The 72,089-nt window shown below is 36.8% G+C and overlaps 2 protein-coding genes across 8 annotated transcripts; one reads left to right on the top strand and one right to left on the bottom strand.

Annotated features, from left to right (window-relative positions):
* The first annotated feature begins 21,167 nt into the window (after nucleotides 1-21,167).
* Nucleotides 21,168-22,463, top strand: LOC118682873 (uncharacterized). The gene has a single exon (XM_036372796.2). The coding sequence runs from the start codon at nucleotides 21,204-21,206 to the stop codon at nucleotides 22,314-22,316; it is 1,113 nt and encodes a 370-aa protein (XP_036228689.2). The 5' UTR covers nucleotides 21,168-21,203; the 3' UTR covers nucleotides 22,317-22,463.
* Nucleotides 22,464-28,196: 5,733 nt separating this feature from the next.
* Nucleotides 28,197-59,305, bottom strand: Arf6 (ADP-ribosylation factor 6). Of its 7 annotated transcripts, none has more exons than XM_014241079.3 (5): nucleotides 59,225-59,305; nucleotides 45,996-46,107; nucleotides 44,725-44,880; nucleotides 44,516-44,662; nucleotides 28,197-28,567 (listed from the first exon to the last, which is right to left on the bottom strand). In XM_014241079.3, the coding sequence occupies exons 2-5, from the start codon at nucleotides 46,075-46,077 to the stop codon at nucleotides 28,425-28,427; spliced, it is 528 nt and encodes a 175-aa protein (XP_014096554.1). In that variant the 5' UTR covers nucleotides 46,078-46,107; nucleotides 59,225-59,305; the 3' UTR covers nucleotides 28,197-28,424. The 7 variants fall into 7 exon arrangements, with proteins under 7 accessions (XP_014096554.1, XP_036228694.1, XP_014096550.1 ...); XM_036372801.2 differs by having other exon boundaries at nucleotides 59,181-59,295; XM_014241075.3 differs by having other exon boundaries at nucleotides 59,014-59,270.
* Between the last annotated feature and the right edge of the window lie 12,784 nt (nucleotides 59,306-72,089).

Here is a 72,089-nt window from a genome sequence, read left to right as displayed (position 1 = left end):
ATGAGATCTTTCTGTTCATTCCGCCAAGGATAGTAAAGCATTAACATTTCGCGGAAGTACTCAACTCTGGCCAAATCTGGTACGTTTGGTACGTTTTTTGACTCAAAACTGCTACCGTTTTCAGAGGCATGACAACCCCGCTTTCTGGTAAATTATCGTCTTCCCTCTCTTCTTCTTCATGACCACTATCTTGTGCTTTCCTACTAGATTTAAAATATTTATACCTAGATGCAAAATCAGCTAAACAAAGAGTTTCTAACTGATCGGATCTTTGAACATAACGGGCTAAAATACCGGCTACGAATATTTCAGTCGAACCTGCAGGAAGGTTCTGAAGTTCCGCTCTAGGTTTTACCATTCGAACACGTTCCTCAGGTCGAGAGGTATTTATAAATATTTCTGCATTACTTGCTTTCGAAAGATGGAGCCCAATGCAGCAATATACTGCTTCTTGTGCAGATATTTCTGTGCCTGATATAAATTTGTGACCTATATGTTTAAGTTTTTGCTTAATAGTATAATTTCCAGCATTTACCTCTGATATGGCTTCATTTAAGAGCCTAGAAATTCCCCTGTTAGACTTTTTAATATAATTAATTATATATGAACAGCAAACATATGCATCCAGTATATATTGGATATCAATATTTGCTCTATGGAGTTCCAAAATCAGAGGATTATAAGCGTTTATAAAACGATCCTGTAATTTTCTTTTTAGAAACATTTTGGGTTTTGTTAAACTTGACCTAAGGGCTAACAAATAGTCATCAAAAGACAAATTTATTCTACTATCAGACTGTGTGTTCAAAATCGTTTAAATTAGAAATGTCTTCTGTAGTCATATTTGAATTTAAAACGTTTTGAATTTCGAAAAAGTTTTCCTTGCGTCTTTCTGAATTTTGACTTGTTTCTGTAAGAGGTAACAGTATTTGCGTTGAAGGCATTGGTGGATATTGTATACCAAAACGACAAAACTGTTGTCCTCTTATTTCCCTAGTACAAGACCGACTGTGGTTATGCTTTTGATAACCCAAATAATTTTCTAAGTGGCTGATCGAACCACCGGTAGAAATATAATTGTCAATAAAATTAATGACATCAGGGAATGTCTGAGGATCTTGAAGGTTGATCCTGGGAGCATTATTAAGCCAATACATGCGGGGAACCCCTCTGTTGAAACTCCAGTCTCCAGTAGAAATTTGTAACAAAATGCTCTCCAAAAATGCCGGCGTTATCTTTAAAAAGCTTAAGAATTTGTCGATAGCGGTAGTCAAAATATCTAACACAAGTAACCGCGTCTGACCGAATTAGGCGATATCTATCTTGGGTTGTTAAACTGTTGGCTTCCTCTTCCGAAATATCTTCAGAATCAACAGTTTTAGAGAGGATGACCAAAAGATCAACCCACTAAGATTCTGCAGCCGATAAAGTGATAAAGAAGGTTGGAAGCGATCATCGTGTTGAATCAAGTTTTGAACAAAGTTTTTGTTTAATAGATTTTGTTCCGTAACTCGGTTGAGACCTGAAAACTTTCTAAGGCAAATGGATGTACTATTCTTACTTTGTATCAGTTCTAATTTTTTCTAATCATAGAATAACTTTGGAATGGTCTTCTCTTCTGTCAAAACGGCGAATTTCAGAACGTATTATCTTGCTATACGTTTTACGCTTCTGCCCAACGTATATTGTTCCAAATGACAACTCTTCTGAATTATTATCTTGAATTATGTCAATTGGTCTTTGTCCTTCACCTGGCGCTATAACTAAACGGTTATAGTCTAAGTTTTCTACAGGAATATTGTCCAAAAGAGTTTCTTGACCGCCTGGATTTAGCTCTGAACGTAAAGGACCTGTGGGAGTTTTAATAGCTGAGGGATTATCATGAGAAGTTTATGCCGCATGAAAAGATTGAACCAATCGGGAATCCTCTGCAGATGCAACAAACGGAACTTCTTCTTGGTTATTAAATTCTGAAATCCAGTTTTCATTAATATGTATATTGTGCCCCCGATACAGAGGGGTATCACTAAGAACTGCAAAACTTTCATAATTGCGGCGCGTATGGTATCGATCATGTAACCATGATTGTATTCCAAACGCCTTCTTAAGTGAATTTGTATAACATGAGACTCATCAAAAAACATTGGTAGAGATGTCACAATATTGTTAACAGAAATTGGTATATTAACAACAGCACCTTTGAGCAACTCAAGTCATAAAAGGCAATCTAGTCATTATGAGACGTTCTTCAACTGGGGTTAAACATTTCAAACAATCCGGTATTTCAGGAAAGTCTATTTTTTGAACGTTCTTTCTAACAAACGCATTTTTGCAGTAGCACAAAAATTGTAATTTCTATCTTCTGAAAGAAATTTTTGCATTAAAAAGAAGGCGGATGCAACATTCGGGTGACCTTGCCCGAAATTAACTTGCGAACTTGGTGTGAAAGCCATAATCCGCCGCAGCAAATACATATTTCAGTAGGGTCCTTATTTATATTTTGAAAATAAATGGTTTTGAAATCTGTTTGCCTATTGGCCGGGTTATCTCTACGAAGGTAAACTTCTGATTCAAAATTTCTTCCCTCATACCCCTCCTACTAAGCTGTCGACGTTGTGTTTCTCTATCACGCTCCTCTCTTCTTATTTCTTCTTGCATGTTCTTTTTGCATTTCATCACGAATGCGCTCTAAATTCCTGTACTCAGGATTTCTTGCGCGAAGTTCTCTATGATCCCTAGTGTTCCTAATTTGCTCATCATAACGTACCTCGGGATTTTCTCGACGAGATCTATGATCTCGAGTTTTTCTTATTTTCTCTTCAGAGTGAATTTGGGGATCTTGCCGCCTTGTTCTATGTTGAACAGTATTTAAAACTTGCTCAACATATCGTACCTGGAGACTTTCTCGACGATATCTATGACCTCGAGTATTTCTTATTTGCTCTTCAGAGCGAATTTGTGGATCTTGCCGCCTTGTTCTATGTTGAACAGTATTTAAAACTTGCTCACCATATCGTACCTCGGGGTCTTCGCGCCGAAATCTATGTCCCCGAGTATTTCTGCTTTGCTCTTTAGAGCGGATTTACAGATTTAGACGTCTTGCCATATGTTGAACAGTATTTAAATTTTGTTCAAAAGACCGTACCTCGAAATTTTCCTGGTTCTATGTTGATTTGTATTGATAATTTGTTCGGACAGACGTACATCAGAATCTAACCTACGATTAGCGTGACTTACAGTATTTTGTGACTGCTCACTATCTCTATATAAAGAGTTTGCACGAAGAACTCTAATACGTCTTCTATTCTGAAGTCGACTTAGTAATACAGATTTTCTACTTAATCTAGGCATAACTAATTAACAATAAATTAAATAATGTATAAAATACTTATAGATAATGCCTATATAATTCAGTCCGTCCGGGTGTAAAAAGTTGGACCCTAGGTGCTGCTCTCTTTGACTGTAATTCCTTGTAAGTCCTTGCTATGACTCCTTTCCTGTTCGGTGTATAGGTACTATGGTATACTGGTGCACATATGTATATGTGTTTGCTCGCCACTGTATATAATAATACTTTAAACACTCAAATTAGTTTGAATAATGCACTTTGCTGGTAAAGAAATCTAGTGTAACTGAAACTACAAACACAGTGTACTGATATTTATTATATTCTTGCAACATATTGCTACAGAGTATAATAGTTTTGTGATGGTATATTTTTGTACTCACAGCTTACGTACTTTTGTATACCTATATATTACTTAGATATTCAGTAACATAAAATACATAATATTTAGTTATATTTATATTTTAGAAATTAGTAGTTAATTTCATTGTATTGAAATTAAGTACTCGGAAAACCCCTCCGTAAATTGCTTTTGTCTAACAGTTTTAAAACAGTACCTATTTTGAAGGATCTGCCCATGAAGGCTAAATTAACATTAACAATAACTTACATATAATTAAGTATGGTATACACATATGTAGAGTAGGTATGTAGATTTTCTTCTTTCTGTCTAATATCTAAGCCTTTCATAAGCTGCCAACGGCGCTGGGTAAAAATGTAATTTTCTTGAGTTTACAGTTCACCTCATGACCTTCATATTAAAATGTGACGTAAAACTGAAATAATAGACAGTAGCATTTAAACCGATGGGGTCGCAGTTTATCTATAACCACATAAAAAGGGTCTTTAGCCCTTTTGATACTACACTACTAACATTTATTTCATGCGATTTTTCCTAGAAAGATATTTTTGCTCAATACAAAGGCCAGCACTCTAAGAAACTTTTTTACATTGTTGTCTGGTATATTTTGTAATAAGTTTAAAATGATGGCTGAGAAAATATACCTATCCACTGATTATCACCAAATATTAGAAGAAATATATGTATATAGAAATCTATATCTATCTCGATTAGATTTAGGTGATGCAAACAACCGTTTGGTGAACAAAACTATACTCTGTTGCAACATGTTGCGAAAGTATAAAAATGTTGCGAAAGAATTCAACATTCATTATTCGATTATTATTTGGTATCTTATTAACTTATGTTATTGATCATAGATTTATTTAGTGTCAGTATTATTTTTTTCTCCGAAATGTTAACTTTAATAAAAATAAGCTATTTAACTCAAACATAATATATGTGATATAAACTGAACCAAAGGGGTTAGATTAAATTGTGGGGTATATGAGGTTCCTGTTGTACCAAAGGAGCGGAAATCACTATATTAGGGTTATAAGGTTTAAACAAAGGTCTAGACCAATTTCATTCATATGCAGCGATATACCACGTTATTTTTAAGTAAAAATTCTGTCCATTTAAATTCATTAAATTATCAAATTGTCGAAAAAAATTATACCATAAGTAGTATATGTGAGCTGGAAAATTCGTGGACTGATTTCGCCAAACGGAAGTTTTAATTTTTTACTTAAAATATGTTGGAGATAGATTCAAAGGCCCGGAAATTCCTTCAAATCTTATATTAAAAAAATGTTGAAAAATGAAATAGTGATTTAATTACATTCAAATTTGGTATCTTCTTGACTTATATAAAAGGCCATAAACTTAGTCTCAGTTTTATTGCTTGAAGTGAGATATACATAAGTATGAATATGATATTAACTCTACCAAAGTGGCTAAAAATTATATTATAAGCTTATGTGGCAAACGTCTAACAGAGAATCGGAATTCATTATATGAAGGTGTGAGGTTTAGACCAAGGTACTTGTAAATACTAAATTCATTATAATTCAGCGTCAAACCACATAATTTTTACGAAATCTTGTCCACTTAATTTCGTTAAAATATTACATTTTGATCAACTGGAACGGTTTAAAGTCAGGTGGAAAGGCGGAAATCATATATTATATATATTGGGTATAGAGAAAGATATTAATTTTGACGTTGCTCAGCTGTACTCGAGAACATATTTTGAAGCAATTTTATATATAAAAAAAAATATTCATATATTTTTAACTGGTTAGAATAACGATAAGCATTATAAGTAGTATATGAGTAAAAACACGTCAAGTGGACCCCCCATTTTCCACTTGATCATCGAATTTGAATTTTCATAAAGTAGTCATCATGAGCAAGTAATCCCCCGCTCAGTTTTTTAAAATTTTTATTTTAAATATTTTTTTTTTAATTGAATGTTTTTACTACTTTTAGTTAAAAAATTAATAACTAGAAAACTATTGGTGATTTTTTAATGAAATTTTCAGGAGTTATAGTTCAAAACTTTTACTTTGAAAAAATATGTATGAATTTAAATAATTTTTTTTTTTTCAAATTGTTAATTAACTTTTAAGTTAAGAAATGAAAATTTTAATGACTTCTCCCTCAAAAAATTAAAATTTTTTTTTTAGTATTTTGCAATAAACATTAAAATAACGAAATCCGCAAAAAAATTTGACTGATCGCGATTAGATTAAGAAAAAAAAATTTTTATGACGGGCGGTCAGCGCTGTCGGTATAGCGGTTCAGCAACGCAACACTTAGAGTGTGTTGCATATTTCATTTGTATGTTGGGATGATAGTCTCACATTTTGCTTGCAGTGAATTAGCATGAATGTGGTAGAACAATATGCATAATACCTACCCGCTTAATAGTTTCAAAGAAATACTTAAGACGGGAATTCCCTAATCCACCAGAATGTATTGAATACCCGCTATTAATATTTCAAGGCCAAATTTTTAACTGGAATGTCCTATTCTTTAAGTATTAAAAATTCATAATTTCTTTAAATTGAATATTTTTGAGTATCTTAGTCATTGACTTATCTTTAGAGTTACTTAGTAATTATAAATAAGGAATAATACTTCATTTTTTAATTAAAAATATCGTTATTTTATGATTAATTTTATTTCAACAAATGAAAGATAATAAATTAAATAGTTTTTTATAAATAAAAAAAAAGAAGTTAAATAATTCTTAAATTAATTCTTATAACTTATACGTATTGCTTTATTTCTTTTTTTTAACTTTATTGGTAACGATTTTAATGTCTTTGGCGAAAACTTTGCACTCGAGTGATGTATTACTAAGAGCTCTGTAATGATGATATTGGCGGGTATTTTTTATGGTTACACATCGGTCATAACGTAATTTAAACATCTTCTCATGGGAGTCATGATCTTCTTGAGAGCAAAAACCAAAGTTAATTTGTTTATAATACTATCACTTCCTGGACACTTAGTACACTTTAAAGTAACACAATGATGCAGACTCTTGGCAAACAGAGCTTTTAATTAACTCATTTGAGCTTTCTGAAATAATTGTCCCCTCTTTTTATACTCTCGCAACCTGTTGCTACAGAGTATAATAGTTTTGTTCACCTAACGGTTGTTTGTATCACCTAAAACTAATCGAGTTAGATATAGGGTTATATATATATAAATGATCAGGATGAAGAGACGAGTTGAAATCCGGGAGACTGTCTGTCCGTCCGTCCGTCCGTGCAAGCTCTAACTTGAGTAAAAATTGAGATATCTTTATGAAACTTGGTAGACATGTTTCTTGGTACCATGAGACGGTTGGTATTGCAGATGGGCGTAATCGGACCACTGCCACGCCCACAAAACGCCATTAATCAAAAACAAATAACTTGCCATAACTAAGCTCCGCAATAAGATGCAAGACTGTTATTTGGTACACAGGATCACATTAGGGAGGGGCATCTGCAGTTAAAACTTTTTTTTTAAAGTGGGCGTGGTCCCGCCTCTAATAGGTTTAATGTGCATATCTCCTAAACCGCTAATGTTATAATAACAAAATTCACTAGAAGCAAATGTTTTTAGAACTTCTATTGACGGTGTGAAAATAGTTGAAATCGGGTGGCAACTCCGCCCACTCCCCATATAAGGGTACTGTTAAAAACTACTAAAAGCGCGATAAATCAAGCACTAAACACGCCAGAGACATTAAATTTTATCTCTGAGATGGTATAAATTGGCTTTATAGGAACCGCGTTCAAAATTAGTCAGTGGGTGTGGCACAGCCCACTTTTAGGTGAAAACCCATATCTTGAGATCTGCTCAACCGATTTCAACCAAATTCGGTGCATAACGTTCTTTTCATGTTTCTATGTGCGAAAATGGGCAAAATCGGACTACAACCACGCTTACTTCCCATGTAACACCATTTTCAATTCCATCTGATTCTTTCACTTTCCACTATGCAAATCAGGTAACAATGATTATATCGGGGTAAAACTTTGCGTGAATAATGCAATTAAAGTATGCCACCTTGCGGCCAAAAATTGTCTAAATCGAACCAAAACTGTTCAAACCCCTAAGTACTAAATATGTGGACCCCAGTGCCTATAGTTGACCTTCTACCGAAAATATCAGTCAATCCACAAAGAAATCTCAAACGAGTATACGATTTGACTTTGCGAGAGTATAAAATGTTCGGTTACATCCGAACTTAGCGCTTCCTTACTTGTTATAATTCATTTTTAAATCCAGCTAATTGCAATTTGAAATTTTGATGGATTTTACACACACACACATTATGAGTTCCACTTTTGCCAGCAGATATACATTCCCGAGGTCTTTTGGATCAATTTCACTATTTACATTGTTAATATTATCCGTAAATTTACTCACAACATTTGTTAAAATGTTTTGACATTCTTTATTACTTGAGACTCTCTTGATTTTGATTGAAGGTTCACCAATTTCCGTTAAAAATTTATTAACCTTATCAACTTTTAATTTGTTATCTACCGGTTTGCAATGAAAAGTAGGATCTTTTTCTTCGTCATCTTCGATAACATCATTTGACTTCTCAGGCTTGTTGACTTCAGGACATTTATTCACCGATAATTCACCAAGAATTTCAGGTTTTCGGCCTGAATAAATAGTCCGTTCACATGAATTGCACATATAATTCCCAATAAAATCTTCAAAATCATGAGCGCGGTTTTTTGTTATTAAAACTAAGTTTTTAATGACTTTTTTATGATTTTTTTTTTTGTTAAATGGATTGCAGCATTTCTTAACGAGGCTCATGATTAATTATCAACGAAATTACGAATGGCTCGGGATATTCCTTTAATGTTCGCATACTTGTAGATACTGGGACATAAAATATTAAGATGCTTTCATATTTATTTCTTTTAGCCGCAAAGGATTTAGTTCGAATATCATTTTATTTAAAACAAGTATTGTAATGTTAATTGGATGTTTTAAAATGAATAGAAAAAAATATGGGGTAAACAAATTATGGATTTTTAATACTTAAAGAATAGGACATTCCAGTTAAAAATTTGGCCTTGAAATATTAATAGCGGGTATTCAATACTTTCTGGTGGATTAGGGAATTCCCGTCTTAAGTATTTCTTTGAAACTATTAAGTGGGTAGGTATTATGCATATTGTTCTACCACATTCATGTTAATTCACTGCAAGCAAAATGTGAGACCATCATCCCAACATACAAATGAAATATGCAACACAGTCTAAGTGTTGCGTTGCCGAACCGCTATACCGGCTATACCGGCTAATCTAATCGCGATCAGTCAAATTTTTTTGCGGATTTCGTTACTTCAATGTTTATTGCAAAATACTAAAAAAAAATTTTTAATTTTTTGAGGGAGAAGTCATTAAAATTTTCATTTCTTAACTTAAAAGTTAATTAACAATTTGAAAAAAAAATAATTATTTAAATTCATACATATTTTTTCAAAGTAAAAGTTTTGAACTATAACTCCTGAAAATTTCATTAAAAAATCACCAATAGTTTTCTAGTTAATATTTTTTAACTAAAAGTAGTAAAAATTTTCAATTAAAAAAAAATTGTTGTTAAAATTAAAATTTCAAAAAACTGAGCGGGGGATTACTTGCTCATGATGACTACTTTATGAAAAAATACTCACATTCAAATTCGATGATCAAGTGGAAAATGGGGGGTCCACTTGACGTGTTTTTACTCATATGGAAATTGAAAGTAGTATTAACCCGATTTTTTTAATTTTTTCCAATACCACATACTACTAACATACCACAGACTAATAAAATGCTCCCACTGTTTCATTAAGGCACCTCACATACCATCACTAATCATATGGAGTAAAGTCAGACGAAGTTTCGAAAATCCTGATATTAGTTACATGGGGGCTAGGTAAAATTTTCACTTTAGACACAAAGATACCTTGCTATGAGCAAAACACGCTCTCTCATTTTCATTGAGATAACTCACATACTGCCCGATATACGGGGTATAAAGTCACCCGGAACTTCAAAACTCTTTATATTAGGTATATGAGGGCTATAGGAAGTATCGATCCGATTCAACCCATTTTTGACACAAAAACATAACATTATCGAGAATTTTATTATATGAATTTCAATTATATATCTTATACATTGACCGATATTTTCGGTCAAAAGTCAACTATAGACACTGGGGTCCACATATTCAGTACCAAGGGGCTTGAACAGTTTAGAGAATTTTTGGTCACAAGGTGGCATACTTTAAACGCATTAGTTTCATAAAGATATCTCAATTTTTACTCAAGTTACAGCTTGCACGGACAGACCGACGGACAGACAGTCACCCGGATTTCAACTCGTCTCTTCATCCTGATCATTTATATATATATAACTCTATATCTAACTCGAAAGAAAGAGAAACAAAATAAATACAAACGACATATTTATATATTTTCAAAAACCAAGTACATATTTACATCCATATATGTGCATGCGGAGAATACCTGCACATTATCAATTCCTTTTTCGCGCTCTCTTTCTATTGTAATATTAATTTATTAAAATTTTAAACATTCACTAAAAAGTGATTTTCAAATTGCGAATGAATAAACAAAGTGAAATAAAATTTCCTTAATTTTATTTTTTATTAAAACGCAAACAAAAAAAAACAAACAAACTCCTAAAAAAAAAAAAATATATATATACATATATATATATAAATACATAAAATATTAACAAGAACTAAAGTACATACGCATACTATTCAAGCAAAACCTCTTGTTCTTGTTAAAACACAAGCAAGCAGGATTGCGAACCACACAAAAACGCATTGATCTCTCTAACGAGCTCTCAATTGCACACAAACAAAAATAATATTTAAATCTACACATATTAAAACATATACAATTATAGTTGTACATATTTTCAAAGTCCACATTGGCATACACCCCGCAATACCCCTTGTAACAAACAAGCAGGATTGCGTACGTAAAAAACTAAAAGCACATTGATCTCTTCAACGAGCTCTCAATTGCATTAGAAAGTATACATACATACGCACAACCAATTGATCTCTTCAACGAGCTCTCAATTTTACGAGCACATAAATATATACTAACAAGTCCGTTTATTAGGGTGTACCTAAATACATCAATATAAGGACATAAAAAGTATTATTGAATTAAAATTACGATTTTTAATAATTAAATAAATTAAAGCAATACATTCAAAATAAAACCACAACAAAATCATATTGCTAGCAAATACAGTTTACACTGAGAAAATTTTAATAAATTTTGACAAATATTTTAACATACAAAAAAAAAATGATGAATGTGGATAAAATTCAAATTACACCTGCAGAAGCTACACGCGCAAGACAAGTTACCACAAAGCAAACAAAAGGCAAAAATATTTGTGCCACCAAATTCATTTCTGAGAGTGACAGATTAACACGATACTGCACTCGATTTTCATCTTCACTGATTCAAGACATCTCTGAATCGTTATTGGAAATAAAAAAACAAAATATTGACAATTTTTGGACTCGTCTCCAAACGGCTCATGACGCCATTGTAGATTATGATAATTCAGATCTACCACACGATTTTAAATCATCGGCTTACGCACTATACGAAAACTGCTTAGACCAGTACGAAGAAACAAAAGCTATGATTTCTGATCAATTAAAGCTAATAAAAGCGATTGCACCTACTCCACATCCGAGAGTAGGGCTGCCACAAATTCTAAGTCAAGAGGCAAGTTCAGGCATCCATCTCGAGGTGCCCGCATGTGACACAGAAATATTTTATGGAGGTTATGAAGAATGGCCGTCCTTCCGGGACATGTTCACTGCCGTTTACATCAACCATCCAAAATTATCAAAAGCGCAAAAATTGTATCACCTCCGATACAAAACTAAAGGTCAAGCAGGCGCAATAGTAAAACAGTTCGCACTAAATGACGACAATTTTAATTTGGCTTGGGAAGCTCTAAAATCCAGATATGAAAATGAAAGAATATTGGTCGATAACCAAGTAACGACACTATTAAACTTGCCTAAGATTCAAAAAGAAACCAGTGAAGAGTTTATAAGACTACAATCCACTGTTTCAAACTGTTTGTCGGTTTTATCGACACAAAATATTCCCACAGACAGCTGGGACCCTATACTGGTAAACATATCCACTGCCGCATTACCAGAAAAATCGTTACTTTTATGGGAGCAATCGCTCTCATCACGAAAGAAATGCCCCACGTGGCAACAAATGAAAGATTTTCTAATTACCCAGTACGAAATCGCTGAAAGGGTAGATAAAAAACTAATTAAAACAAAAATTGTTCAAAACGACCTAAAAAGAAGCTTCAATATATCCCAAGCTAGTAGCAAAAACAAATTAAACAGAAGCTTTTACAAAACGCAATCGTTCACATCCGAACAGAATATACTTGCGTCATGCGAACTATGCACGAGAGGGCATAAACTACAATCTTGCGAGAAGTTTAAAAACTTAAAAGTTAACGAACGAAATAATTTGGTCAGATCAAAAAGACTTTGTACAAATTGCTTGTCACATGCGCATAAGTATAAAAATTGCAAAAGCAAGTTCAATTGCTTATATTGTCACAAAAGACACCACTCAATGCTTCATTACAGCGAATTTCCCATATCACCCCAAAGAAGCGCTTATACAAAAAGAACCACAGGTTTAGTGGTAACAACAACTCCCAAAAACCGAAATCCCGAAAATTGCCAAGAAGCTGCTCAAAGGCATTAAACACCCAAACGCTACACAGCGAAATTCAAAGTAGAGTACTACTACCCACAGCAGTCGTCTCCATCGAACACCGAGGAGAGCTGTTTAAACTTAGAGCCTTAATAGACCAAGGATCACAACGATCTTTCATAGCGTCTAGGGCTCAAAATAGGCTACAACTGCCAACAAAACTAGCCAATTTTGAAATCACGGGAATGGGCGGAAGAGTAGTCCAAAACTCAAATAAAATCTGCCCCATTACCCTAATTTCCCCCCAAGCGGATAAGCACATACAAGCAGAAGCTATAGTCTTACCGCAACTTACAAATATGCTTCCAAGCTATCACATAAATAGCAAGCATTGGCAAAAGGTTTCACACCTAAAGCTAGCAGATTCCAACTGCAACACTCCCGCTCAAATAGACCTTCTATTAGGCAGCGATCTCATTTCTCAGATAATACTCGAGGGTGTTGAGAAAATTTCAAACAAACTATTGGCACAAAATACTATTTTCGGTTGGATCCTAAGTGGACTAGTTACAGAACCAGTTTCCACAACAACAACTCAAGTTGACGAATACTCTAAAGAATACCTTCATTCACAATTAAGGAAACTTCGGGAGTTAGAAAAACGCCCCCTGATATCAATTACAACCCCAGAAGATCAGTATTGTAAAGACTTCTACAAAGCCACAACTACTCGATCAAATAATGGCGGGTACGTCGTACGACTACCACCAAAGCCACAATCTTCCAACACTCTACAAATTGGCACAAAAAACTATGTCAGAGTTTCTTCTGACAACCCCAGTGTTAAAAACACATATATCTATAATTCAACCAAATCATCAAGATATATTACTAAGTATTCGAAAAGAAAATTTGTTGTACACTAATTTCCTTAAATTTGAAAAGGGCAGTACAACATAAAAATACAGGGGATCCAATGGAATGCGATATCTGATCAGCTTTCATATCCTACGGAATCAATATCCGCATTATCCGCAATAACATTTTTGACCCCGCAGGATGGCTTTCGCCAATTATGATACAAGCGAAAATCCTAATTCTTCTTCACTTAGAAAAATGGTCACAATCCTCAAACAATCTTAACGATATCCGAATCTACCGATTCTTGGCCACAATCGCCCACTTCCATACATAATATCTTCCGCAACATACGAGTAATTATCATAGAATGTTCAAAAATCGACACTTCTCTTACTATAGTGCCTCATAGTTGCCTAAATTTTCATAATCAAATACAATTCAAAATTAAAGTTAAGGAATCACCATACTTGCAATGTGATACAGTGACGCACCCAGACTTACAAAAGGCAAAGGTCGCACTTATCGCATCTATCTAAGAGCTCATCATACGGGTAGTTTATGGGAAACACTTGTAAAAGTTGTAAATCTCACTTCAAAAAAGTGAGCGCAAATCACAAATCTCACTCTCGCAAGATCCCTCTTCAAAGGTTTGAAAGGATCACCCATTCTGGCCATATCTGAGCCAGGCGTGGAGTCGATATCCTCATAAGCCGATAATAACGAGATTGCAAATAATTGCTGATAATACAGAAAAGGCAAATCATAAACAATCCGCATAAAAAATTGATAAAAGAAAAAATCGTAAATACAAACACTACTTATTGTATTGCCAACTTTAAAACCAAAATTGCTTCTTACAGCTAATATTCTCGCCCTCGGCTACTTCATCAACAGCACGCCGAAATGCATAATACAGCCCATATGTGTTATACTAGGCAAAATATTCGCCTAGGGGGCCCAGGATGTTTAAATGAGTTTAAACTCCCTCCTTCAAGTGCACCACTCTACTCGTGAAAAACTGACACACCCTAGTGAAACACACCACACCTGTGAACACTCAAGGAATTTCACCCCACACCAGCTGACACCACACAGGACAACACAACATACCATTTCATTCTCTTATCGTCTACGGGCCTGATCCATGAGTGGAATAAAACATTTGAAATATATTGAGAAGTTTTCCAATAAATTGGGTCCCCAATTATTCACCTTTTTTGATTGATTTTTCGATATCTTCCTTAAGAAGGGTGATGAGAGGTTTCATTAATTTCACGTAGCCTTTTATAAATCATTTATAGTATCCGGAATCCAAGAAATGATCTTAAGTATTTTAAAGTTTTTGGGTATGGAAAGTAGACTATTGCTTGTACTTTATTCCGCCTGAAAACACTATAAATATATATATAATAATTATGTTTCTTTTTTAAAGAATTAGCACTTATCCATTTGTACTTTCACATTAGCGTCCTTGAGAATTTCAAGGATGTGTTAAGCATGGGTTTTTTCATCTTCGCTGAATATGATTATATCGTCGACATAACAGTATTCCCAATGTGTTGAATATCATCTAAAGCTCGTTGGAATATTACTGGGGCATTCTTTAAACAGAATGGTAAACGTGTGATTTCGTATTTGCCACTTTTAACAAAGAAGAATCTCAATGTCAGATTACTTTAATGGAATCTGCTGGAAACCGCTTTTCAGATTTATTACTGAAAATAATTTATTTTTGCCAAAACTTCATTTATTTCGTGGATGGGGTAACGTTCAACTATTGTGATTGAGTTAAGTTTCCTGTAGTTTATTAGCCTGTATTTGTTTTGGGTGAGTGTGTCCTGTTTTTTTTTTTTTTTTTGAACTATCTAAAAGGGGGAGTTATTTGGGAAATGGGAAGGCCTTATGATTCCAAGCATCGCGAGAAACTATCTGAGAGAAGGGAGAAGATAAATCTTTATATTTATATATAGTAAATTAAATAGGCGTACGTATGATGAGTCATTTCTATTTTTCCTTCTACTGAATTTACGAAAAAATTCTTGTCATTGTGGATTTTCTTTTTAGCCATATGTGGCTGTATATAGTTTATGTATCCATTAAAATTTTAACTATGCCACTCTCCGTTCCACAATTAAAATAAGGCAACGAAGAGTTTTTCAGCCTAAAAAATTTATTTCTGGGAAGTCGTGGTTTTCGTAGCTATACTGACGCCGTGCTCGTTAGTTTGGTATTCGGAGTTTTCAGAAAGAGCAATCAGAGAACATCGAAAAATACAACTTCAACTCTTTTAAAATACACCACGCAATGATCGTAACGGGGAAAGGCTATAAATAGACACAAAATGTTCTTAACTGAATTAAGCGCATGCTGATTTATTTATTTATTTATTTAAACGCCAATCGGCAATATACATCGATATAATAAAGAATTAAAGTATTATACAAAAGTGGCTAGGGTATATTAGTGTAATATCTGGAAAATATTTAAATAATTGTAAGCTAATATGTAATTCAGCCTTGATTTAGATGTAATTCAGACGAGCAGGTGTCTCTTGGTGTTTTCGGTAAAAGCAGCGTATGTTCCTCCATAGAAATCAATTTCACCTTGAAGTGAATTTACTAAATTAGCCAGTCTATTCTGAGGACCATGGATAACATAATTTTTCTTGGATTTCGATGCTTTTAGTAATCTATTTCGCCTCAGGGTAAGACCAGCAGGGGCGAGTTCAAAACTGTTTAGGATCTCATGAGCATCAGTGATGTTATTGACTACTTTGTAGAAAAAGCAGAGGTCAAAATTTACATTAGCATATTACCAAAAAATCATAATTTTTGTAATTTAAAATAATCTTTCAAATTATATAAGAAGATTATTGGTTAAAGCCGCAAAATAAATAAATAATAGATAAATTCTTTAACACTTTTTTGTGCGTTGCATGAACAATATCTAATAGGCAAAGGATAATAATAAAACAGCGGCCGCGATTCCACTTTTGCGGTGGCTCAGGCCTATCTTAAGAGAGCGCAATGTAAATGATCAGTCACCTCCGCTTCTATCGTCCGCTTCAACAGACCGTACGGTCAAGGATGACATGATGCGATACTCTCACATTTCCGCTTATTTTTCTGTTATTCTCTTCCCCTGATTATTAAAATCAGGGAATTTCGAACAGCTGATGTTAAAAAAGGCGGGATGCCAGAAATAAACCCGCTAAAAATAGCTAACAAAAGCAGTGCGAAAAGAAATTTCAAGGAACGACACAAATACTTTTAAATAACGTGCAACTAAATTTTATTTGTTAATTTTAACACGTTCATTATAAAACAATGATCTTTTATTATGACTTGTATTGTTTCTTTGTTATAATTTTTTTTATTTATATGCTATTTTTTTATGTTATATGATTTTTTAAAAATTGTATAATATAAATACAAGTATATAGGGATGTATATGCGTTATATAGGCCTACTCGGGGACGTAGCACCTAAAAATAATATCGAAATGCAAAATACCCCCAAGTTTATTTTATAATACCCAATCCATTTTCCTTCGACAGTGGCATGATTGGCAAATGTTATAAAAAATGTGGGTTTTGACAGCTCTCTCTCGATTCAAAGAGTCTCGCATCATTTAATCCTTGGTACGTTAGGATATCCGCAAAAATTGGATTTTTCCCGTAGAAACGAGTGAGCTGAGAGTGAGAGAGCAATATCTTGCAACACAGGGTTGCCAATCTCGATATTTTGTAGTAATTAAAAAATGAACTTGAATATATTTAAAATATTCTTAAAATAACTCAAAACCACAGTCGAATACATTTATTTATAAATAAGTAAACTATTTTTATACTCTCGCAACCTGTTGCTCCAGAGTATAATAGTTTTGTTCACCTAACGGTTGTTTGTATCACCTAAAACTAATCGAGTTAGATATAGGGTTATATATATATAAATGATCAATACGTTTAAAGTACGAATAATACGTTTAAAGTACGCCACCTTGTGACCAAAAATTGTCTAAATCGAACCAAAACTGTTCAAGCCCCTAAGTAAAATGTGGACCCCAGTGCCTATAGTTGGCCTTCTACCGAAGAAATCTCAAACGAGTATACCATTTGACTTTGCGAGAGTATAAAATGTTCGGTTACATCCGAACTTAGCCCTTCCTTACTTGTCTTTTTTAATGTCACTTTATTTTTTTATTGTACATATTTAATTAAACTTTTATACTCTCGCAACTTGTTGCTACAGAGTATAATAGTTTTGTTCCCCTAACGGTTGTTTGTATCACCTAAAACTAATCGATTTAGATATGTATAGGGTTATATATATATAAACGATCAGGATAAAGAGACGAGTTGAAATCGGAGTGACTGTCTGTCCGTCCGTCCGTGCAAGCTGTAACTTGAGTAAAAATTTAGATATCTTCATGAAACTTGGTATACATGTTTCTTGGTACCATAAGACGGTTGGTATTGCAGATGGCCATAATCGGACCTCTGCCACGCCCACAAAACGCCATTAATCAAAAACAAATAAATTGCCATAACTAAGCTCCGCAATAAGATACAAGACTGTTATTTGGTATAAAGGATCACATAAGGGAGAGGCATCTGCAGTTAAACTTTTTTTTAAAAAGTGGGCGTGGTTTCGCCCCTAATAAGTTTAATGTACATATCTTCTAAACCGCTAACGCTATAATAACCAAATTCACTGGGAGCAAATGTTTTTAGCACCTCTATTGACGGTGTGAAAATAGGTGAAATCGGGTGACAAGCCCGCCCACTCCCCATATAACGGTACTGTTAACAACTACTAAAAGCGCGATAAATCAAGCACTAAACACGCCAGAGACATTAAATTTTATCTCTGGAATGGTATGAGACGACTTTATTAGAACCGCGTTCAAAATTAGTCAGTGGGCGTTAATTGAAAACCCATATCTTGGGATCTGCTTAACCAATTTCAACCAAATTCGGTACATGACATTCTTCTCATATCACTATGTCATAGTGCGAAAATGGACGAAATCGGATTACAACCACACCTATTTCCCATATAACAGCATTTTAAATTCTATTTGATTCTTTCACTTTCCAGTATGCAAATCAAGTAACAGTGGATATATCGGGGTAAAACTTTGCGTGAATAATGCGTTTAAAGTATGCCACCTTGTGACCAAAAATTGTCTAAATCGAACAAAAACTGTTCAAGCCCCTAAGTACTAAATATGTGGACCCCAGTGCCTATAGTTGCCCTTATACCGAAAATATCAGTCAATCCACAAAGAAATCTCAAACGAGTATACCATTTGACTTTGCGGGAGTATAAAATGTTCGGTTACATCCGAACTTAGCCCTTCCTTACTTGTTAATAGTTGGATTTTAGTTTTGAGCTTTTACATTATGAAAAATTATAACTAAAGAACTAAATGTGTGAAAAATCGTGTATACAAATAGAACAATGGCAACATTGGTAAAATGAAAACAAAAGAAAACAACTGATTTCTGCGTTGCAACTGCAGGCATAACTTTTGACAAATTTTGTTTGATACGGCGGTAACTAAGAAAGGGAGGAATGTCGGGGACTGTTTGGGCACTAACGCTTACGTTCGAATCCTGTAAATCATAAATTTTAATTTTTATTTTTATTTTATTTTATTTAACATTTTAGCTGATCTCAATTCAGTTACTTAAATAGCATACTTTACTCACTGAAATAATTAGAATATTTCAGGAAAATACATATGTTCATATGTTTGGGTTTTTTGCATATTCCCTTATTTTGCGTATTTACACAAATGTGACAATCACACATACATTCTTAAATACACGTACGCTGATGCTTGCTTCTTCTTGCCCCGCACAAACAATGACTTTTGTCTACACAAGCGAGAAGCAAGTTGAAAGATCGCAGGCAAGGAGGGATCTGGGGCGAACTGCCACGTAATTATTTCACATATATTTTTATTAATCGAGTTTATTTTAAACACTTTTAAATAAGTATAAATTTATGTGTATTTGTATTTTTACGTAAATACTATAATATTATATAAATAAGCCCTAAGATATCAGTATATCTCAGTACAAATTAATCAATATGATAATACAATATAAATCCTCCGTTGAAACGCCTCTATCCATGATGGCATGCCATTGAAGTAACGGCGAGTTCGCGAGGAGATAGGGCGGAGCAAAAAATTGAGTTCTGACAAAACGTTAAAAAAAAAGACAATTTTGCCGACAAACATACATACATACGACATCGCATACATATTGATGCCGAATTTTGCGCATCGTCGCGGAGTTGATAAAATTTGTTTGAATCCACAATTTTGCGACAATGTCGGTCGGCTATGTTGTCGCGTTTGTCGTTTTTGCAGTGATTTGCTATTTAAAATTGACTTATGCTCTTTTGAAATACTCCGAGTACCGATTGGGCTGCATTTTCATAGCGTCGTATTTAGATAAAATTGGCTAAATCTAAAGACTATGAAATAATGATAATAAGTAAACATATAATAGTACTATATGCAGTGTACTTAGAATATATATATTGTAGAAACAATAAGGAATTTCATATAAATGGCAATTTTATATAAATTTTATAATATAATGTCATATATAATGAGTAATATGATGTAAATTTAAAAAATATTTCAAGTCGCTAATAGACCATGTTGTCAATTCTCCTTTCTGAAGAGAACAACAGACACATTCTTTAATTTCTGATTTTTAGCAAATGTTGTGAGGAAGCAGCTTGTGGGCACCATACAAATGCGAGGGTTGAGAGTGGTAAAATTAATTTTTATTTAAACTTCATTTTCGTCCATTTGTGGTAGGAATTCCATATAAAAACCAAATGTGGTTGATCAGGCGCACAGAAAAAAGAGCGCAGTGAAGAGTTATAAACGATCGCACTTCGTTTTGTAGCATACGCGTTCCTTATGAGTGAATTTGTTGGCGTTGTAAAATGAAATATTTTAAAAATATAGGGTGAGCTTGCTCGATTCTTATTGGTGTGTCTGCAATTTTTTTTTTTTTGCTTGCGCGAATGTTTGATTTTTTTACAAAAAGCATATTGAGGGACCTACATACATAAGTAATATATACATACAAATTGGTCATATGAAATAAGAAAACGACGATTGCCTTTTGAGTTCACAGATTAGACCAGGGATAATATCTCTGGATTAGGCACTAGTTCTTGATTATCGTCGGCATGGATAAAATGATCCAAAACTCTTTGATTTGAGAGAGCGCTGTCAAAGCCCACATTTTTTATAACATTTGACAATGGTGCCACTAGTGAAAGAAATACGTTTTAAGACTTTTTAATGTATTTGAGGGATGTAGAGCAGGTTCGCCTCCACGCGGTGCATCCTGGGTAACGCTAAATGACCTGCGGCCTTCACGGCCTTTATAACTCCTACGGATTTGACCTTTGCTCGACACGGACTTAGCTTGGACTATTAGATGGATCGGTTTGAACCCTGGGCTCAAACTGCTTCATAAGGGCGTGCGTCAACCCTCGCCTTGGCCTCGTAACCGAGACAACCTTGGGACCATTTAAAGGTGACTACCTTTCCAGGAGTGGGGACCCAATTACAATGAACACAAAACAACAACAAAACTTAAACAAGGACGAGGGAGGAAGCGGGTCGAAATCGACCTCTTCAAAAGTGGACAGTTCCCTGGGGGGGCATCCTCACCGATGGGGACGTAACCGTCTCCGCCGAAGGGTGAGAAGAATAATTCCGGAGGTGACCGGCTTACCATCGCTAGGGGCGGTAACGTGGGGGGAGTGGGCAGGAATCTACCGACGGACACCTTAGGCAGGGCAGAAGTGCGCGGCGGAATCGCCAGCACTAGCAGAGGAACCTCTGTTAAGTACATGGAGGGCGCGGGGTCCTCAGTGAAAGCTAAGGGCTCCGGGGGGAAACGCCAGACTACAGCTAAAAAGCTGAAGTCGGACCGTCGGCTGGCTATCAAGATTTTGGAGCGCTACGGTGGCAAGCAGGCTGACCAAGAAACTGATCAGCATGCTAGCACAATTGAGTGGGCCAAAAGAGTGCTAAGCGACGTCAATGTCGGGACAGGGGGGCCGAGCGGACCCCCCGCGTCGATGAAGCGACAGAGGTCGCAGGAGGGGGAATCCTCCCTCGGTAAGAAGCCTCGAGTCGGAGCGGCACCGATGTTTAGCGAAATCGCTAAACTCGCCAGCTCAATTGAGCTCGGGGTATACGACAGCAGCAGGGGAGATGGAGCCATCTCCCATGAAGAGTGGAAGCGGGTAGCGGCTGCTATCTCCGCAGTGTTCATGAAGGTGGTCAGGGGAAGCCCTGGACCACCCCCTAGATGTGAAAGTGCCGGGTGGAATCTCGGTTTACACAAACTTGTAAGGTGTGCCGACGAACGGTCGGCATTCCTTTATAAGGAGGCGGTAGCCAGGGTGGGGGAAATATGGAAGGGAGCAAGGCTCGAGGCGGTGGCCAAATCGGATCTTCCGATGCGACCTCGTGCTCGTGTCTGGCTTCCGGCCGAACCCTCCACCCCGACCGAAATTGAAGAGATATTGCGGTACTGCAATCCATCTCTTCCCACCCAGGACTGGAAGGTGGTTAGGCTGGAGAGGACCGAGGAACCATATCGGCAAGCGCTGATACTCCTAAATAAGGAGTCCCTCGCTCCTCTCAGCAGTGCAAAGGGGGCCATAAGCTATGGCTTCGAGAGGGTCGTCCTCAGGATTCTCCCAAATGAAGCCAGGGCTGATGGCCCGTCGCCACCAGCTGAGGTGAAAGAGAGTGGGAGAGCGACCCACTCTAAAATGGATATCGACCCCATCCTCTCGGATACGGTGAACACGGGGGGCGGATCGTCAGTCGATGATGGATCCGTTTTCAGTCTCGACCGTCTGTTTGAAGCTGCTGGGGTCGATAGTACGGATGAAGGTGCGAAACTCGCACTGCTGGAGAGGAGTTTGGAGGATGAGGATCCTCCAAATTAACCTCCAGCACTCGAAGGCGGCCTCCGCCGATCTAGTGCTTCGTCTAGGACGGGACGAAGCCGACGTTGTCCTTATCCAAGAACCGTGGCTGAGCAGCAACGGTATCTCTGGTCTAAGGACAAAGAGCCACAAGCTCCTGGCCGCAAACAGTACAGGTAGAACCAGAGCCTGCTTGTTGATCAGAAACGAACTTAACGTTTTTCTTTTACATAATTTCAGCAACGAGGACGTCGTCGCTGCTAGACTGGAGGACAGCGCTGGAGAACTCTGGCTGTTCTCAGCCTACATGCCGCACGACGACGAGGTGGAGCCACCTCCGAACCTGCTGAGAAGAGCCCTGGCAGAGGCCAGGCGCAAAGGAGCCGGTGTCTTAATAGGCTCGGATGAAAATTCAAGGCACACCGTCTGGGGGAGCTCGGACATTAACACAAGAGATGAGTCACTCTTTGATTTTATTTGTAGAGTAGATCTTTCTATTTGTAATAGGGGGAACAGCCCTACTTTTGTTACTGCTAGCAGGGCGGAAGTCCTTGACATTACGCTAGCCTCTAGGGAAATCGCTCCCTTGATTTCGGAATAGAGGGTTCTAGACGACCATTCATTCTCGGATCATAGATATATTGGTTTCAGCTTGAAAGCCTCATGCCCGGAACTCAAAACCTATAGAAATTTTAGGAATACCAACTGGGTCCGGTACTGCAGGAAGCTTCGATCAGCTCTGCCACCCGCACCCGACAGGGATTCGATCCTATCGGCGGATGCGGTTGATGAGCTCGTCGAGATTTTCCGCTCTGTTAGTAGAACTACTCTTGACAGCTCCTGTCCTCTGAGAACTAAGAAAATCAAAGGGAAACCCCCTTGGTGGACCTCGGAGCTAACGGAGATCAGATCTTCGAGCAGAAGACTGTTCAACAAAGCCCGTAGAAGCGGCTCTGGCGACGACTGGGCGTTGTACAAGGCCGGACTGGCCATCTACAATTCCCAGTTGAAGAAGGCCAAGAGAGTTTCTTGGAGAGCCTTCTGCGGTAGTGTAGAGGGCTGTCATGAGTCCTCACGATTTAGGCGCATTCTTGCAAAAAACACTACTCCAGTGGGGTATCTAAAAAATGCAGATAGTAGCAGAACTGTCGCAGCGGAGTGGGGTGGTGCCAAGGCCACCAGAAAAGTGAATAGGGGAACTCCGCAGGGGGGAGTACTCTCCCCACTGCTCTGGATAATGGTGGTTAACGACCTACTTATGAACTCGAGACGCAAGGCTGTCGGGTGACAGCATACGCTGACGATGTGGTTCTTATGGTTAAGGGAAAGTTCCTGAATACCGTTTACGAGCTCACCGAAGGGTACCTGAACGTGGTATCTAGGTGAGCGAATAGAAGCGGCCTAGCCGTCAACCCAAGTAAAACCAAATTGGTTTTATTTACCAGGAGGTATAAGATACCAAATGTGCCTCTCCCTTCCTTCGGGGGTTAACTTCTTCAGCCTGCTGAGAAAGTGAAATACCTAGGGCTCATCCTCGATAGCAAACTTTCCTGGAGGCCAAATATAGAGGAGAGAGTTAAGAAGGCTTCGGTCGCCTTATACTGCTGCAAAGGGGCTATTGGGAAAAGGTGGGGACTCTCACCTAAGGTGGTGTTCTGGCTCTACGAAACCGTAGTTAAGCCAATAATGTTCTATGGTGTGTTCGTCTGGTTGAGGGCGCTCGAGAGGACCACACTGGCTAAAAAGCTTGAAAGGGTTCAAAGAGCGGCGCTCATCGGAATCTCCGGTGCACTGCGGACCACACCGACACTAGCTCTTAATGCTATTTTAAACATAGCACCTGTGGACATTGCCGGTAGGTGCATTGCCGCGAAGTGTGCTCTAAGGCTCAGGGAAGCTAGGCTTTTGAAGAGGTCCGAACAAGGGCACTCCGAAATTCTTTCCTCCTTCAGCGGCATCCCGGAAAATATAGATCACTGCGTCACTGTAGCCACTCGAGGCGGTTCCTTCTCCGCTCATATCCCAACGAGGGACATGTGGGTAGGAAGAAGCCGTTGGAAAAGAGGCGCGGTGAGCTTTTTCACGGATGGATCGAGGCTAGGAGGGAAGGTTGGAGGGGTGGTTTTCTGTAAGGAGCTCTCCGTCAGTCTTAGCTTCAGGCTACCGGATCACTGTAGTGTTTTTCAGGCGGAAGTGGCTGCTATTAAGGCGGCGGTAGAAGTACTGCTGCGTAGTGCAGCCTCGTTTGTAGAAGTGAGCATTCACTCTGATAGTTGGGCAGCAATACTAGCTTTGAGCGCGCGTACCGTGCAATCAAAGCTAGTCAAGGAGTGTCTGTCCTCTTTAGAGGTAGCGTCTGGCTATTTCAACATCAGGCTCGTTTGGGTGCCTGGTCACAGCGGAATCGCTGGAAACTGCAAAGCCGATGAGCTAGCCAGGAGGGCACCTTTGCCCCGCTCACATCGGAATGGGATCGGGTTGGATCTCCGTTAGCGTCCTGCGCTCTAACTTTGGTTCAATGGACCTCGCGTGCACTCAGCAGACGTTGGTCGACGACTAGGTCCTGTGCGACTGCGAAATCCTTCTGGCCAAGAGTGGATCGCAGGAGGTCGGGGGAACTTCTCGCCCTGAGCAAAGTGCATCTAGCCGCTATTGTAGGAGTTCTCACTGGACACTGTCCAATGGGCACTCATGCGGTACGGCTTGGTGTACTACCCAATTCCAGTTGCCAAAGTTGTATGGAAGAGGGCGAGGTGGAATAATCCCAGCACTTTATCCTCCAATGTCCGGCATTCGCTAGGCTGCGATTGAAATATCTCGGCAATCACACGTTTGGCGGCCCTGAATACCTATCCGTAATGGATATTGGCCGTCTTAACAAGTTTGTAGTCAGCACAAGACGTCTTGTCGACTTGTAAGGGTCTTTTGATCCGGACTATAGGAGTCGTAGGTATCATAACGGACTGGCGTCTTAAGCTGTCCAAGTGGGATCCCTTCTGGGATCGACCTCCTAACCTAACCTAACCTAATGTATTTCCTGGGTATTTTTCGGTTTCCATTTTACAGAAAAATAGATAATTAATTACTTCTTAATATATGTACGTGTATATTTTAATCACAAAAGATTTTCTAAATTAATTTATAAAACTAATTTTAACAAAAAAAAAAATTTTTAATATTTCAAAACACTTACAAGTTTTAAATAAGCTAAACATGAACATTTCTTAGTTTTTATATACTAAATAAACAAATATCTTTCGATAATTTATTCGGAAGTCAAAGTTTACATAAAATTTGCTGGGAATTCTAACCAAAATAAGTATATACGTTGGCAATTAGTACTGCTAAGCAAAACAATACTCTGCGACAAAATACCGTTCTTTCTTAAAAACAAAACTATATTAAATCTCTTTCAATAAAGATTAGAAATATACGTAAAAGTCACCAAAAATCTGATCTCAGAAATTACCCAATTATTTCGAAATTTATTTCTGTGGGATTCTAAGTGGTAGTTCATTGTTTTGCTTGTCTGTTCAGTAGCTCATGAACTCGTGGTTTTTTTTTGGCAGCGCTGAAAGTTCATGAGCTCTCTCAGAAAACAAATAGAGGAGTTTCGGATCATTTTATCTACATATGTTCGTCGGTGGTGCTGCTTGTATAGCACACCTCGTTTTTGCAAATTCAGATCAAATATTTGCCTGGGTTCACATCCCAGCACAGATGTAGTTTTATTCCTTTTTTAATTTTTATAAACCTTTTTTATTAAATTTATTTTAATTTAATTTTCATTTTTTCCTCATTATATAAATGTTCTTTAAAATCTATTATTTCTTTTGGTTATTTTAATTTTCCCTAACACGCATGCCAAAGAACAACTGTGCATACATACATACAAGTATATTAGTCATTCCTTTATAAGGTGGTGACAATTTACTTGGTTCCTGCTTAGAGTGGTGTAGTTTGTTGAATTCGATTATCATGAGGGGAAGGTACCTTTTTGATGTGGTGTAATTGAACTTTCGAATTTGCGCATTTTCGATGTTCTCCTTCTAATAGTTTACATTTTAGCACAGCTAACATTTGCGCCTTCTATATTCATTAACATTCTCTGGAGTAATATTCATTGTGGTTGTTGTTATAATAGTCATAATTTTTTTGATATGGCTCACTCTACACTCTTATTTACATGAAAATTTCTTTGTTGTTTACTTGGTGGACTTGTTAGGTTGGATTTTTTCTATCTTTTCCCTGCATATTAAAAATTCGGCCTATTTGCGTAGTTTACTACATTCGTCCTTATGCTAGATATCCATTGGTTCCGATTTCGGTTGTGGGTTTGGTGGTGTTGATCGTGAGGGTTGATTATAATTGGCAGATTTTTTCAGGAATGGTTTACTTTCAGCTGATTTTTGCGAAGTCATTTCTACTATTATTGTTTTCGTGCTCACTTGTTGATCAACAATATCTAGCCTTTTAGGATTTGACAGTATTTCAGATTGACTGTTGCAGCGTTTGCTAAGGAGGGTTAAAAAATTTTGGGTTATGTGTTTCTTGGTATTGCTGTGGTCACATAAAGGGTTTGGTCTTTGTAGGTATAGTTGTGGTATTGAGATCTATATAATTGTTGATCCGGTGACAGATATGCCAACTACGAGTGAAATTGATGCGGTTTTGTATAATTCCTTGGTGATAGTGGTGGTATATAGTTAAAGTCATTAAATCCATTTTGATGGTTAGAATGGTTGCTTCTGAATTTTTGATTTTCTTATTTCGGAATGAATAAATAAAGTGCTTCTGGAAGGTCTCTTGGTTCTTTCATACTCAATAACCATTAAAGAACACAATTGAGTCTTCGTACGAATGTGTCAAGGGCTTTTATTCTGTAGAATTCAGTGAGTAGCCGGACGGACTCCTGACTAACGTCTATGCAACCAATTTTGTTTAGTATTAAGGATAAGTGAGAGGAGATTTTATTTTAGAAATCTTAGATTGATTGTCGATCTTGAATTAGTCCAGTCATTTGATATTCTAGTGTTCCTAGATCTCGTTTGTCAGCGTAGAGTATTGTCAAACACATTAAAATCTTTTTACAATTGAGAGGCTGATATAGAATTCTAACGCTGTAACCGCGTTGCCAACTACCTTGTAATATACTAAATATAACATACACTTGAGGCTAAAACTGAGTGATTGGCATAAGAAAAAGCCTTCGTGGCAAAATTTTATTGACAGTTAAATGGCTTTTAAATAATGTTCGTTGCAGATTCATAAGTTATTTATGTTTAAATTTTGTTTTTTATTAAATGAGATGATGCTTCCATACCACAAACTTTCCGTTTCGTTACTGCCGGTAGTTATAAAGTATGCTTTTAACTTTGGGCTGGCGCATACCCATGGTTGTTAAGGAACTTTTAAATATTATGAACATCGTATTTGTGCTCAGTGAATTAAAACACAAATGGCTGAAGACGAAGAGCAAACCTTTTTACTCAAAAAGTATATTCCTAGGAATAGTAGATCTTTATGTTCGAAACATTTACTATGGTCCCTTAATTTAATTTTTTCTGTACTCAAATTGTAGCTACAATACAAGATCAAGGTTCAAATAATTTGATATTCTACTGGTATGTGAAGAGCTACTCCGAACACTGTTATTGTTGCGAAACGTTTTATGGAATGCCATGTTAATGAAAACTATTATCTTTTAGTGATAATTTAATTCCTCACGTTTTCAAATCTTTCTGCAATATTCACGTATCAGTCAGTTTGACATATTCATTTCAAAACTACTAGTCCTATGTATAGTATATGATATACTCGTAGTATAGTTGGTTTTACTATAGAATTATTCGGTTTTATTTTCTTAACTAAGAAAGCTCTTCACAGTCTGTAAATCTTAAGTTGTTATGTTTTTTCATATTTAAATTTATTTAAACATATATTTACAAATTATATGATTTATATAACTTATATTTTTAACGTATATATAATCAAACAAACTTCCTTCTAATTAGTTATTAAATATAATTTACAAAATTTTCTTATTGCTACTGTTGTTGTTCGTTTGCTAAAAAGCATGGTAAGCATGTGTATCTTATATAGAATTATCTAATTAATGTTTAAGATATTTCATAATTTATGATTGGAAGTAAGCCATGTTAAACCTTCATAAAGCCCATCTCCTGTGGTTGCACAGGAAGGTTGAACATACCAATTGCGATCCCTTATTCTAGTTAAGCCTAGTTTCTCTTGAATTTCATGTGGTTTCATTGCTGCAACAGAAAAAAAGATTAAAAGTTGGGTAAATTTATAAGTACTAAATATAAAATTTAAATAAGTTTGTTTATTTTCGGTAAAAAAAGGAGTTTTTAAATGAACGTTTTATTTGGTTTGGCACAACACCATGGCAATACAACTAGCTAGTTTTAACGCGAAATTTTAATACATCGCTCTTGGATAAATCTCGGGGATTTCATTGCTGAATAAAAAGGAGATAATTATCACGAATATTAAAAATAAATATATTACTATTTTCAGTTTAAAAATAATGTAGTAATAATTCTTTTGGCGTGCAAAAAGGCAGAAATTTTTCAAAACAAAAAATAACATAAAAATCAGTTTTATAAATATCATATAAATTTTTTTCAGTTTTTCTCAGTTTCACAATACTATAGATGAACGTATCTTAAGTATTTATTTTATTTTATTTATTTAAGGCAAATTTCGAAAGTCATAATATAAAATTAAAGAACAAACAAGTGTACATTAAAGCAAATATTTTCCTGTCTATTAATTCTTTCAAAATGTAAACATATTTTTTATATCAAGCTACAACTAAGTAGAAAGTGTTAATTTTGATTAAAAAAAATTAAAGTACATATTTTTTTTTTTTAAGATATTCAATGTAAAAAAACTCCAAAAGTCCTGATGTTGATATTTCTACCTACTGTTTATAATAAGGTTGCTGTTGTTGTTGTTGTAGCGGCAGAATTCTGCCGAGATAACAGTCTTTGGCCGGAATAAATCCGGGTCCGTTCAGGTTACGTAGACCCCACTGTCGTGGGAACGGATTATAATAAGGTAAGAGTATGCTCTAAAATACATAAAATGGGAACAGACGTCTCAATTGCTTGTGATAGTCAGTCAATATTCACTTGTAAAGTACATTTTGGTATAATGTTTATATAGTCAAATAGCAGCTATACTCGCCCTATTATATTGGGTCGTTCACTAAGTGACTTCGTTTGATGAAAACAGCTGATCTTATTGATTTTTTCGCAGCCAACTTCAAACCTAACTGCTTTTCCGTTATTTATTTAAACAGCTGATTAGTCAGGCTTGTTTGTAAAAACATTTCTTAAATTTTTTGGAATAGTTTTTATTTGGTGCCCTATCGAAGATGGAAAAAGGAACAGCATTTGAGGATGCACCACGTACTAGAAGGCCTCTTGATGTGGATAAAATGAAGTGTTGGTTAATACAAATCGTCGTATAACAACTCGAGAGATTATTGAAATATTAAATTTGTCTAACGCGACCCTTCACGTTATACAATAAAAAAAATTGTATTTAAATTGCATTAAAAAAAAACGAAATTACTAAGTGAACGACCCAATAGATGCATATTAGGAGTGTCAAGTTCTCCAGATTATAAACTAGAGGAATTCTGTCCACCCCCGTTTTCATATTGTTTATACACATACAATATAAAAAAAATGGTAAAAAAAATAAAAGAAAACATATTTTTTAAGTTTAAAGTGCCTTGGAGACGGTCAAATAATTCCATCAACGCTTTAAGTGTTTGGTGTTGTCGGCTTTTGTTGGCTACACGTACGCTACACCGACTTGTTGTCAGCTATGCTTGATGAATATCAAAAAATTTTGATATTTGAATCTGACGGTCTCCACTCATGATTGACAAGAACAAGATCATTTGCATAGTGACAATTGAAAGATGAATTAATTGATATAATTTATGAGTTAATGATCCATTAACTTGATTTTAAGATTAAGTTACCGACAATCTTTGTCTTGTTTTTCTATTGATGGCTTTATCATATTTAAAAGTTCATTGAAGGTTTCTGATTCACAAAAAGTTATGATAATTTCCTTCCCTTGATAATTTCAATTCGTCTAAAAGATATTCATGTATAAATTGCTTCTGTTTTTGGTACTAAACTTATATCCACTCTTTCTTCTTTTTCTTTTTGCGTTTTTTTTTTCAATAAAACTGCAGCAGACCCGATTAAATGATAATTGACGTGTTTATTTGAACGTTTGCGAGCAAGACTTCACTCACACATATGCAATGCTTGACATAATTATTTGATCGTTTCCAGGGCACTTAAGATTCACACTAATAATCTGCATTTAAATTATTTTAACCCTTAATTCACTAGATATAAAGCATCAAAGTTTTTGCAAGGCACTAGTTGAAATAAGCTGTGAGCCACTGTATATTACGAAAAGACAAAGCTAAAAACATAAGCATACACTCGCCAGAAAAATTATCCGTACACCTCGACATGAAAACAATAAACTGATAAATTTGTGATCAAATAACTTATTATGTATAAAAATAGTATACTTTTACAACACTTTCCATACGTTTTTTACTTTTAGACAAACACTTTAAAAAAATTCCCAGAACAAAAACTATACACTGTTACTTAAATTCAACGGAAAAAGTATCCGTACATATCAAAACGGGATATTTCCCTTGTAATATGGTGACAAATACATTCCCTTAAGCGCTTATATTGTATTGTATAATTGATCTCGAACTTGACGGTTGACCTTAAAGTTATTATAATTTTTCATTGTGCATAAATTCGCGATGACCCCTAAAATTAAAGTAGTTAGTGCTGGCGAAAGAAAAATTATTCTTAAACTCAGAAAAGAAGGCAAATCATTCCGAGTAATAGGTAAAATGATAGGAAGGACACATTCTTCTGTGCAGTATGTGGTGGAAGCATTCAAAAAAACTAAGTCGATTGTGCCAAAGCCACGCTCTGGTCGACCGAGTATATTAACCGTTCGAGAAAAACGAACAATATTACAGTCAGTAAAAACAAATCCTCGACTTACTGCCTCGAAAATATGTGAAAATATTAAAAATTTGTTCGACAAGGATCTCCATGAAGATACTGTACGAAAATATTTGAAGAAAGATGGGTATCACGCACGTGTAGCGCGTAGGAAGCCCTTTATATCCGAAGTAAATAAACAGAAACGTATGGATTTTGCAAACAAATGTATCAGCAAGCCTCGGGAGTTTTGGGAACGTGTCTTATTCACCGACGAAAGCAAGTTTTGTGCTTTTGGCATTAAAGGAAAAAAGTTGGTGTGGCGTAAGAGTGGTACTGCACTTGATAAAGAAAATCTTTTACCCACCGTCAAACATGGCGGAGGAGGTGTGATGGTATGGGGGTGTATGGCGGCAGAAGGAGTAGGCAAACTCGTTTTTATAGATACAATAATGGATCAATTCGGCTATTTAAGTATTTTAAAAAATAATTTGAAGGAAAGTGCTCAGCAGTTGGGGCTTGGTGATGATTTTTGGTTCGAACAGGATAATGATCCAAAGCACACGGCGCACAATACCAGGCTTTGGTTGCTTTATAACATAAAAAATCAATTGCGCTCGCCACCTCAATCTCCAGACCTCAACCCCATCGAGCATTTGTGGGATTTACTGGAGCGCAGAATCCGCCAACACACCATAACCTCCAGAGAAATGCTCAAAAATGTGATCATAAATGAATGGGCGAAAATTACAAATCATGACACATCCAAACTAGTTCATTCAATGCCACATCGACTTGCCGAGGTCCTAAAACGTAAGAGCTATCCTACTAGTTATTAGGATATTAAATTTTTCCAAAATAATTTAATTACATTTAATTATAATCAAAATGTACGAATACTTTTTCTGTTTCATTATGTGAGCATTTTTTGGTTTTTGTTCTGTGAAATTTTTTTTAAAGTGTATGTCTAAAAAAAAAAACTCATGGAAAGTGTAGTAAAAATACTGAATAAAACTTTTGGAGGCTTTTTTTTATACATAATAAGTTATTTGATCACAAATTTCTCAGTTTATTGTTTTCATGTCGAGGTGTACGGATAATTTTTCTGGCGAGTGTATGTATTAATGCTACTAAAAACTTAGCCTAAAACTTAATTTTTATGCTGTTTGATTAATTGACGGAAATATATGTACAAGTATATACAGTGGTTCACAAAAGTATTATTTTCTTTGGAATTTATTATTCGGTGCAGTTCTTCTATTTTTCATTGAATTTGGTGGCCAATAATAAGTATTACTATAATTTTTAAGCAAACTACAGTTAAGTTCATTTCGTTTGTTACTGAGATTATGTCTAAAGTAAGCTGAAGCCAAAGTTATCGAAAAAGTTATAACGAAAAATGTTCCTTTGTCGTCATTTAATAGTGATAATATGGTTTGAGCTTATATGTCATATTTAAGCAATTTGTATTATAATATTTATACTCTCAGAGAAAAAAACACAGGCAGTCGAAAATTTTCTAATATTCCATTTTTAAACTGTCACCATTCGCTCAAAGTACACTATTTGTCTGATTTTACTTTTTTATTATGTGACTCCATTGGTTTACTGTTATTTCTGAAACCGTTTGTATCTGCACGTGTATATTTCAGTACTTACGGGATTTTCTTTTGAGTCATTTGTAAAAATCAGCCAAGTTGAACATGGTGTTGTCAATCAAATAAATTATCCAAACGTCAAATATCTCATGAATTGGATATAAGTGATTGGAAAAATTAGGATTTTTTTTTCAATTACAACCATTAAAAAAAAAAATGTCGATTAAATTTGACCGAAATTTTCATTGCGATGGAAAAAGGTCTGCCAAAATTCGAATTTAAACTTTCTTTTTCCTTCGTTCAAGCACGAGTTTATGGTCTTAACTAAAACAAATAATTTTTTTTTTGTCATTTTAGATGATCCTGTCAGGAGTTATGCTGATAACGCAGACGCACCTTTTTTCCGAGGGGTCACCGGAAGTGACCTTACAATGGCGGAGTTTTATTTTTTTGAAAATCTCAGAAATTATTCTTAAATGTTTATCTTTAAAACAGAAAAAAGTTTGAACTAAATAAATAATTTTTTATATAGAAAAAAAATTTTGAAGATAGGCCTTTTTTTACCCGACGAAACCCGTGTAACCCCTTTAATCGAAAAAAGGGCAGTGGGCGTCCGAAAAGTAAAACCTCGTCATGAACGACAAATTTAACGGATATACATTACTGATCGCTTTCAACTTTCTTGAACAATCAATTCAATATTTTACAAAACTACTGAAGTAAAAATAACTACACGTTTTGTGCAGAATGTTTTGAATAATATTGGATTACGAGCGCAACGACCAGCCAAAAAGCCACTTCTCATTACCCCAATGAAGAAACAGCGGCTAGAATAGGCAAAATCATATAAAACTTGGTTGTTTCTATTTTTTCCGATGAAAAAAAAAATTTTATTTGTTTGGACCCGACGGGAATGCCACAGTGCGTCGTAGGAAAGGAGAGCGTTTTTTGGAAAGCTGTGTTTTACCCACCGTAAAGCATTCGCCCTATTTAATGGTATGGGGGGTTATAACCAAGTTTGAAGTTGGGCAGCTTATTATTCTTAAAGGATCTGTGAATGCCAAAAAATACATTGAACTTTTAAAATAAGGCGTTTTGCCAACTATTGAGCAGATGTTCGAACACACTCAAAAAGTTTATTTTCAGAATGATTCAGCCCCTTGCCATAGAGCCAAAACAAACACAGGTTACAAACCAAAAAGATTTTTATAGAATTGAATCTCCCACAGGAAACAGTCCAGATCTCAATCCAATTGAGAACTGCTGGCATTATATGGGCAAAAGGATAAGAGAAAAGCGTCCAAAAAGTCTAAAAGAAATGGAAAAAACTATTGAAGCTGTCTGTAATGGAGAAATTAATAAAAATTATATTCAACGCTTATTTGAATCCATGCCTAAACGAATGGCCAAAGATATTAGGAGGAGGGGGTGTTCTACAAAATACTAAGAGATTTTTTCCATTTTTAAATACAAAACGTAAAAAACGTAAAATATGCAAATAACTTTTTTAAAAACTGTATTATTGTTCTTAACAAATTTTAGTTCTGTGGTTTTTACGTGTGTGTGCTCGCGTTTTTCGCTAAAACAAGTGTTAAACTATAAGTTTATTATATAAACATTCATTAAGTTAATAAAATGGCTTGACACTCAAAAAAAACTGTCTTACTTAAGATAACATGAAACGAAGTTTTTCGCTATATATAGCCACTCTGTAAAGTGTGTGGGTTTTTTTTTTTGCTGATTGTATATAATATACATATACAATATATATTATAATATGTAAGTACTAGTACATCCGGCCACGCGTAGCTGTGGCTAAATACTAGTATGATAAACTATTCAATACAGTGAAAATATTATTTACGAATAAGGCGAAAACATTATTGCCAGTATAAGAATTATAATTACTATTTTTTCTTTAAATTTGAACAAATGCTTATGTTTGGAAACATATAATTTTTAATTAAAGAATTGTTTTTACTTACAACATAACTCAAATATAAACAGTCCTACATTTCCTGGACACAGTGTTCTAAATTTTACTAAATTCGGTTCAGTAAAACTACTGTTTACCCCGGAGAAAACGTGGCATGTACATATACGTATACATATACATAGATAATACATGGACTGAAAAGCCTTTGGCTTAGTTTTATTGCCGTCGTCCAATCGATCTAATATCGCACACTATATAGTTTTTTGTTTGGATAAAGAGATTGTTATATTTTCCATCGCTTTGGAAAAGTCGTCCAACTTTCACCGAATCTCGTACTTATTGCGTTTCATCAGCATCATACAGATCATCGAACACCCGGTTTTTTTTATCTATGCTGTTATCTAACTCACCCGATTTAATTTCACGGTCACCCAACTGAGTTTATAAAATCTTATAAAATTGATGAAATGCTATGGTGCCTTGATATTATTCTAGCTAAGATCAGAACTCTAAGACAAGGATAGAGATTTTCGGTTTGTAAAAAGACTTTTTAGCCCATTTAGTACAACGGTTAATAATATTAGGTCAATCAAAAAGTTCGTTCGGTTTTTATCTAAGAGATGGCGTTATTGTCCATAGTACTAGTGTTACGTGTCGCATCATGTCATACTATACGGCGCTGAAAACGTGTTTATTCGCACTAAAAGTTTGTCTTTGACAGTTTTTCGATTGATTTACTCAGTTCGTGGTGAGCGCTCGTCAAAGATGGACACCAACAAAGAGAAAATTCGCTATATTTTACAATTTTTCTTCGATCAAAGCAAAAAAGCAGCCAAAGCGGCTGAAAACATTAATTTAGTTTATGGGCCCGATACTGTAAACGAACGTGTAGCACAAAAGTGATTTGCTAGGTTCCGTTCCGGTAATTTCGATGTCAAAGATGCACCACGCGTCGGGAGGCCTGTCGTCGAAAATTGCGATAAAATCATGGAAATTGTGAAAACAGACCGTCACGTGAGCACTTATTTAATTGCTGAGGAACTTAAGATAAGCCAGAAAACCGTTAGGAACCATTTGCATAACCTTGGATTCAAAAAGGAGCTCGATGTTTGGGTGTCACACGAACTAACGCAAAAAACATGATGGACCGAATTTTCATCTGCAAATCGCTGCATAATCGCAACAAAATCGACCCGTTTCTGTAGCGAATTGTGACTGGCGATGAAAAATGGGTCACTTATGACAACATCGAGCGTAAACGGTCGTGGTCAAAGCTCGGGGAAGCGGCCCAGATGGTGGCCAAGACCTGATTGACGGCCAGGAAGGTTTTGCTGTGTGTTTGGTGGGATTGGCAAGGAATCATCCACTACGAGCTGCTCCCCTATGGCCAAACGCTAAATTCAGCCCTCTACTACCAACAACTGGACCGCTTGAACGCAGCACTCATCCAGAAGAGGCCATCTTTGATCAACAGAGGCCGAATTGTGTTCCATCAGGACAACGGCAGGTCACACACGGCTTTGGTGACGCGTCAGAAGCTAAGGGAGCTCGGATGGGAGGTCCTAATGCACCCACCTTATAGTTCGGACCTGGCACCAAGGGATTACCATCTTTTTCTATCCATGGCGAACGCGCTTAATGGTGAGAAGTTGGCCTCAAGAGAGGCCTGTGAAAATTGGCTCTCCGAATTTTTTGGCAATAGGAACGCAGTCTTCTACGAGAGGAGTATAATGAAGTTGGCATCTTGTTGGCAACAAGTTTACGAACAAAACGGCGCATATTTGACTTAACTCAAACAAATGTACACAAAGTTATCATCTTTTGAAATAACAATAAAAAACCGAACGAACTTTTTACTTTACCTAATATAATATATTACCACCACCGCAAAACGAAAGATGCTTTTTCGTTCTACCATGCAAACTCAAGCTTATTTCCATTCAAAGAAAATACATTTTGTTTAACAATTAAGGAAGGGCTAAGTTCGGATGTAACCGAACATTTTATACTCTCGCATAATAAAATGGTATACTCGTTTAAGATTTCTTTGTGGATTGACCGATATTTTCGGTAAAAGGTCAACTATGGGCACTGGGGTTCACATATTCATTACCTAGGGGTTTGAACAGTTTTGGTTCGATTTAGACAATTTTTGGTCACAAGGTGGCATACTTTAAAAGTATTATTACCGCAAAGTTTTACCCCGATATAATCATTGTTGCTTGATATGCATAATGGAAAGTGAAAAAATCAGATGTAATTTAAAATGGTGTTATATGGAAAATAGGCGTGGTGTAATCCGATTTCGCCCATTTCCACACTATAACATAGAAATATGAATATAATGTTATGTACCGAATTTGGTTGAAATCGGTTAAGCAGATCTCAAGATATGATTTTTCAGCTAAAAGTGGGCGGTGCCACGCCTAATATCTAATTTTGAGCGTGGTTCCTATAAAATCATATTATACCATCCCAAAGATAAAATTTAATGTCTCTGGCTTGTTTAGTGCTTGATTTATCCCACTTTTAGTAGTTTTTAACAGTACCGTTATATGGGGAATGAGCGGGGTTGTCACCCGATTTCAACTATTTTCACACCGATAGAGATGCTAAAAACATTTGTTCCGAGTGAATTTTGTTGTTATAGCTTCAATGGTATAGGAGATATGCACATTAAACTTATTAGGGGGTTGGTCCACGCCGACTTTTATATAAAATTTTAAACTGCAGATGCCCCTCCCTTATTTGATCCAAATAAGTGTCTTGTATCTTGTTGTGGAGCTTAGTTATGGCAATTTATTTGTTTTTGATTAATGGCGTTTTGTGGGCGTGGCAGTGGTCCGATTACGCCCATCTGCAATACCAACCGTTTCCCGGTGCCAAGAAACATGTCTACCAAGTTTCATAAAGATATCTCAATGTTTACTCAAGTTACAGCTTGCACAGACGGACGGACGGACAGACAGTCACCCGTACTTCAACTCGTCTCTTCATCCTGATCATTTATATATATATATAACCCTATATCTAACTCGATTAGTTTAAGGTGTTACAAACAACCGTTAGGTGATCAAAGTTGCGAGAGTATAAAAAATAAAATAATAGTAATAAAACAAGTAAGTAACAAGGATCAAAGCCGCGGAAATAGCTTCAGGTATTGTCAAAACTGTTGCGAAAGAAGTCAACATTAATTTTCGACGAAATCGTAAATGGATTACAATCAAATTGGGTATTTTATTACCTACTTAGTTATATTCCCATATTTTATGGCCCCTATGAGCCCTATTGGCTGAGCTCAGGCCACCAAGGGCTGCAGCTTGGCGAGCTGTGGACGGCCTAAGTTCTTAGGTTAGCTGCAAATATAAAATAAGCAGCTCCCGACCAAGAGCACAGCACAGATGACAAATAAAGCAACGAAGTAGGACCACGATTTTGACAAATGATTTGGAAACGTTGAACTTGGGCTGGCGGCTGTGGCATTCTGTTACCTCAGTATGCAAGAGTGACATCTTGCAAAAATGGCTTTCAGGATAATGTCACAGTCGCCTCCGTCCCGTTAAAACCATGGTAGGTCTTCAAGTACGTTCGATACTACGTCGCCATTAGTTTGGCGGTACAGGTTCAGTTGATTTAAATCCTAACTAGTGCTATGGTCCTGGCTCTGTACACGAATTCCCATAAGGTTTCGTGTCAACCCTCGTGTGGCCTCCCTGCAATGCATAGCCAACCACAGGGACCGAAAATGCAACTGTACGATCGAGCGGAGATAGCGGCTTGAAGAGAGGACCCTTTAAAACATGAATACGAAAAACGAAACAAAAGAAAACAAACTAGAGAAACACCCAAAAGCACAAGCGGACGACGAATTGAACGCTTTCAGAAGGCAAAGCAAAATCATGCGCTCGCCGGCTCAGATAGAAAACGAGAGGGTAATCCAAACTACGCGCATGGAAGAAACCGCTTCCCCTGGGCCTGAAAAAGTAGATGCAAACAAGCAAACAGACAACAGGACCCCGGCTCTCGACCAAAGCTCGCGAAACGAACACAGTTTTCCAAGGCAGGAGTTTATCGTAAAGATGAGAGCAGAAGAGGATGAGGCGCTTCTAAAGTTTCGCGCCACCCCCAAAAAGATGAAGATGGCAATGTTAAGACAGAAAAACATAAGCACCGTGGTGAAAAATGGGGTATCCGAGCTAGACGAGCTCTTTGACATTATAGCTATCCTGCAACGGAACTGGATAAAGGCAGAAAGAGATACAAGGCGCACAAACTCAACTAAATCCCTAGAAGCATGCAACCAAAATGCAAATGTTTCAACGCCAGTGACAGCTCTTCCTTCCAGACAGAACGAGACAAAATCGCAGAACAAACTCCTGCCTACACAAGACGGGCAGAAAGCTAACAAGCTTCAGAAACAAAAACGGGGAAATAAAATTAGAGTACGGCCAGAAGCAGTGCTAATTAAACCGGCAGAAGGTCGCAGCTATCCCCCCTACCTGATGAAAATGATACGAAGCTATCTTAAAGACAGGGAACTGCTATATGACACAAGTGACGGCCCTCAAAGAAAGGAAATCACCTCCGGCGCAGCGCAGGGATCCATACTTGGAGCAGACCTATGGAACGTCAGCTACGACGGAATTTTAAACGTCGAAATGCCAGACGACTGCTACCTCTTTGGGTACGCGGACGACATCGCTGCCGTCATAACAGCTCGTAATACCGACATAGCCAGACGCAAACTAACACAAGTCATGCTGCGAACACAGACATGGTTGGACTCACACGGCCTTAGCCTAGAAAACCCTAAGACTACCTATAAGAATGGACAAACAACTGACGTACTGGGCTCAAATTCAGCACGCTGCTAAAAAGTCAGCCAATATAACCATGTCGCTTTCAAGACTTATGGCAAACATCGGAGGTCCGCTTGCAAGCAGAAGGAAACTGCTCATGGACACAACACAGTCAGTGTTATTATATGGTAGTGAACTGTGGGCCGATACATTAAATGTGAAACATAGACGGAAAGTAGTTGCTAAGGTGCAGAGAACAGCAGCCCTGAGAGTCGCCTCCGCTTACCGCACTGTATCCGATTGCGCAGTGCTAGTGATAAGCTGCGTAATCCCAATAGATCTACTCGCAAAGGAGAGAAGACAACTCTGGTTATGGAAAAAAAATAGAAGGGAAATACACATGCAAGCAAAAGAACAAGCAAAAAAGCAAACACTCTAATTTTGGCAAGATTGGTGGACAAGGGAGCGCAAAGGGAGATGGACCGCCAAATTGATCAAAGATATAGAGACATGGCACAGTAGAAAACACGGCGAGGTGAACTACTACCTAACACAGATGCTCTACGGCCACGGATTTTTTCGAAAATACCTGTATAATATGGGTAAAGCCGAGAGCTCTGCATGTATTTACGGAGACGAACCACTCGATGATGCAAACTATACCTTCTTTAAGTGCCAACGATGGAATGAAGCTCGGAGAACTCTAGAGAACAAAGTTGGCCTCCCTACGGCCTAAAAAAGGCCCCTATTACCGTTTTCAACCCAACTGCATTTTGGTTGAAGTTTTGAAATTCAGTATTACGGTTTTCAACTCAACCCGTCAAAAAAAATTTCGGCTCAAGTGCTGTCATACTTTAACCTTTTTTACGGCTTTCACCTCTTTGCCAGCGGGGTTGATTATCAAGTAGTTTCAATTACTCGCAAGCAGTTGTGGTTAAACATTAATAAATTTATTTAGGAAAAATATTAATAGGAAATGGAAAATGAGTAAAAAGATATTATAATTTCAAACTATTTTAATCAATTATTATGTACAAGTCCAAAGAAATGTGAAAAATTTGTTGAGCTCGTGGAGTAAAATCTCGAAACTGGACGTGAAAAGCTATAATTCGAAAAAAATTAAAATAAAATTAAGGGACTGCGGCAAGTGTTTCGAACATAAAGAGTTGATACAATATACTATTACTAGGGATATACTTTTTTGAGTTAATTCAAATTTTTAAGCGTTTTGTTCTTTTTTAGTCATTTGTGTTTTATCCACACCGCACAAATATGGTGTTCATAATATTTAAAAGCAGGATCGTAGAGTGCTTCAGCTCAAAGTTAAAATCATTTAAAATGCATTCTTGATAACTATCGGCAGGAAGGAAATAGAGAGTAACATTCCTTCATCTCATTTAGTAAAAAAACAATATGATTTCTCATTTAAACGAAAATAACTCATGAATCTGTAATAAACATTATTTAAAAGCCATTTAATTGCCAATAAAACTTTGGCTTACTTGGTGTTAGGAAGTTCGATTTGAGTGATCACAAAGGCTTTCTCGTATGCGCAGCACATCAGTTTTGGCCCCAACATTCTTGTCATCGTTATAACGGGTGTTTTTTTGGAGGTATAGAACTTTAAGTTGGCATTACTGTTCGATTTAACAGATGTCAAGTGATTTATTCTCAGTTTGGTTTGGCAATTCATCATGAATAGACTCACGCCTGAACAACGCTTGCAAATAGTGCAATTTTATTTCGAAAATACTGGTTCTGTGCGAAATACGTATCGCAAACTACGTTCATTTTATCGCGCATTTTATGAAGCGCACTTTCGGTTGAATGGCTACGTCAACAAACAAAACTGCCGCATTTGGAGTGAAGTTATCCTCAAGAGTATGTCGAAACACGGTTACATCCAAAAAACTGATTGTTAGGTGCGCTTTATGGGATGGTGGAATCATTGGTCCCGACTTCTTCAAAAACGATGATGGGCAGAACGTTACAGTCAATGGTGATCGGTATAGTGCCATGATTACTAACTTTTTCATTCCTTAATTGAACAACCATGATGTCCAGGAGCTGTGGTTCAAACAAGACGGCGCAACATATCACACAGCTCGTGCCACAATCGATTTATTGAAAGACACGTTTGGTGACCGCCTAATTTCACGTTTTGGACCTGTGAATTGGACTCCAAGATCTTGTGATTTAACACCGCTAGACTACTTTCTGTGGGGTTATGTAAAGTCATTCGTCTATGAGCTCAACCATTTGGAAGACAACATTCGCCGTATTATTGCCGATTCAGAAATCATATTTAAAATGTAATGCCACAAGATTATCTTTCGGATAAATAAAATTCATGTCAATCGAATAATCCATCGTTGTTTTATTGCAATTTAAAGTTCCATACCTTTAAAAAAAACACCCTTTATAAATCAAAACTAATGTCCATTTTCGTGAGCAATAACTAAATTAAATTGTAATAATCTTAATACAAAAAAAAGAGTGGAGTTGATCTGAAGTTGAATTGCTTCAACTACAATTCAGCTGATTGGAGTTCAAAACCGTAATAGGGGTTTGCTTCGCGTCAGCTAAAATTATTAAAATTAATTAAAAGTAAATATAATATATTGAGTGATGTGGAAAAAGTCAACTAGAGGATCGGAAATCATTAAAATAGCGATATGAGGTTTAGAGCAACTCCATCTATATTCAGAGCTAACCCACATAATTTTAAAGAAAACTTGGCAATTTAATTTCATCAAAACTTCACAGATGACATACATACCATAAAGGCACTATATATGCAAAGTTTTATCCCGATATATTCATTGGTGCTTGATTTATATACTGAAAAGTGAATGAATCAGATGGAATTTTAAGTTGTGTTAAATGCGAAGTAGGTGTAATTGTAGTTTAATTTTTCCCATTTTCGTACTTTAACCTAGGATATTGCTACGTACTGACATTGGTTGAGTAGGTCCGGAGATATGAGATTTCACCATAAGGTGGGCGGTGCCACGTCCATTGTCCAATTTTGACACCGCCGGATTTATCATCTGATTTCACCTTTTTTCATACTGTCGTAAGAGGTGTCAATAATATTTGTCTTGTACAAATTTGGGAGATATAGCTTGAAAGGTTTGCGAGATATATAAAGGGTCTACCAACAAGAACGATGTGAAGTTCAAATGAAATAAAACACTCAAATTTGGTCATAATAGGTTATGTTTGATTTATTATGCAGATAATTGTATAGTTTGAATAAAATGTACAACCAATTTCGGCTATAGTGCGCTGAATGATTAAAGGCGGAAACCTTTAAGGTTTCGAAACCGCCATACCACAATTGTATTTCCTGAACCACACGAATATTTGACTCACCCCAATAGCGAAAATTTTGTTTGTTGACGAAGCAATTAAGCCAGAAATGGGCCTCATTTGAGATGATTTTTCAATTAATATTTTTTCAACTTTTTTTCGAGAACGTGAATTTGTGTAATTATCTAGGGCAATTTCCAAGCGTTGTATTAAAGTAAAACTTGACATGATGAAATGGCAGGCTTTACTAAACACACCAACAGAATTTTACATAAGCCGCCAAGCTGTCAAAATCACGTCATCCCTATTGGTAGACGTTGTACATTAAACCTCTTATGGGGCCAAGCCCACTTTTTAAAAATCCGTCGCCGTCTCTTTCCTTAATGCGATCCGTTGTACCAAAGAAAATACAGTTTTATAAGTTATGGCAATTTACAGGTTTTCGAATAATGACGTGGCAGAGGTCCGATTAGGCCCATCTACAATACTAAATAAATACTTTTTATGGTGCCAAGGAACACGTGTACCAAGTTTTATCAAGATATCTTAGCTTTTACTAAAGTTACAGCTTGCACGGACAGACAGACTGTCACCCAGATTTCAACTCGTCTCGTCGCCCACATCATTTATATATCAAACTATTATACTCTGCAGCAACATGTTGTAAGAATATAAAAATCGATATCATAATTTCGTGTAGGTGAAGGCGATACATCGATTAAAGCTATATTTCCATTTATCCATTCCAAGGTGCAATTAAATGGTGCATTACTTTACGAAACAGCGCTTTATTCATTTTTAACTAAGGGCTTTGATGGCCTTTTCCATGCTTATCGCGTCTAGTCCACACAGATGAAGGTCGATTTGACAAACTGAATTGATGGAACCATGTATTTTATTTTGATTGAACATTTCCAAAGTGATAAATTCGTTGTGTTTTTGGTCGATATTGAGACACTTTCCACAGAATTATAAATATTTTTAACCATAAATTGAATTACTTTAACATAACTCTTAATATACCAGCGGTTTTCTTTTTTTCTTTGTGTCGAGTATAAATTTCGTTATAACAAAGATTAGTAGTTTTTGGATTTTTGAAATTTAATATTTTTACTTTAAATTTTAAAATTTTAATTATTATGAGAATACATCCGTACGTAAGCAGAGGTTTAAAGTTGCAACAATTGTAGCAGTACTTTAAATAAAGATCATTTCATCAACCGTAATTCTACTATTTTATAATTTTACGTATCATCCAACACAACAAATAATAATTTGAATGTAGTTGATATGACAATAGTTTGATTGTGTGGCGGGTTTTAACAGTAAGTAAAGTTATGATCCGCAATATTTACCTCCTGCCGAAGATAAACGACTCAAATACTATTACAATTATATAATTAGCTGTTTTTGGATTTAAAATTATTGAAAAAAAAAGTTATACCAAAATAATTTAGATGGGTTGACAGGAAAATAGAGATAAGATAATCTATGAAAACCATCTTTGCCGGTTGATAGCGAAGTGAATGCTGAAAAAACAATTTCTTACCGTCTGCAAGATCCTGCTTATTTGCAAATATCAGAATAATGGCGTCTCTCATTTCTCTATCATTAATTATTCTATGAAGTTCCGTTCGTGCTTCATCTATCCGGTCCCTATCAGCGCAATCAACAACAAATATCAACCCCTGTGTGCCTAAAAAAAAAAAATTTCATATAATATATATAAAAAATTAACAAAAAAAAAAAACAAAATACCTGTATAGTAATGCCGCCAGAGAGGTCGAATTTTATCTTGGCCACCCACATCCCACACATTGAATTTAACATTTTTGTAGGTTACAGTCTCAACGTTAAATCCTACTGTTGGAATCGTCGTAACGGACTGCCCCAACTTCAGTTTATAAAGAATTGCTACACACATTATTTTGTTTAGGAAACCAATTCATAAAAAAACAAGAAAAAACGTTAACTTCGGTTGCACCGAAGCTATAATACCCTTCACAAATACAAAGGCTCCTTACTCGATTCCGATCGTTCAATTTGTATGGTAGCTATATGATATAGTGATTCGATCTATACAATTTCTTCGGAGATTGCATTATTGCCTTAAATAAAAATCCATGCAAAATTTCGTGAAAATACCTCGTCGTGAAGATACGTCGTGGACCGATTTCGGCCGTTCCGGCAAATAAGCAGCTTCTTAGTGAGAAAAGTACAGGTGCAAAATTTCAGATCAATAGCTTAAAAACTGAGGGACTAGTTTGTTTCCTTCTTGTTGTTACAGACTTCGAGGCAAACTTAATATATCCTATTCAGGGTATAAAAATGGAAGTTTTAACGTGCTTCTCAAAAGTTAATAAAAACAATTTAAAAACATGTTCAAACTTATTATAGCAGTAACCCCCCTCTTACGAATAAATTACTATTATAATTAATTGCATTAAAAGTGTCGGAGCCGCCTCCGTTTTTAGAATAAGTCGACGACATTGAACATCTTGCTGACCAGACTACGAATACAACTGACATCAGACAAGCACTGAACGCTATTCGCAGTGGGTCTATTAACACTTTTATTGACTTTCTTTTGACGAATCGCGTCCTTGAAGTTCGACCACCAGTAATACCAGAAGAGTTCGAATTGCCTCGCGAATATAGAAAGACCCTCGCGCAACTACGTCCTGTATGCTGTAGCGAGTTACACTCCGACTTATCCAGAATCGGCCATAACATACCAAACCTATTTCCTCCATGCAATGAGCCCCCGCATGACTCTAACCATTTTTTTGCATGCCCCATGAGCAACACTACTTTCCCTATCGCCCGACCGCATAGAAACAGCCCGTTTTCTGAACCTCCCGTGTGGTGATTTCAATGACAATTAAATTGCGACTTGGCAACTCAAACAGGGACTGTATATTGATTGATTCATATTTCAATAAACTCTTTTTAAATTACCAAACAATAAGGTTGTATTTTTATGCAAAATCCACAAAATGACCATGAAGGATTTTTTTTAAAAAGGATACTTGTTTTCCCCGCCGCGTCCAGGCCAAGCATCAGAATCCGCATTTCCTTGTTGCCAAAAATTTTAGAAAGTAGTTTCCCCATAATAGAATGTCATCAATTGCCACAATATATCTAAAAATAATATAAAAATTTTCATCTGAATAAATCTACCTTATATTATTGCATATTAATAAATTTTTATATAATGAAAGTAGTCAAGTATACAATACTAAGATCGGATTGTAGCAATTGTCTTATATGGGAAGTGAGCATTCTTGTGAATAGTAAATAATATAATAAGTTACTTCACATCGCTATTTGATGCTCAATCTAAAATTTCTAGCTATATTTTTTTTTTAATGGTGATTTGTGGACCTGACAATGATATCAATTCGAATTTTAATTAAGACGAACAACTACATATATTAGATATTCTTGCTTTTCTGATAATGTTAATACATTTATGTATATAATCCTACATCAATGTCATAATAAAGTGCAGTGGTGACCATATCATATGCAATTAACAAAGGTTTTACCCAACAATTAAAATAATTTTTTTTTCCTATTTATTTAATCAAAAGAGGAAAATTTAATAAATTTATAATAAGAAATAATGCCTTGAAATTCATTAAACTGTTTTACCATGGCTGACAAAGAATCTTGTGAGTACTAATGTATTGATGTTGCAACAGGCAAAATTAGCGCAGTCACTCAAATTTACAAACCAGAAAAACCGAGTAACACGACTTACTTTTGTCATAGGGTATGTCAGCAAGGATTTTAATTTCTGGAATACCGTCATTTTTGCAGTTGAGTCAAAATTAAGATATTTGGGTATCAGAGTACACTCTACGTCTAGAGGAAACCAAATACTGTGCAAACCAAAAAAACTTAATAGCACCGGGAGAACATGATGGTAGGGTAATGGTTTAAGCAATATTTTCACAGAAGGCATATGAAATCTGGAGTTTATTGAGTGAATATTTGAAAATAGTGTTCACCTCCACATACAAAAAAACCATTTACAGAAGCTTTTGATATGCTAGAACGGTTCCGTCTCTATAAAGACAAAGGTTCGAGATGAACGACAAAGGGAATTGTTGGGTTTTTACACCCTCCTAAAGTAAAAGATCATGATATGTTTACAGGCAGAACAAAATGATTAATTGGTCCATTCTAATGGATTATGTATAGAAATCACTTTAATTTTCAATGAAAAAACAGCTTCAGTTCATAAAAATATTTATGTTCTCAAAATCGCTTATTTTAAATAATATCTATGTTTCCATTTAATGTAATTTATATTAAAAATATATCTATACATTTGTACCTCTGTTGCAAAGCTAAGGACAGGAATATAGTACCTCTTAATCTATAGAATTTTGGAAATAAAAACAAGTAAGGAAAGGCTAAGTTCGGATGTAACCGAACATTTTATACTCTCGCAAAGTCAAATGGTATACTCGTTTGAGATTTCTTTGTGGATTGACTGATATTTTCGGTAAAAGGGCAACTATTGGCACTGGGGTCCACATATTTAGTACTTAGGGGCTTGAACAGTTTTGGTTCGATTTAGACAATTTTTGGTCACAACATTGGCATACTTTAAACGTATTGTACACGCAAAGTTTTACCCCGATATAATCATTGCTACTTGATATGCACAGTGGAAAGTGAAAGAATCAGATGGAATTAAAAATGGTGTTATATGGGAAATAGGCGTGGTTGTAGTCCGATTTTGCCCATTTTCGCACTATAACATAGAAATATGAAAAGAACGTTATGCACCGAACTTGGTTGAAATCGGTTAAGCAGATCCCAAGATATGGGTTTTCAACTAAAAGTGGGCGGTGCCACGCCCACTGACTAATTTTGAACGCGGTTCCTATAAAGTCATCTCATACCATTCCAGAGATAAAATTTAATGTCTTTGGCGTGTTTAGTGCTTGATTTATCGCGCTTTTAGTAGTTTTTAACAGTACAGTTATATGAGGAGTGGGCGGGCTTGTCACCCGATTTCACCCATTTTCACACCGTCAATAGAGGTGTTAAAAACATTTGCTCCCAGTGAATTTGATTATTATAGCTTTAGCAGTTTAGGAGATATGCACATTAAACTTATTAGAAGCGAAACCACGCCCACTTTTTACAAAAAGTTTAACTGCAGATACCCCTCCCTAATGTGATCCTTTATACCAAATAACAGTGGCAATAAGATACTTGTTAGCTGTCAACATGGAACCCATTTGCTATTGTTCATATAACGAAAATTGTGTAAAAATTAAATGCTTATTTAAAGCAAATATTTAAATATTTAATATAAAATAAAAATGTAGAAACATTGAAGTGAAAAGTTAATGTATATTAAGTGCATAATATAAAGGAAAAGATAACCATAAATCGAGAAATTGTAAAATAAAATTTGTGAAATTTTCAACTTAAAATGCAAATATCTCGAAAACTATAAGTTTCCGGCGGCAATGCCCATCTGCAATAACAACCGTCTTACGGTGCCAAGAAACATGTATACCAAGTTTCATGAAGATATCTCAATTTTTACTCAAGTTACAGCTTGCACGGACGGACGGACGGACAGACAGTCACTCGGATTTCAACTCGTCTCTTCATCCTGATCATTTATATATATATAACCCTATATCTAACTCGATTAGTTTTAGGTGATACAAACAACCGTTAGGTAAACAAAACTCTTACTTTAAACGTATTATTCATGCAAAGTTTTACCCCGATATAACCATTGTTGCTTGATATTCATAGTGGAAAGTGAAAGAATCAGATGGAATTGAAAATGGTGTTATATGGGAAATAGGCGTGGTTGTAGTCCGATTTCGCCCATTTTCTCAAACCTATTAGGGGCGGGACCACGCCCACTTTAAAAAAATTTAACTGCAGATGCCCCTCTCTAATGTGATACTATGTACCAAATAACAGTCTTGTATCTTACTGCGGAGCTTAGTTATGGCAATTTATTTGTTGCTGCAATACCAACCGTCTCCCGGTATCAAGAAACATGTCTACCAAGTTTCATAAAGATATCTCAATTTTTATTCAAGTTAGAGCTTGCACGGACGGACGGACGGACAGACAGTCACCCGGATTTCAACTCGTCTCCTCATCCTGATCATTTATATATATATAACCCTATATCTAACTCGATTAGTTTTAGGTGATACAAACAACCGTTAGGTAAACAAAACTATTATAATCTGTAGCAACAGGTTGCGAGAGTATAAAAATGCGTTACAATCATGTATCAATTATATAAAGTTGATAGCCCAGAAACAACAATTTGTCTAATAGTGCAAACAGTTACCAACGCAAAACCGTGGGCCGAATCAGCTGATACGACCTATCTTATGAGAGCGCAATATACAATAAATTAACACTCACCACTGCTTCTAAAGTCCGCTTCTACACACCGTACAGTATGATATCCGCGAAAACTGGACTTTTCCCATAGAAACGAGTGAACTGAGAGTGAGAGAGCAATCTCTTGCAACGCAGGGTTGCCAATCTTGATATTTTGTAGTAATTAAACAATAAACTTGAATATATTTGAAATATTCTTAAAATAACTCAAAATCACAGTCGAATACATTTTTTATAAACAGGTAAACTATACTTAACAGTTGGATTTTAGTTTTGAACTTTTACATTATGAAAAAGTATAGCTAAAAAACTAAATGAGTGAATACCAACAGAACAATGGCAACATTGGTGAAATGAAAAAAAAATCTGATTTCTGCATTGCAACTACGGGCAAAGTTCGTTGGATACGGGCGGTAATAGCGGAAGGGAGGAATGTCGGTGACTGTTTGAGCTATAAAGTGTTTTAACTCATAATGTCAAAATCAGGTATTTTTTGTTTTTGATGATTCAAAAATAAATTTTTCAAAGATTTCAAACAATGAAAATGAGTTTTTTAAGTGATATGTGAAAACGAATAATATATTCGTATCTATCTATATCTATAATCTAAATCAAACAAAATCTTTAAAATGTAAACAAGAAATTCAAGAGAAAAACAAAAAAAAAAGTGTTTATATATTTTTAATGTTATACATTTTTTCGTAAGAGGAACAAGCTCTGAAGTAACACAACCCGTATATAAATGAATCATTGTAACATAATATTACAAATAAATTTTAAACATAGTAGCATAAATATAAAATGAAAATATTAGCATTTTTAATTTTTTCTTTTTCATGAAGTTAATATATACTGTCAGCGTCAAAAGAAAGTGTACACCTTTTTCTCATACATTTCACCCTTCCTGTCAATATAAAAAAATTAAAATTATTTAAAATGAATTATCATTTAGAAAAGATTACATATTCCTACAAAAAATTAACAGAAATCCCAAAAAAAAAGGCAAAAAAAAACAAACTAAACCAAAAATACGCAATACATCGCATTTCCATTTTACGCAAATAAATATACCGTTAAATTTTCTCATTGTAACTGCTTCATTCTAATGTTGTTTAGTATGCTTAAGCCGATGGAATATTACTTGTGCTTAGAAATTAGATCACAACAATTTTACAAATGGATAATCAAACGTCACCTGATGTAGGAAAATTAGGGATTAGGGTTCGGTGATGGTTTGGGGTTGCATGACGGGAAGTGGAGTGGGAAGCGTGATGATTACACACTGTGACACTCCAAAATACCTAGGAAGTGATGTTATTTTTTTTGTAGGTCTTGTCGAGTAGAACAAGAATCCAATTTAGGAATTTGCCATTAGTTAATTCTCTACCGATTTTTAAAATTAAACATTCTTTAAACTTGGTATTGAATGTAACCTTTGATACAAATCACAGCATATTTAGTTTTCTTATAAAATAGTGCGAAAATATCGCGAAAGTCAAAAGAAAAGGAGAAAAAGGGTAGTAAATTTTAAGTTTGTTGTGCAAAAACAAATAAATCTTTTAGCCTTATAGAGACGCCTATATATCATTCGAAAGGTCTGAGTTTCTCCTTTCTTAAACCGTTCTTGAATTAAAATTCGAGTGATAATTAGCTGAAATATGGGCTGATAGTGCGCTAAAGTACGAGAAGTCGGTTTTTTAAGTCTTTTAAGGTTCCAAAATTGGATTCTCGTTCTACTCGACAAAATCTACAACAAAAACAACATCACCTCTCAGGTATTTCGACTTTATTATTTTTGTAGCACTGTTGATGGCACAATAAACAAAACAGATTATCTAAACATTTTAAAAGAAATTTGTTTTTCCCAGCGTGGAGAAATTGGGCTTATGTCAATCCTGGATTATCCAACCGGATAACGGTTTTAAATATACTGCAAGAGTCATAAAGGAATGGTTGATTTACCGTAGACGTTTAGGTGGTCTTGATCACCCCCCACAATCACCGGACCTTAATCACATTGAGAATGAGTGGGAACATTTGAACGGGTAAATAAGAAAAAATAAGTATAACTATTGTAGTATGAATTCTCTGAAGAAAATTTTACAAGCGGAGTAGTCCAAAACTTTGAAGTTGACGTATCAGAGTATTTTTTTAATATGAAAAAAAAATTGAATATCGCTTAGGGATTAGATTCTTTGTTTTGAAAGGTTTAAAAGTAAAGGAAATTTATAAACAATTGTTAAAAGTGTATAAGGATGCCTCACCTTCAAAACGCACCGTTGAATTTTGGGCTGGTGAATTTAAACGTCGTCGTACTAGGCTTGAAGACGATCCACGCCAAGGACGACCAAAAACAGCAACCAACACCAGAAATTATTGAGCAAGTTCAGAATATTGTTAATGAAGATCTAAGTTTGACTAAGCGTGAAATTGTAATGCCATAGACATTTTGGACGATCGCGCCATTCCCACAACAGCCGGTTCTACGTTACCGGAATTAACCCAGATTTTATCCGGCCAAGAGCTGTTATTTCGGCGATCTAACCCTGTTTGGATCGGTAAGTTCTAAGTTAAGTTTGGCGTCATTGGAGCAACACTTAGCAGCAGTTTTGCTCCGTATCCTCCTGACCCGTGCTGGCATCGAGTCCAACCCGGGCCCCGAATAATTTTACTGCTTCGTTTGGCCTAGAAGGCTCCATCCACATCGGTTAGGTGCAATACGTGCAATGGATGGAGCCATCTTAAGACCTGCTCAGGCCTTAAGACTCATAGGGAGTGTACCACGAGTTACGTGGCCCCATGCTGCCAACGCAATACTACGACATCTGCCTCAACGGCTGTGCAACCTGCACCATGTTCGCGCACTGCGCCACCACTCCAGGCGAGTGGCCAAGATAGGACCTCCACGGCCCTAAGGAGCTCACACAGGCAGCATGACTCCCAGTCTGACCAGACCCAGTCCGTGCAATTTCGTCTAATCGATGTTGACATCGACCGCAGGGACACTACCCTTGAATGTCAGGGTATAGCTGTCCGGTCAGGCGATGTCGAGCTCGAAATATTTAATATATACATCCCCCCTCTTACATGTTGCCCAACAGAATATCACCCGAACATAGATGCGCTACTTCGTGGTGAAAACCGTTTGGTGCTAGGCGACTTTAACGCGCATCATGATATTTGGCACTCCTGCCTATCAAATGATCTTAGGGGGATGGAGCTGGCGGAACAGATTGACGATTCGACATTCTGCACATTGAATAACGAAGCCCCCCACCAGAATTATGGGCACCTGCAATAGCTCGCCAGATATTATCATCGCTAACTCTCACATCAGACCATCTGTCCATAATTATCTAGATTGAGAAACCTCCCGACTTTTTTTCTGTGGACAACCGCACCTTTGTTAACAAAGCTAACTGGGTCGGCAACACAGAATTGACTGAGAGTACCTTCAACGCACTACCCATTCCTACGGACGTCATCGTTGGCGAGCTTCATACCGGCTGGAAAAATCGCGGAACTCCGCCCTAATTTCCCAGCCGAAGCAGCTGTACTAGCAAACGACAGCGACACCTTACGCCATGCCGATCCAAAATATTAAACCATCATAAGCGGACAAAATGGATAGAGCACCTGAAGTCCTGCAACCTCTCCACCGGTGTAAGTAAGCTTTGGACTACTGTCAAGGCCCTGTCAAATCTGAGGAAACATGATGATCGGGTTGAAATTCCATTCGATGGGCATGCCTCCTCGGACCCGAAGAAGTGCGCGAGCTATTTTAGCCGGCAGCTTACACTGCACCCTTCAACTGACAAGGCCAAACGATGTGTTACCGGCTGCACAAAATGCCAAAAGACTGGGCACCACTTACTTTCACCGATGGGGAGGTTCAGAGTGGCATCACAAAGGCCAAATCGTCCGAATCCATTGGCCCTGACGAAATAAGCATGCTGATGCTAAAACATCTAGGCTCGAGGGGAGTAAGCTACCTTACCAAGGTCCTCAACTTGTCGATGGCCACTCTTCAAATACCCGATGTGGGGAAAGTCGGAAGAGTGGTCCCACTACTGAAGCCTGGGAAACCCGCCAACAAAGGGGAGTCTTATCGTCCGATAACTCTCCTTTTCCCAGTAGTTAAGATACTTGAGGCCTTGTTACTCCCGACTTTCACTCTCCACCTGAGTCACAGCACTTAGCATTATAAACGCCCAGATAGTTCAGGGCCTAAACCAGAAGCTACCCTGCGAGAGGACGATCCTCGTAGCGTTGGACTTGTCGAAAGCCTTCGACACAGTCAACCACACAAAGCTACTAGAGGACATCGAACAATCTACGCTCCCCGATATTGACGTCGGGCAATGGAGTCGATGGCATGTGCTCGAAAGTAAACGGCTATTTCTCCGATCTTTCTCGCTTCTTCTCTGCAAGGAGTCTGACACTCTCCCCCACTAAATCCACAGCGACCATATTTCAGACTGGACGAAGGAGTACAGACTGGATCTAAACATTTCAGTCAATGGTACCAAAATTCCGACGGTAAACAACCCTAAAATTTTAGGCGTTAGTATAGACAGTCTTTGCTCCTTCACTCCTCACACGACCGCGATAACTGCCAAAGTACAGAGCCGCAACAAAATCCTCAAATCGCTAGCCGGCAGCTATTGGGGAAAAGATAAAGAAACGTTGCTGGCGACATACAAGGCAATCGGAAGGCCGGTCCTAAATTATGCAGCCCCAATATGGTCGCCTGGATGTAGTGCAACGCAGACGAAGAAGTTTCAGACTTGTCAGAACACTGCACTCCGGACTATCACGGGATGCCTCTTGATTCCCCATTCGAACACCTACACAGTATGCTTCCGGTTAAGGAACATAACGAGCTCCTCTCCAAACAGTTTCTGCTGGGTTGTTTGCGTAGAAAGCGGAGCCGCCTCCTAGGAACATCAAGAGGTCTTTCCTTGATTATGTCGACGACATTAGACACTACGCCGACCGGACTTCGGACGCAACAAACTTCAGACAGGCGCCCTCTCAGTAAATGGCGTACTACGCGTCAACCCACCACCCATAGCAGACTTAGAGCTCGAGTTGCCTCGCGAAACCAGAGTGACCCTCGCGCAACTTCGTTCTGGATATTGTAGCAGGTTAATCTCCTACTTATCCAGAATAGACCCTGACATACCAAACACATGTCCTGCTTGCAATGAGTCTCCGCATGACACTAACCACCTCTTTGCATGCCCAACGAACCCCACTCATCTAACACCCTTTTCCCTATGGTCCGACCCCGTCGAAACAGCTCGTTTCCTGGGCCTCCCGTTAAATGACCTCGACGACAACCAATCAGGAACTTATCACCCAAACGGGGATTAGGTAACCGTTACAACAAGAACAACATCGCGAACTTCATATTTTACATAGAGAATTACATATGAAAAAGCTATTGGAAAGTTAGTGCCGCACACGTTAACAATTCAACAAAAACTGGATCGGTTTCTCAGCATAATTTGGAGCGTTTTAAGCAGAATTAAAAGACATTGATTCTAAATTGAAACAAGAACGTTTACAGTGCCCTGTAGCTGGTTGTTCAGCTCCAAAGCAGGTGAAGTCACAACGATCAGCAAAGAAGGTTATGGCATCATTACTTTTGGATGCAAGAGGAAATTTGTTGATCTATTATTTGCAGAAAGGTAATTTCAATTTTCAATTTTGAATATTATTGCAGCCTTTTGAATCAGCTGAATCAAAAATTCGTGAGAAAAGACCTGGTTAGCAGCACAAAAAATTAATTTTCCATCAAGACAATGCAGCTGTTTCCAAAGGTGTTTTAACAATGACAAAATTCAACTTATTAAAGTACGAATTGCTTGAGCATCCACCGTATTCACCAAATTTGGCTTCAATCGACTACTACCTCTTCAGAAACCTGAAACCATTCCTTCGTAGAAAGCGTTTTTGGTCGAATGAAGAAGCTATTACAGCCGAAGAAGAGTATTTTGCAGAGCTTCCGGAAATTCAATATAGGGATGACATAAAATTATTGGAATAAGTGTTTTGAAGTTAAGGGAGATTATATTGAATAAAAAAATATATTTCGTACAAAAAAAAGTATTTTTTCATTTCGAGCGCAGAAACTTTTCGACCAACCTGTATATCTCGTGTTGTATCCAATAACTAAGAAATGCTCAAGCAGTTTGTAACGTTCGAGACCGTGTCAAAGAGAAAATTCGTTTATTTATATTTTTTTTTTCGATAAATGCGAAAATGCAAATCAGGTGGTTAAAAATTAGAAATATTTATGGTCCTGCTACTGTAATAGCCAATCATGCTCCATTCTATTTCGTCGATTCTGTTCCTGTAATTTTTATGTCAAAGATGCACCACGATCTTGGAGGCCAATAGTCGAAAATATTTTTTAAAAATAATGAAAACTATTAGCTGAACCTTGCACAAAAAACCGATTGAAACATTGAAATATATCTAGATACAAAAGGAAGCTCCCTGTAAGGGTTCCACAAGAAAATCCCAAAAAAAAAATATTATAGACATAACATATATAAATAGCTGGGGCATCTTAACAAAATCGATAAATTTTTGTAGCTGGGTTACTAGTGGTGAGGAGAGAGACTAGAACGTCAACCAAAAACGGTGCCCAAGCCAGGATTGACAGTCAGGAATATTTAGGAGCTGCAGTCATCAATTGAACCATCAAAACGAAGCAATCACCCAGAAGCGGCCGGCTTTGGCCAATAGGAGAGAAATTGTGTTCCATCAGGACAACGCCAGGCCATCGATAGTGACTTGCCAGAAACTGTGGGAGATTGATTGGAAGTTTTTTACACATCCAGCTTATAGTTCAGACGCACCAAGTGATTATATTCGCCTGAAGGGAGGCTTGTAAAATAAACTTGTAAATAATCAGTGTTACCTTATCTACATATTTTACAAAGAAACCTAAAAGAATAAGGAAAACAGATAATACCCCAATGGCAGTAAATAAATATAAAGTGATTATATTCGCCTGAAGGGAGGCTTGTAAAATAAACTTGTAAATAATCAGTGTTACCTTATCTACATATTTTACAAAGAAACCTAAAAGAATAAGGAAAACAGATAATACCCCAATGGCAGTAAATAAATAACACGTTATTAGTTTCTGGCGGAGAATGCCTTTCTGCATTGACTTCAAAACAATAATCCTGGTCGGTCCAACACCATGGTGTGTTCTGTTCACTCGCGTAGAACTCCTTTTTGCGTTGGCGGTTGTTGTTGTTGTTGTAGCGGCAGAATTCTGCCGAGTTGACAGTCACAGTAGACCGGGCTGTCGTGGGAACGGGGTGTGACGGTTGGCGGTTGTTGTTGTTGTTGTAGCGGCACAATTCTGCAGAGTTGACAGTCCTTGGCCGGAATAAATCCCGGTCCGTTCCGGTTACGTAGACCCGACTGTCGTGGGAACGGTTGGCGGTGTTGTTGTTGTTGTAGCGGCAGAATTTTGTCGAGTTGAACGGTTGGCGGTCTTCTACCCCGCTTCAAAATAAATAACCCTGGTCCACTCAACACCGGGATTTACTAACAAAAAAAAAAAGTAAATTCTTAAAGAGTTTGCATTACTTATCGCACGAATATGAATTTGTATTGACGATCTTTCCTTTCTATTTATTTTTGATCGTTTGCAAATTACGGAAACATAGCTTTCGAGATATTTGCATTTTAAGTTGAAAATTTCACAAATTTTATTTTACAATTTCTCGATTTATGGTTAACTTTTCTTTTATATTATGCACTTATTACACACTAACACTTCACTACAATGTTTCTACATATTTATTTTATATTAAATATTTAAATATTTGCTTTAAATAAGCATTTTATTTTTACACAATTTTCGTAATATGAACAATAACAAATGGGTTCCATGTTGTCAGATAATAAGTGTTGCCATATCCAAACGAATGAAAGCAATCAAAATAAATATAAAACCCAATCAAATAAAAGATAATAAATATAAAAGAAAAAGGTTTTATGGCTTAAACGTATGTGTTATATCATCTGATAATTTCACAAATGGATCATGATGCAGATTTGCAAAATTTTTACACCATATGTATTCATATATCAAATTTTCAAAATCTTCACTGTTATAATAATTATCCTTAATAAAAAGTGAAGTTTACAGAGAGTGATATACCCTGCTTAACATTACTTTTTTTTTTGTTAAGATTTTTCATTAGCACTGGCGGCCTTCGGCCGCGCTTCAAAATAATAACCCTGGTCGGTCCAACACCGGGGTGTTCATAATTCAATAGCGTCAAACTCCTTTCTGCACTGGAGGCCTTCGGCCGCGCTTCAAAAAATTAACCCTGGTTGGTCCAACACCGGGGTGTTCATAATTCAATCGCGTCAAACTTCTTTCCACACTGGTGGCCTTCGGCCGCGCTTCAAAAAAATACCCTGGCAAATCCATACTATAATTTATCAATAAAAGGGAATGAACAAAATTATAGGTCTGTATTTGGGGTATAATCCTCTTTTATTGTTCATTTTAATTCGCTTTCAAAATATAAATATATCCAGAGAACGATATATGTTCTCTGATATATATAATAGATATATATACCTATATATATATAATAGATATATATACCTATATATATATAATAGATATATATACCTATATATATATAATAGATATATATACCTATATATATATAATAGATATATATACCTATATATATATAATAGATATGGCAACACTTGTTAACTGTCAACATGGAACCCATTTGTAATTGTTCATATAACGGAAATTGTATAAAAATTAAATGCTTATTGAAAGCAAATACTTAAATATTTAATATAAAATAATAATGTAGAAACATTGAAGTGAAAAGTTAGTGTATAATAAGTGCATAATATAAAAGAAAAGATAACCATAAATCGAGAAATTGTAAAATAAAATTTGTGAAATTTTCAACTTAAAATGGAAATATCTCGAAAACTATAAGTTTCCAGCGGCAATAATTATATATATTCGTGATCTGGAGAATCTCCTCTATCTAACCATACCCCTCTTAACCCTGAAATCGTGGGATGCTAAACTAAAGCCCACCCTTTATTTTTTTTAAGCGCAATCGAAGGCCGCCTGTGCAGAAATGAGTTCGACCCGAATGAATTATGAACACCCCGGTTTAGGACCGAAATGAGTTACCACGCGAAAGAACATGTGCCAAGTGTGTAATTTTTGGAATTTTTTGTAAAAATTCATTTTTTTTTTTATGAAAAAAATAATAAATAATTGCAACCATTAACTTTCCGCTCACGGTTTTGTAATCTTCGCGTCAAAATAAGATGATTTAAAGAAACAACAAATTTATATTCGAGGCCTCCTTCGTTAGACTTGAAACTATACATTTAACTTAGTTTCTTAGATCTAGATAAACAGTATGTAATTAATTTTTATATACTAACTTGGAAAGGAGCCCGCACATAAAGACCTATTAACTTCAATATAAAACTTTAAACAATCTAATAATGTAGTTTGCCCGTCACCTATTTTGTTTAATCCGACTAAACCAACTTTTCAATAATATTGGCTCTCATTTTAATTCCTATATAGTGTGGGTTATATGCAATATGGCCACGCACCTGATAAACAATGTTTTAAAATCAATTCTTTAATGCCCTGTTTACAGCCACTGACACTACTGCTACACGTCACTTCTAAATCCAACTACTTCAATATTTACTACGATCCATCTTTTCAAGATAGTCTTAACGTGTAAACAATAATTTTTTATCAACATATAATTTACATATTTCAGCACTAGCAAATATTTTCTTATATTGCAATTTTTACATTTCAAACACACGCCTTAGTAAAAGTTCGTAAAATTCCAGATTAATTGATTTGAAGTCAGTATACGGAACAATTGAAAAAAGGAAGCCAAACAGGTGACCAATATATTTCATATTATATATAATATATCGCTTACATGTACTGAAATAATAAACGATCTACCAATATTTTCATAAACAAAAAATGATAATGTAGTATCCTGTGAAAGGCAGGAGATATTTACGTATAAAAAATTTAGTTCGAACTAGAATTGTAACAAATATATTAAATTTTATTTTTATAATAAGAAAAGATCATACCGTTGAGTTTCACACCCTGTTGTTATATTATAAGTGGAAGCTATCTTGGATTGGTGATTTGCTACAACTGCGTTCAGACGAGGACTATTTTTTCGCTCTTTATCGGCAAATTCTCGTTTGGTGCCGCTTAATGAGTTCACACGAGCGACACGAGTCCGACAACTTGAGTCGGACAATTTTTGCATTTCCTTTCATATCACTTCCTCAAATTCTTGTAAGCTTCATGTCCGCGGTGCACAAAAATATTTTTGATTACTTAATTTTTCTAACTATTCTCCAATTTCTAAAATATTTCTCATACAAAAAATATACATAAAACTTTAAATTTCCAAATTTAATGTAAATATTCATTTGAAACCAAGCGCTATTGCAACCATAAAAGGAATTTCAAATTGAACAAATCACAAAGCCTGCTATCCGAGTATCAGTGGCACGGTCCCTACGCCTTCCCTCGTCGTCCCCTCTCCTACAAAAACAGGTTTGTACGACAAAAAGAGTCCTCGTCAGAACATATATTGTCTTTAGGCGCGGCCCTCTTGTAAAAATCTTTACATGTTAAAGTAACAGCAATGATAGCTAGTTAGTTGAATTCATACAAGAGAGTATAAGCAGAGAACTTAAAACAATGAGAAGGTGCAGGTTCGACAGCGAACAATTTGTAGGAATTTATCAAGGAGTTCACCACAGATGCACGAGAAACAAATAACATTTTTCGCTTTTATAACAGCGGTGAATCTGTACACATACGCTCTCTTAACATAACCAACCGACGAATATTGAAGAGAATATAATATGTGAGCAAAACTGGGCATATTGATATGCCATTTGAAATATATTCCCTTTTATTGAATTATTATTAATTATTTTTTAAATTATTTTATGTTAATTCATTTTTACTTTATTATGAGAAATATATCAAAATACTTTTAAATTATTACTAATAAAGTATTTTGATATATTTCTTCAAATAATTCATTAATTGTACTTGACACCATTATGGAGTCATAAAAGTACAGAATTGTGTTTTGCCGTCGGTATTTCACATTCATGCTTCAATTTTTCTTTTCAAATGCATGTGTAAACATATGTAACAGGACATACATATATTATGGCGTTTACACATTTGTATGTATTTTTATGTAGATATGTACACTCATTACTTCATGTGAAATCTCCGTTGACACATTTTTTGCTTTTATGTCAAAGAGTTAATCTGTCGAAGAACTGACGCGACGACAAAGCGTCACAACATTGTGTTGTTGGTAGAAAATCCGAGATGTACCATACACACTCTTACAAACATACATCGCATATGGGCAAGTGCAAAGTCAATGTGTGTACAAGAAATTCCAACGTACTTACGTAAATTCTTTGACAAATACAGTCAATCCCGGTTAAGTGCCAAAACCAAAGATGCAGATTTTTTGTGCTTTGTAGTGCATAAGCGATTGTGGTACTTAAGCGAGTGGTACCAAAAAAAATTATTTCTATGTATTTAAAAAAAAATTACCGTTTTCTTTAAAAAATTAAGAAAAAAAAGTGAGATGCAGCAAGACACCGGCAGATAAGAGGGATTGGAGGAGTGATACTTAACCGGGATTTACTGTATACATAAATCAGAGGAATATTGAATATTTTCTTTAAAAAGTTTCTTGAATTGTAAATCGACAAATTTACTATGTTGTCACTTTTATTCTAAAATATTTTAATACTCATATTTGAGGGGTTGTCACTTTTCCCTTCTAGAGGGAATATCAGAAATTTGTTCAATTTATGATTTTTAGCTTTTGCCATCGTCGCGAAAAGACGCTTGTAGGCAAACGCATGCTCGGGGAGATGTGTTAGGCGTTTGCTTTTATGAATGAAACGACTTAGCTTATTGCTTGGGCGCCAGCGTTCACGAATGAAAATGTTGTTGGTGTGTGATTTACTACAAATTTAGGATTTGTAAATTTGGCTGCCATATTGATTTCTGGTGCTGATGCTATTTGAGACAATTGTTGTTTTTGTACAACAATGTTTGTATTTTTCCTATTGGCTGACGTACTTACATTTGTACGCTTAAATGTATGTAGATTTGTGTGTGCATTACTAATTTTGCGCGGTCATATGCATATTTGTACATACATACTTACATATAGAGCAGCGCGCTCACATGTATTTATTGATAATTGATAATATATTATTATATTATATAATATAACATATTGATGTACATACATAAATTATTAATTCTGTAAAAATTGAAATTAGAAAATTATGAAAATAGTAAAATATCATTTTTTGCATAATCTTTCACATTTTATCAATGTAGCATTTGTGCAAAAAAATAATAATTTATCAATTTTTCATCATAAAAATCGTTTATATGGCAAAAAATAATCATGCATATGTGAAGTGGCATTTGTATTTCTTGTTTTCTCATTCATTTCATTTCATTTTTCTCTTTATATTGGTAGATACGTATTTTGTCAGAGAACGTTGTTAAAAATTCTCATTTCTGTTAAATAACAGCAAAACTATACAGAAAGTGGTGAATTCCTTGATCTCAAATTTTCAGCCAACCAATCGAGCATCATACAAAATTCAATTTGCACCTTCTCATTGTTTTAAGTTCTCTGGTATAAGCATACCTCGTTAAAGTGGTATAACTTATATTTTCAATGCTACCAAGTTTTGTTTAAACATTTTAGACTAGTTTTCCTACTATGCATGGCTCAAACTACAAATGACTGTCAAAGTGACATACAAATTTGTAATTAAAAAAAGTTTTAAATCAAATGTAAAAACGTTAGTATTGAGTTTGGTGAAAAAAAAGTTGAATAAATATTATTTTGATCAGAAAACGTTAGCATGGATGAGGGATTGTTAAATGTTATTTGGCACGGAAAGAAGAGTTCTTCCCCCAAAGAAAAGAGAACAGCATATATGCTTATGTGTTGGAGAACATGCTGGCTCAAGGTTTTTCCGGAAGTTAAATGTTTTTTTTTTGTTGTAATGGCGTCAAAAGAAGCCCAACCCAATCCCCTCTCTTCTTTGTCATATACAGTAACGGCTTTCATAATCCCATACTCGTCTCCAGAACCTCTATCTATTCCTCCATCATCACTTTCTGTCAACGTTGTACCTCTTCTGATCCAATCTCCAGTACTATCAATATTCTCATCAACCACTCCGCCTCAACCAAATAACCGCTATAGAACGATACTATGAAAATAAAATTAAAATCAAGGAGTAAAAGACACTGGAGAAAGAACATAGTAACGATTCCGTACTGCAGACTATAAGCTAGATAGAATGGAAGAAGTTGGAGATATTGAAAAGGTCACTACCATATATAATTAATCACGTAATCCTTTTTTATAACGAACCGTTTTATCTATTTTTAGCTTTGAAACATTTTTTTATTTTAATTTAATAAAATGATTTCTTTCCATATATTAGAAATAGGTTATTTGTTCTATTAAGTAAATATTAAAATATGTGATGAATTTTTGTGATAATGTAATTTAACTTTAAGGCAAGGAATTCGTTTAGTTTTACATAAAATGAAAAATACGCGTTTATATTTCATTTACACTTACTTCTTGTGGGAATCTTTTTGTAAATTCTTTCCTATATGTTCATTTTGTACAATCCAATGTGAATTTCCCGATAAATCGTGTACCTTCTAACTCACTCTTGAGTTCGATCATTAATTTATCTTTATTTCTAATTTCAACAACTTAACAGTTTACTACTCATTACTTATATCTCAATTGCTCTTAACACGACAATACTCTAACTAGAATTATGTATGCTACACAATCTGGCAGCCCTTCTTCAGATCTTTAACAAAACTTCACTTCTAGAATATTCTGGCAACTAAGAATTCGCTTCCTAGTTGATTCTGCCAATTTATCGTCGATTTTATTCTATCTATCTAAGTCTGACCGTCCCGATTACACATATTTGCGGTACAAAACACAAAGCCCGATTGTGGACTGTGAGGATAATTTAACTGGTATACAGACTTCCTGCTCTTCTAACTGTGAGGTCACCTGTGCTGATATACAAGCTTCTTACTCTTCTGACTGTAAGGAACCTTGTACTAGTATACACGCCTCCTGCTCTTTCAACTATAAGGACACCTGTGATGGTATACATGGTTCGTGCTCTTCCAACTGTAAGGACACTTGTACTGGTACACAAGCTTCTTGCTCTTCTGTTTGTGAGGACCCTTGTACTAGTATACATGCTTCCTGCTCTTCCAACTGCGAGGACACCTGTGCTGATATACAAACTTCTTGCTCTTCACACGTCTTCTTTACTGGTTCACATGCTTCCTGATATTCCAACTGCATCTGTGACAAACATGGATCTAACGCTGCGAACTGCTCTTAAAACTGCGTTGACAACCGCGTTTCTAACGAAGACAATTGGGATTATTGTGCCAATATTTGTGACGACACATTTGCTATTTGTAAGAATTTATGATTATTGTCATCTAGGATGGTGTTAATTTCCTTAGCTGTTCTTCTCTTATTGGAGTTGATTCCATCCCTTGACTTAAAGCCCTTGACTACCCAAACATGACTATTTCCTAATTTATTGGTGGTAAATAGACCTGAATTGTACCGTTTCATCTCCCCATGACTCCTTGACCTTGATCCTTTAGCTACAATACACCCACCATATTTGGCAATCTCCTCCATAGCTGGTTGACGACAACCAGTTCAATAAAACCTTTGCTTTAATTTCGGTAGGTTTTCGTGATTCTCAAGTGTTCTCCACTTAGACCTTTGTACTGCACGTTAAGAACATCAGGTATTCTAACCTTCGGAACAACCATAAGTGCTCTAGAGCTTTGCTCATCTTCACTTTTTCATACTCTATGCAAGCAGCCACACACCAACTTTCAACTGCCCAATATGCTTTTGCGACTGGCCTTCCTGTAGTTATTTCTCCATTCGTTATACACAGCCAGCTTTAATTTTAACCTGCTCTTTCACCTGTGAGGACACCTGTGCTGGTAAACACTCTTCATGCTCTCCCGACTGTGAGGGCCCTTATACTGGTATACACGCTTCCTGCTCTTCCAACTGTAGGGACACTTGTGCTGGTTACATGGTTCGTGCTCTTCCAACTGTAATGACACTTCTTTCTCTTCTGACTGTGAGGACCCTTGTACAGGTATACACGCTACAAACTGTAAGGATACTTGTGCCGGTACACAAGTTTCTTGCAATTCTGACTATGGGGACTCTTTTACTGGTTGGCAAAATCCCCTGAACCCTCCCCGAGGGTTCCAACTGGTAATAGATACCACAGATTCACGACGTAAGCGGGAACGAGCTGGCAACAGTCCAGCCCCTGTCGTAGACGTGAGGAATCTAGCTAAGGTCAGACTTCTTATCTGTGTGTTCGGTGTTCCTCAATAGCACATCATACAGATAAGGAGCCTTACCATGGTGGGGGGTACTACAAAGGGCTGGATCAAGGTGTCATACGACCCGTGCCGAGCATCAACTTGGCTGGGGGCCCTTAAATAGCCCAGTCTCGAACGGAGCTCACGGATACCTGGCGGCCTCCGTAATAAGATAGCCTTACTTGCGCAGCGGGGACTATGCGCAAGCGGACATACTTTCCCCCACACTCGTGGGAATTTATGAGCCAGAACTATAAAACAAACAAATTTAAAAATACAAGGAGCCCGGATCTCCACAAAAAAAGCCGGAGGGAGCAAGTTGCTCCATAAAAAGAGCAGTGTTCGGAGCGAGCTCTGCGACTACTAAAAGGAGGGCAGGAGCGAAGCTTGGTCCCGAGGAAAAGGCAAGCACAAGAAAAGGGGCAGAAGCTAAAGCTGGCTCCAAGAAAGCAGTATCGCCGGAGGCAGCCTTACCCAAACGCTGTAGCCAAAACAGGGCAGCAAAACCGGGGGAGGGGGGAGATGCCAAGTAGCCTGCATTTAGCATTCAGGACACGGCAAAGGCAAAGTATGCGGAGAGCCGACGCGCCGCATACCTACTAAGGTTGGTAGAGTTAAAGCCGCCAACGAAAGAGGAGCTAACGAAGGAGCTCCAAGCATCGATTTACTGCGCGAGAGCAGTCATACCCAATTTCAAGCTGGAGCCGCCGGTAAAGGCAGCCAAACGACAGAGGTCAGCTGAAGAGACTAAGCCGTCAGCCAAGAGGCCGAAGACAAGGGCATAACGCCTACAAAATCACTTGCAGAAGTGGCCCGGAACCGAATTGTCATTGGCGTTCTGGATGAAGGAGATCCCGAAGGAAGAATCCTCAGAGCCCAATGGAAATGGGTACAGGTTGCGCTGACAAATGTGGTGCTGGAAGTGCTACTAAGCAATCCGGGTCCGCCACCGTCATGCACAGATGCCGGTTGGTACTAGGGCCAGATCACAATGATTTCTTGCGGCGACGAAAGATCGGTCGCTCTATACAAAGCTGCTATAGCCAAGGTGTGAGGGGTATGCCCCTGGGCAAAATTGGCAGCAGTGGACAAAAAGAACATACCATCCAGACCAAGGGCAAGGGTATGGATCCCGGCTACACCATCACAGCCGGACCAGATTATGCAGCTCATAAGAGCCTGCAACCCGAGACTACCCACGGAAGGGTGCAAGTACGTCAAGACATTTGAGGACAGCGTAGCAGAATCTAGCGTGGAGACCAAATGGGCCACGATGCAGATTCTGCTGTTATTAACGAAAGAATCCATCGAATCGCTGGCGAAAAGTGGCGGGGAGATAAATTACGGGTTCACGAAAGTGAGGATAACGCCCTACATCATCGCATCGGAGAAAGAGATCTGCGAAGTAGAGGAAGATCCTATGGAGTCCTCGAGCGACGCTGAAAGTATAGAGCAAGGTGAGTGTTCTTCTTCCAGGTCTAAGCTTGCTGCCAGACTTTCAAACTTGTATACTGAGAGTAAGCTATTAAGCGACTCTCCGGAAGACGTAGATATAACAATAGCTAATGCGTCTTCTGCAAATTAATCTTCATCACAGCAAACTAGCTTTAGCAGCCCTAATTAACCGCGTGGCAACGGAACAGCCTGAATTTGTCCTCATTCAGAAGCCATGTGTTAATGGAGGGCGTATTTGCGGACTGAGGACACCGAGCTATAAGTTATTTATGCCTAATTGTGAAGGTAAAATCAGAGCCTGCATAATGGCAAAGAAAAACCTTAACGTTTTTGTATTACATAATTACAGCAACAACGACACAGCACAAGCATTAGAAGTGGCTTGTCCAATAACACGAAGTAGAGGTAGAATTAGGCCCCCCTGGTGGGCTCTAGAACTTAAATGCCTACAGAAAGAATGCAGAAAGCAGTTCAATTTAGCAAAGCAATCCCAAGGCGAGTCAGACTGGGATTATTATTACAACCTCCTTAGGTCATACAAAAAGGAAGCTAGGAGAGCAAAAAGAAATTCATGGAAATCTTTTTGTAATGAAATCGAGAACACGGCGGAAGCGTCTCGACTTAGGAAAATAATGGCACAATCGGTGCATAGTATCGGTTATCTTCAGAAGCCAAACCAAAGTGGGACGGTATTCAGTGAAGAGTCCCTGGGACTACTAATGGATACCCTCTTCCCAGGCAGCTCTGAAAGCCATAATGCTGAATATACTCAAGACAGTGGAGCAAAAAATGGACTCCACTCTTATAAACATAGTGTCAGAAAGCAATGTACGCTGGGCAATAAATAGCTTTAAGCTCTTCATGTCGCCGGTACCAGACGGTCTATTCCCGGCTCAATTACAGCAGTCGCAGAATTACATAATGGATTGGCTAATTGCCATTCTTAAGGGGCACTGCAATTAAACTATATTCCTTCGCTTTGGAGGGAAGTCAAGGTAATATACATACCAAAGGAAGGCAAAAGCTCACATACAAGTCAATTAGCCTTTCCTTATTCCTTCTAAAAACGCTGGAAAGACTAATAGAATTACATATAAGAAACAAACTGAAACCAGAAAAGTTGGCTGGTTCGCAGCATGCGTATTCTAAAGTAAAATCCACAGAAACAGCACTAAACTCTGTGGTGGCGGAGATTGAAATATCTCTGGAAGTTAAAGAAGACACTCTATTTGCCTTCTTAGATATAGAAGGAGCCTTCAATAATATCCTCCTAGGGCCATACTGAGTGCGCTTAAGGATAATGGAAAAGAAATACGCGGTAAAGCGTATGGAAAATATGCAAAGAGGAGCCAGTATATGCATTAGTGGAGCCAAGCCAGGCTCTAAACGTAATTCTACATTTACTGCCAAAAAACCTGTTCTATGAGCAAGTGGCAGCAAAGTCAGCTCTCAGTCTGAGGGAATCCTTCCAACCAGTCGCATGCAACAAGGGGCATTCTAGGATACTCAGTATATTCCCGTTCCTACCCAAAACCACGGATTTCCGCAATCCAATAGAATTGAAGCTAAATTCGGTCCACAATATTGCCTTCCCTACCAGAGAGGAGTCGGAAAGGGACGAGGTCGACTGGAATGCAGGAATTAGCATCTACACGGATGGATCCAAACTGGATAATCGAGTGGGAGGTGGTGTATTTTGCGCAACATAAAACATCAAAATCGCCTTCCGTTTACCAGACCACTGCAGAGTCTTCCAGGCGGAGATGACATCAAACAAAGAAAGCCTTGTGGTATTGACAAAAAGTGTGCTCACAACAAGAAACATATATATACGGATAGCCAAGCGGCCTTGAAATCACTCAAGTCTTCAATGGTCTCATCCAAGCTAGTGAAAGAATGTCTTGACCTATTAGAGGATCTGACATCCTACTTCACAATAAACCTGCAATGGGTTCCAGGACATAGTGACATCCCTAGTAACTGCGAAGCAGATGAACTAACCAGAACATGTACCACTTTGCAACTAACCCCTGAAAAAGAGGTTATTTTTATGACTCTGGCAACTTGCAAACACATAATCAGCGAACATACTATAGCAGAGCCTCGGGCTCCTGCTCGTTCAACCGTATGGTCTACTAACTATTGCTCTTCTGACTGTGAGGACCCTTTTACCACCAAAGCTTGAGAGCTTTGCGAATCTTTGCATTCACATACGCGATGCAATGCCCAATATACCTTTGCGACTGGACTTTTTACAGCTATTTATTCTCTTGTTGCACGTTTGTTCATCTCCACTCAATGTATTAAACATTTAAAATCTGGATCTTCTTGCTGACATTTCCGCAGTTCTTCCGGACCCCAGTCTGATGTTATTGTCATTAATGGAACATATCATGTATAATATCTTCTTTGGCCGCATCTTTCGAGTAATGTCTGCATTCCAAATTAGAGGGACGGCGGGACATGGCATCTGCATTTCCATTGCTATTACCTTTGCGATGTTCTTAATAAAAGTAATCGTAACGTCGATAATAAGTACTAAATCCAAGGAAACTCCAAACTTCAAGTAAATTTTCAGGTGTGGGTCAATCTTTTACTGCCTGTAACCTTCGTTGTCGGTTTGTATACTAATTAGCTTACTTCCTTTTTGATAGGGTGCACTTCCTCGGGCTCAGCTTCAGACCAGCGCTAGCTATTCATTGTAAAACCTCTTACGAATTATTAAGGTGTTCATCTTAGCTTTTATGATATCGTCGAGGTATACCAAACATGTATTGCAGTGCAATCTCTTTAAGCCTCTCAAAGTTAGCAGGGGCGTTACATAATCCAAAGGGCATTACGGTAAATGGCCATAGACCATCTTCAACACTGAAAGACGTCTCCATTTGTCAATAACCACTTTACGAATCAAGTGTTGAGAACCATTTTGTACCTTACAACCAGTCCAGCGTGTCATCGATTATGGGTGGTGTCTTTCTTCGTTACATTATTTAACCTTCTATATTTTACACAGAAACGTATGTTGCCATCTTTCTTCTTCACAAGTACTACAGGGGAACTACATGGATTCGCTGATAGTTCGATAAGGCCGCTTTCGCTCATTTCACATATAGTCTGATTTACAACTTCACATTTTGAGTATCTGAGGAGATCCGTTAATTTCGCCCGATATGTCGTTTTTGTCCATGGAATCTACCTCAAGACATACTTCGTAATTTATCACGGCCTCCACCTCTTGACACTGCCCTAATATAGTTTCTTTGGAGAGTTTGATTCGTGACTTGTACTCATTAAGTACTATTACTGGAACACGTTTATCTTGTCTTGTCATAGCCAGGGTTTTGTCTTTATTAATTATGTTTGGTGTAGACCCTTTTGTGGCCTCAACCATCTACAACTTGTTTGTCCTATAATCTCCATATATTTCTGCCCAAATAACTGCCTCTTCCTTTTCTTCTACCTTCGTAGTAGCTTCCTTCAATTCCAATTGAAACGTATATTCGTCAGCATTAATGGTTTCTGCTTCCGTGGCCTCTCGTAACTGTGATTGTAATTCGGACTTTACTCCATTTGTTGCTTAACCACGTTTTCCAGCTCATTTTTCAGTTGTGGAATCTGCAGATCGTTAAACTTTGCCATTTGGAACAATTGTCTATTTGAGAATTTATTTGACAATCTTACTTCCAACTGTAACAAATGTCTCGATAAATCGTCTATCTTGTAACTCACTCTTGAGTTCGATCACTGAATTGTTAAAAAAAAGTTCCAATTTAATGGGTAAATAGTAAAGCAATAGATTCAGAAAGCTCAGTAGCAAAAACATATTAGGAAAAGCGAAGATAGGCAAAGCTCTTGAGCACTTATAGTTCTTCTGAAGGTTAGAATTCGTGAAGTTTTCAACGAACTGCATAGCGGTCCGAGTGGAGGGCACTTGAGAATCACGACGACTTTTGAGAAGTTAAAGATACCAATATTTTATTGGGTTTTCGTCAATCAGTTACGGCCAATTATAATGAGTGCATTGCAGCTAAACGATTGAGGTTCAAGAGTCCTGGCCAGATGAAGCAGTATCATCCGGATGCACCATTTGAGCGAATTACCGTAGGTATGGATGATCCATTTCCCAATAATAAATTTGGAAACAAATACGTTTTGCTGGTCAAGGACTATTTCAACGAATGGCCAGAAGTATACCCAATTCCTAATCAAGAGGCTCAACCAGTAGCGGACGTATTCATCAACAAGTGGGTAACGAACTTGGGTGTTACAATGGAATTACTTTCTAACCAAGAATGGAATCTCGAGTCAGATTTAAGTCAAGGGATGTACCAGAAACTGGGTATCCTTAAAACGGATGGAATTAACTCCAATAAGAGAAGGACGGCTAAGGAAGTTAACACCATCCTACACGACGAGTTGAGAGACATAAATGCTTTGTGTTTGGCACCATAAATGTGTCTAATCGGGACAATCACACTTAGGGCAGTGTGACGAACATGGATGTTAGAATAAAATCGAATCGACGATAAAGAAATTCACAGCGAATTCGTAGTTGCCAGAACGTTTTAGTGGCGAACTTTTGTTAAAGATCTACTATATAAGGGCTGCCGGATTGTGCAGCAAACACAGTTCTAGTTAGAGTGTTGCCGTGCAAACAGCAATTGAGATATAAGTAAGAAGTTGTAAGCTCGGATAATGAGTTGTAAAGCATTAAGTTATTGGAATTAGAAATTAAGATAAGTGTGTAGCCAGACTTTTATTTAACAATACAGTGAGTTACCATGTAGACGACTTATCGAGAATCCCGTTACTATATGAAGAAAATGTTGTGGATCATTTAGTAGTTAATCGATTTTTGATTCGAATAACCAGAACACGAAATTCGATGCAACTAAATAGCTGTGAAAAAAAAAACTCGATTATGGATATTCATTTGATTAATCTTGCATCCCTAGCTAAAACATTAACTTGGCGAAAGCAAGCCTTTATCCGGTTGACATAGAAGGATTCGATTAATTTATCAAATTTTGTATCATGGATAAAATGATCCGAACTCTTTGATTTGAGAGAGCGCTGTCAAAGTCCACATTTTTTATAACATTTGACAGTGGTGCCATTAAGGGAAGAAATAAGTTTTGAGTTTTTTAAATGTATTTCTTGGGAAGTTTTAGGTTTCCATTTTACAGAAAAATATACATAATTAAAATTAGTTTAACAAGCTAGATATCCTATATGACTTCTAAATATAAGTACATGTATATTTTAATCACAAAAGATTTTCAAAATAAACGATCAACACTAAATTTAACAAAATATTTTAATATTTCAAAGCACACAAGTTTTAAATAACCTAAACATGATCCTTATTTCTTTTTTAGATACTCAATTAACAAATATCTTTTGATAATTTATTCGGAAGTCAAAGTTTACATAACATTTGCTGGGAATTCTAAACAAAATAAGTATATACGTTGGCAATTGGTACTGCTAAGCAAAAGAAAAACAAAACTATATCAAATCTCTTTAAATAAAGATTACAAATATACGTAAAAGTCAACAAAAAATCTGATCTCACAAATTACCCACTGATTTCGCAATTTATTTCTGCGGGATTCTTAGTGGTAGCTCATTGTTTTGCTTGTCATCTGTTCAGTAGCTCATGAACTCGTGGTTTTTCTTGACAGCACTGAAAGTTCATGAGCTC

Source organism: Bactrocera oleae, chromosome 4 (genome assembly GCF_042242935.1).
Source record: "Bactrocera oleae isolate idBacOlea1 chromosome 4, idBacOlea1, whole genome shotgun sequence".
Taxonomy (NCBI): domain Eukaryota; kingdom Metazoa; phylum Arthropoda; class Insecta; order Diptera; family Tephritidae; genus Bactrocera; species Bactrocera oleae.
This window is presented reverse-complemented; position numbering and strand designations above follow the sequence as displayed.

What these genes read in the sequence shown, in the direction of transcription:
- LOC118682873 (XM_036372796.2), top strand. Translation starts at nt 21,204, where the DNA reads ATGGAGGGCGCGGGGTCCTCAGTGAAAGCTAAGGGCTCCGGGGGGAAA.
- Arf6 (XM_014241079.3), bottom strand. Translation starts at nt 46,077, where the DNA reads ATGGGGAAACTACTTTCTAAAATTTTTGGCAACAAGGAAATGCGGATT. An exon ending in GGACGCGGCGGGGAAAACAA is followed by an intron (nt 44,881 to 45,995) that starts GTATCCTTTTTA and finishes TAATGTGTGTAG; the next exon opens with CAATTCTTTATAAACTGAAG. An exon ending in TAAGCAGGATCTTGCAGACG is followed by an intron (nt 28,568 to 44,515) that starts GTAAGAAATTGT and finishes TTTCTGTTGCAG; the next exon opens with CAATGAAACCACATGAAATT.